This window comes from Bos javanicus, chromosome 13 (genome assembly GCF_032452875.1).
Source record: "Bos javanicus breed banteng chromosome 13, ARS-OSU_banteng_1.0, whole genome shotgun sequence".
NCBI classification, from domain to species: domain Eukaryota; kingdom Metazoa; phylum Chordata; class Mammalia; order Artiodactyla; family Bovidae; genus Bos; species Bos javanicus.
Genome location: NC_083880.1, coordinates 24,156,490 through 24,228,578, shown reverse-complemented (window position 1 = coordinate 24,228,578; position 72,089 = coordinate 24,156,490). Strand labels below are relative to the sequence as shown.

Genomic DNA, 72,089 nt, shown 5'->3' with positions numbered 1-72,089 from the left:
AAAAAAAAAAAGGCAACAAGAATAAACCCTAAGCAAGCACAGGGAATCATACCCAGTGTCTTGTAATAACCTATAGCAGAACATAATCTGCAAAAATACCGAATCACTATGCTTATCTGAAACTGACACAATATTGTAAATCAAATGCACATCAATAAAACGTAAAAGGCTTCCTGGTGGTTTTGAGCAAAGCAGTCTGCAGAGTCACTGGTTTCCTGGGATGTGCCCAGAGTTCCACGGTAGCCAGAGAGTGGGGAGGATCCCTTCCTGATGCTGACCCTGGGGACGGACCCACCCCTGCTCCAGCACCGCATGGCCAGGCGTCCTGGGACGTGTGCTGCTGGTGCCCCATGCTGCCGTGGGCCAGCAGCTGTGTTCTGTCAGGGCCCCTCTGCATGTTTTTATGAGCTGACTGGTTTTGATGTCCCCAACTCCTGCTTGCTGCTTCCTGTGTTAGGGTTTTATCTTTCTGTATGCGGAGGAGCCCACAGTGATGGGACCCAGCTGGGATCATCATGAGACAGGGGCAAATCTGGCGCTGATGAAAAGAGTCTTCTTGCCTCTGCCAGGCTGGCTCTGCCCTTTCCTCTGGGGCAGTAGTTTCACTGCCACAATCTTCCTGGGAATCAACCTGGGACGTTCAATGTGGGATTCATGACTGACCAGGGACGCTGGGAGCTTACCTTCTATCTCTGGAGCGCTCCTTATTTCTAGGGCTGTTTGTGGACAGTTAGGGAATTAATTTTGCTTAAGATAAAATGAGTTTTTTTTTTTAATAAACTTTTTTGACTGCCCTGGGTCTCAGTTGTAGCATGTGGGATTTAGTTCCGACCAAGGATCGAACCCAGGCCCCTGCATTGGGAATGTGGAGTCTTAGCCACTGGACCACCAGGGAAGTCCCAAGTCTCCTTAACTTTAAAGATCTTTTTACAATATTTATTTATTTATAAATAAATTGGGTTTATTGGGTTGGGTCTCAGCTGCAGCACACCTTTCATTGAATCTTTTGTTACAGTGCACAGACTATTTTACACATAGACTTGGTTTCACCATAGCATGTGGGATCTTAGTTCTTCCACCAAGGATGGAACCCACGTCCCCCACATTGTGTGGCAGATTCTTAACCACTGGACCCAGTGAAGTCCCTCTCTTAACTTTTAATGCCCAAGTTACAATAATTCGAGGTTCTCTGGTGCCTTTCCTGGTGGCGCAGACAGTAAAGAATCTGCCTGCGATGCAGGAGACCTAGGTACAATCCCTGGGTTGGGAAGATACCCTGGAGAAGCAAATGGCAACCCACTTCAGCATTCTTGCCTGGGGAAAAATCCCATGGACAGAGGAGCCTGGTAGGCTACAATCCATGGGGTTGCAAAGAGTCAGACACCACTGAGCGACTAACACTTAAATACACCTTAAAAGGGACATAGCAATCTTTATGTCTCCCAGTTGTTCTGGGGAGTCTCTGAAAGGGATCGTGGAGGCAGCGCCCAGCCAGTCTCTGGTGCAGTCACCAAGCCGGCTGCTGCCCCACCCTCCCCTCTGCTGTGCAGCTCCTGGTGCAGGGTCTTGGAGTGCAGGGTGTATCAGTGGTGGCTGCTATGGGGACACCAACACTGACCACTCCCTCACCCCGCCACTGATCTGGGAGGGAACGAGACACCGCTAGGACACCTGAAGAGGCTGGTGTAAAGACTGCACCCCAACACTGTGCTGGACTATCTCCTCCCCTCTCTCCTAGTCTGTACTGTTCTCCTTAACTATCTCCAGAAGACCTGCTTCTGATCCTTGTCCAAAATCTTTCAGAGATTTTCATGAAAAGAGTTCTTTCCCTGGATGGTTCAAACCCCATCCAGGAGGCCTTCCTCTGTAACTCAAATGCTCTCCTGCATATGGATGAATGCAAGCAGATACGGGAACATGAGTTCCCTATACTGACAGCATCACCTATACTAACAGCATCTGTTTTTGCCCCACCCCAAATGTCCAATTCCAGGGGCACCTCTGTGCATCTCATGAGTGCACAGCAGAATACACAATTAGCTGGCTCTGATTTATAATAGGCAGGAATTAGTGATTGGAAACCAATTACATCAGTTTATTTATTGATTAAAGGTAAACTGAATCACCCATAACTTTTTTCCCATATTTATGTAGTTGGCCGAGTCGGGTCTTCACTTCGTCACGCGTTGTGGCGTGTGGACTCTCTAGTTCTGCTGGGCAGGCTTTGGTAGCTGCAGCACGCAGGCTTAGTTGCCCCGGGGCATGTGGGATCTTAATTCCCAGACCAGGGATGGACGGAACCCGAGTCCCCTGCATTGCAAGGCGGATTCTGAAAACTGGACCACCAGGGAAGTCCCACATCAGTTAAAAAGGCAAATAATTGACAAAAGTGGACAAAATTACTGGAAAATACATTTAAATGTAGATTATTCTGGAGTGCACAAACATTAATAATAAAAAAAAATACTAGTGATTTGAAAGATTCATTTTGATCAACAGTCTTTCAGAGGTTTACTTAGAACCAAGGAGGAAATTTTAAATTCATTCATGGGGAAAAAAAAAAATTTCATTCATGGAAAACAGTGTTAAGCAAGCAGAGTAAGCACAATGATTCAAAAGCATTAGGAAAAATATCCCCCAATTTGGAAACAATTTTCTTAAAAAATACAGAAAATTCATAGGACTTGTAAATGTTATCATCCTCATCCAAACTCTTACATTAAAAAAAAAAATCATGGAAAGTAAAAAAATGCTTAAAGGCTCATAAAAGGTTGCCAGAATTTTGTTTGCGTTGACAGTTTTTTAATTTATTTACTGGTTGCACTGGGTCTGGATTGTCCCACATGGGCGTCCTCTAGTTGTGGCAAGCGGGGGCCGTTAGTTGCAGTTTGAGGGCTTCTCATTGTGGAGCACAGGTTCTAGGGGTGCTCGGGCCTCAGTAGTTGCTTCCCACAGGCTCTACAGTTGTGGCTCAAGGGTTTATGTGCTTTGCCACACTGGGACTCTCCCCAGACCAGGGATCGCACCCATGTCCCCTGCATTGGCAGGCAGAGTCTTACCACCGTGCCACCAGGGAAGTCCCTGTATTTGTTTTTATTTATTTACTTTACTATTTTTTTACTTCTCTAACTTTTACAATTGGTTATTTGGTGTCATAAAGCTATCACGTATTTGGTTTGGAGGTGGAGCCACTTTTGTTAGGTGGAAACCACCATGAGGGTTCCCAGGGCTCCGGGCCGCTTCCTGTCTACGGCAAAACATGTGACACGTTGCTCAGCCATTCTAGAAGCATTGCTGAACTTAGACTGAGCCATGGTCTAGGTTTCACTGAAGCCATGCTGGAGGGGGTGTGATCACCATGGGTGTCATGGGGGCCGGGACCCCTCAGGGTGCTCTTGCCCATCCTCCCTGCCTGTGGATTTCCTGAGGGTCTCTGGCCTGGGGAGGAGACCTCAGGGAGCAGCTCTGCCCCTGCAGTCATTGTTCCCGTCCTGGGACCACATGTTAGCCTAGGATCTGGGGAGGCAGCATGTCTCATGCTCAGTGGAAATGGCCACCCCAAGGAGCTTTCAAAGGGGCTCCTCCTCCCAGTCCTGGCTCAGACCCCAGACCCAGGTGAGGGAGGCTCCACTCCTGCTGGAGACGATTCTTCTCCATTGCCCCTTCTCTTAGCAGCCCTCCTCAGTGCCCACCCCCAGTGCAGGTCACCCTGCCCCTTGTCCTTTTCACCCCCCTGTTCCTACACCCTCTGGGGTACCTGCAGGAACAAGCATGAGGCCAGAAAGGCACCTGGAGGCAGAATTTCAGCATGGGCTGCCTCTCGTGCTCTCCTCCCCAGAGCAGGGCCTCTCCCATCTCCCATCTCATACTGTCCAGGCGCTGAGGCAGATCTTGGCCTCAGTCCTCAGTGTTCCAGGTCCAGGAAGGCGGGTCTAAGGGGGTGCAGGATGGCCACCCATTTACGTGGTGGAACACTGCTGAAAATGAAGCACAGAGCTTGAAGCTCTCAGAGACTCCTGGTGACCCCTGACGGTGGCCTTGCAAAGTCCTAAAGTCCATTCTTCTGCCAGAAATCAGGATTGTACCTGAGTCGTTATGCAAATTTAACATCCTAGAGAAGCTACATAATACAGTTTCCACCCATGAAGATCAACTTGGGAGAGGACATGAGGTGTGAGGACTCAGGAACCTTGGGTATCCCAATCATCATGAGCTAGTTCAGTCTCTCTGGGATTCAGTTTGCTTAATGGAAAGATGCTTGCTCCTTGGAAGAAAAGTTATGACCAACCTAAACAGAATATTAAAAAGCAGAGACATTACTTTACCAACAAAGGTCCGTCTAGTCAAAGCTATGGTTTTTCCAGTAGTCATGTATGGATGTGAAAGTTGGACTATAAAGAAAGCTGAGCACCAAAGAATTGATGCTTTTGAACTGTGGTATTGGAGAAGACTCTTGAGAGTTCCTTGGACTGCAAGGAGATCCAACCAGTCCATCCTAAAGGAGATCAATCCTGAATATTCACTGGAAGGACTGATGCTAAAGCTGAAACTCCAATACTCTGGCCACCTGATGCGAAGAACTGAGTCATTGGAAAAGACCCTGATGCTGGGCAAGATTGAAGGTGGGGAAGAGAAAGGGACGACAGAGGACGAGATGGTTTGATGGCATCACTGACTCGATGGATGTTGAGTTTGAGTAAGCTCCAGGAGTTGGTGAAGGACAGGGAAGCCTGGCATGCTGCAGTCCATGGGGTCACAAAGAGTCAGACACGACTGAGCGACTGAACTGAACTGAACTGAACATGTACAGGGATTGGACCTAGTGCCTTCTCATTCTCTTCTCTCAGTGGCATTTTACGGTGTTTGGAGTCTGTTGGTGTTGGGGGGAACAGTCCTGATGACGGGATACTCTGTGTAGGCAAAGCAAGGGCTTTGCAGGCGATGGTCAGAGACCAGGGAGAACATGGAATCCCTGGCCTTCTGCCAGCACTCACCCTGGCAGGTGGTTTCTTACCAAGACATCAGTCCCCAGCATTGGAGATCGGAGGGGAGTCCGGTGACCCCTAGAAGCACGTCAGGAAAAGGCATCAAGTCCGGTTCTCAAACTAATGATGCGCTAAGAGATTCACAGACAAGAGCATCCTCATCATTTGAGATGCCTTCAGTGATTCTGAGAACTGGGCCATCGATGAAGATGCTGATCCCGAGCAAAGCCTGAGACCGAAATCAATCAAGCAGCCGTGTTTATAGAGTAACATGTAGAAAATAGATGCTTTTAATTGCTAATTGTTCTTGAGACCCCTACTAAGATTTTTTTTTTTTTTAATGTGGCCTAAATGTTCTCCTTGCAGGCATGGGTGAAGGAATTACAGTTTATTCAGAGGCTGACATGCTGCTGATTGAAGTACAAAGCAGGGTAATCAAGGTTGGTTTTGTTTTTTGCATATGGCTTTTAACATTTACAAAGAAAATGATTTCAAGGGGTACATGCTAGAAAGAAATAAGCTGTAAACAGTTACCAATCAGTCAAATACTCCGATTACTACGAATATCTCCCCCTCCCATCCTCATTTCTTACCACCCCTCCATAATCAGCATATAAATGCAACAGGAATTATTCTTTTGTTCACAACTCTCTGTGGGGAGGGGATAAAGGGTCAGACTTAAGGGTGTCCCGAGCTCTGAGACTCCAGTTCCCTGGCTTGGATACCTTCACACACACAAACCTCCTCCCTGACCAGGGCAGGGAGGCAGCCTTATGGGATTACCTCCAATTCAGGTGAAAAGAACAGAAGCCTCTTTGTCTGCCATCCCTGCTCCCCAGAACTAGACTCTGGGGGCTCCTCAATGATGCATTTTAATATAGGAGAAAGGTCAGAGAGCATGAGGAAACTGAGCTGACATAGACAGCAAGTCTGCAGAATGCCTATTCTTCGAAGAATTCCTCTCTTGCTGGAGTATTGAGAAAATAGCCTTTTCCTGGAGTCCTGCAGCCCCAGGAGTATCTTGCAGGACACCTTACAATGTCAGTGGGTTGACAGGCCTGGGAACCTCAAGGTCACTGGTAATATAATGTGTTCAGATCGCCCTTGCATTATGGGGGATGGATAATGCTGTTCACCCACCTATGCCAGGGCAGAATGAAGCCATGGTGACCCTTGAGAAACATCCCTGGGCTATTTCTCAGGATAGGTGGTCTTAAAACCTCTCAGAGCAATGGGGTTTTCCAACATACAGAAAGAACCCCTCCGGTCATCAACCAGCCTTCAGACTGAGGTCTACACCTTTTTAAGGCATAAGTGCCTTGTTGTTGTCCAGTTGCTAAGTTGTGTCCGACTCTTTGTGACCTCATGGACTGCAGTGCACCAGGGTCCTCTGTCCTCCATTGTCTCCTGGAGTTTGCTCAAATTCATGACCATTGAGTCAGTGATGCTATCCAACCATCTCATCCTCTGCTACCCGCTTCTCCTCTTACCCTCAATCTTTCTCAGCATCAGGGTCTTTTCCAGTGAGTCAGCTCTTTGCATCAGGTGGCCAAAGTGTTGGAGCTTCAGCATCGGTCCTTCCAATGAATATGCAGGTTTGGTTTCCTTTAGGATTGACTGGTTTGATCTCCTTGCAGTCCAAGGGACTCTCAAACTGGGTCACTTTTTAAGCTCAGTTTTTTAGCCAAGCCTAACTTCAGGACAAGATGTGTACACAGGTAGCAATGTGACCTGCGTCTGCTCCCTCCTTTCCTAAGTCCAATATTAGCCCACAAAACTATTCAGGTCTTCCATTGCTTCAAAGGAAACCACAGTTCAGAGGAATGTACACAAAGCAAGAATGTCAGAGACAGGCAAAATGGAGCTTTCTCTACAAAAAGCAGTCCTTCTTCCTCGGCTTCACTGCTGTTTTATTTTTTAATTATTTGTTTCCAAGTGTAATGGATCTTTGCCATTTTCCCTGGGAGGTAGTATTCTTCTGGTTTACTGTCTTGGTTGGGATGAGATGGGGGCACAGTTTGAACCTTCCTATCACGGTTGCCCTTGCTCCACAGATGGGGTCCTGCCAGCTGGGAGGTATACGCATCCTGAGTAAGTAAGGACCGGCAATGACCGCAGGGTGGGCCTGTGGCCTCAGTGATCCCCTGTTGAATGAATCTGGACCAGGCCCACGTGCTTTGTATATCCTGTGACCACGGTGCTTCTGGGGCCCCTGGAATCAGTGACGGCTCAGATCCCATATCCAACAGACCTCAAAAATTCGAGGTTTTCTCCTCCCCAGTATTCAGTGACCACAGCACATGACTCTATTTCTCTCTGGGGAAAAATTAGGGGAATTAGTACTGCCCTCAGAGACTTGTCTCAGATAATAAAGAATCTGCTTGCAATGCAGGAGCCCCAGGTTTGATCCGTGGGTCTGGAAGATCCCCTGGAGAAGGGAATGGTCACCTACTCCAGTATTCTTGCCTGGAGAATTCCAGGGGCAGAGGAGCCTGGTGGGCTGCAGTCCATGGGGTTGCAAAGAGTCAGACATGACTGAGCGATGAATGTTTTCACTTTTCTCAGAGACTTAAAGGATGTGGGGTGGTGTTCCCAGTTCATCTCTATTTAATGCAGCCTATTGAAAAGGGCTTCTCTGATGGCTCAGCTGTAAAGAATCCACCTGCAATGTGAGAGGCCTGGGTTCGATCCCTGGGTTGGGAAGATCCCCTGGAGAAGGGAAAGGCTACCCACTCCAGTGTTCTGGCCTGGAGAATTCCAGGGACTGTAGAGTCCATGGGGTCGCAAAGAGTTGGACATGACTGAGCTACTTTCACTTTTTTCATTGAAAAGAGCAGACACCACTGTGTATTCAGACTCGAAGCCATTCTTCTCCTGGCTCCTCTTCAGTCACACAAGTCTCCTCTGTTTCTGAAGAACATAGCTCTGTGCAACCTTTACAGGGTGTGGCTCCCTCTGCCTGCAATGGCTCCCCTCAGCTCCAGGTCTTTTCATGGTAGTTCTTAGTGATGCATCCCCTGACTATGCTATCTAAAACTATAACCTAGGACTTCCCCACTGGTCCAGTGGGTAAGAACCAGCCTTGGAATGCAGGGGATGTGGGTTTGATCCCTAATCAAGGAACTAAGATCCCATATGCCTGGAGCTACTGAGCCCATGCACTTTGGAACCCTCCATGCATCACAAGGAAAGAGCATGACACAATTAAGGCCCGAGGGAGCCAAATAAATAACTATTCATTAAAAACACAAACCTGTAATCCACCCAACCCATCCTATCCTCTTTCTAGGCTTTTCTCCATAGCACTTAGAACCACCTAAAATTTTATTGTATTTATTAACTGATTGTGTTGCCTGTCTCCTTTATTAGAATTGATGGTCCAAATGAGGGCAGGGATTAGTTACTGTGTTGGTGATGGCGGGGTCTCCAGTGCCTAGACAAGAGCCCAGCACAGGGAAGGTACCCTTTGGTGGTGGTGGTAGGTTAGTTGCCAAGTCATGTCCGACTCTTTGCAACCCCATGGACTGTAGCCTGACAGATTCCTCTGTCCATGGGGTTCTCCAGGCAAGAATACTGGAGTGGGTTGCCATTTCCTTCTCCAGGGGATCTTCCTGACCCAGAGATTGAACCCAGGTCTCCTGCACTGCAGTTTCTTTACCAACTAAGTTACCAGGGAAGCCCAGGTACCCTTTAAATATTAAATAAATGATTGAATGATGAATGATGTGGGCTTAATTACTCTCCACCCCCAGGAGACCCAGCCTTTTCTGAATGCTCACTGTCTCACTTCCTGTTACAGCCCCACCCTCACCAGTCCCAGTGTGCCTTCTGGTAGGTCCTGGAGGCCAAGCAATGTAATTTGAGACATGACTGTTTCATGCAAGCTCTATTTTTGTTTTGTTTAGTCTTGAACTGGGAGGGACATCCAAAGAATCTAATTTTTCATAATGATCAGAGTAAAAGCTGAATGATTCTTTTAATACCCTTTGAAATCATTTTGTTAGAAATTTGCTTCATGTTTTCACACCCATTTCTGGGGTGAAATGGGTTTGTAGATCTCCTTCCTTTGTGCTATACTCTACCTGTGACATGATTTAATGCTTATTGTTATGTTATTTTCCCAAACATTAAATTGACTTTCTCTCCCTCTGCCCCACTTCCAGGATCTATGTTATGACACAGGAATTACTGGATGTTTGAAAGAACTTACTCAGGAAACTCTCCAGGTCCAGTCATTTTTGTAGGCAACTGTGAGTAATTTCTAGTCTCCTTCATGCACAGTAGTCTGTTCTGGTATTATAGAGTTTATTGCAGTAATTTTGATAATGTAATATTTTCCGCTAAAATTATCTATTTCACCTATATTTTTCATTTGAGCTCTACAGAGCATATGTTAACAATTTTAAAATTTGCTGTATCTGTTTTAATACATTTCATATCTAATTTTAGTTCAGATATTCTTTTCTTCTAGATTAACTACTAGAAGTTTATTTTATACTGTTGTGTTTCATTGATATTTTACTCTACATTTCTTTAGTTTACTCTGCTGTGTTTCTCTCCTAATTCATTAATGTCTCCTTTTCATTTGTTATTTCTTTATCCTATTTTCCTTAAGGTTACCTTACTCTTTTCTTCTAACTTCTTTATATGCACTTTTAACTTCATTTATTTTCTCTTATAAATAAAAAAAGCATTTAAGTCTATGAATATAGTATTTAAAAACCTATATTTTTTTATATGTAGTGTTACTGCCTAAAAGTCCTATAATAAAGAACTTGTCTGATCTTTGTCCTGGGTTCCTGGGCTGGAGCTCCTAAACTGTTGGAAATTCCCAAGTGATGTCTGAATCTTTGTTATTCATGATGAGCACTGGATTCTACCTTAGTTTGTGCCAAAGAGGTGACTCAGGTAGGGGCTGGTCTTGCTGGAAAGACCAACCATGTGGTTAGCAGGTTTCTGTTCTAAGCCTTGAGATACAAGCCAGCCCAGCCTCCTGCCCTCCAGGTAGGGAAGGTGGAAGAGAGATTGAGTTCAATCACATGAGCAATGCAATCAGTCATGCCAGGGAGTGAAACCCCAATAAAAACTCTGAAGACTGAAGCTTGCGTGAGATATGCCAGGATGACAGTGCAACCTGACTGCACAGGGAGAGGGCGCTGAAGCTCTGTGCTGGGATCTCCCCTATTGTCTCTTCACTGACTGGTCTTGGTTTGTGTCGTTTAGAATAAAGCTGTAACAATAAACATAGCACATTCCTGAATTCAGTGAATGTGGCTAGTGAATTATTGAAGCTGAGTGTGACATCACAAGAGCACCCCTGGATTGTAGCCAGTTGGTCAGAAGTGCAGCTGGCCTAGGGATCCCCAAAATTTGCTACTGGAATCTGACAGGAGGGCCACCTCATTGGGGATCAGGCCCTGAACCTGTGGAGAGGGTGGTAACTCTAGATGGTTTGTGTCAGAGCTGCACTGCAGAGTTGCAGTCGATGCATTATTTAATATTTTATTTTTAACACGAGTATATATTTTAATCTCTTTGCTCTAGGAGTTGTTTGATATTCCTTTCAGATTCTTGATGTAATTGGGAATAGCCATGGGGTGTTTTGTTTTTCATTTGTTGCTGTTTTGTGAACAAAGAGGAGCAGAGGTGTAACCAGCCCACCCGTCCAATGGCCGTTTCATCAGTCATAAGTCTCTGTAGCTATTCAAACAAGTCATAGTTTCAACTTCTTTATGACTCTTTCTTCTATTTTTCCACACTGTGTGTATGTGTGCTGATTGGATGGTGACGGGTAGGCATGTTCCTGGATATGAGGTTAATCTATAAAGTTGCTAATCCAATAAAAAAAAATCATTGAGGTTCTCTTCAGTGACCAAAGAAAAACATGCCTGGAGAGGAAATGAAAATGACTTTCTATTAAATTGCTATTATTCCTCTGCATGCATGACTCAGTGCTTCAGTGGGAGAACGCTCACACAAGTTAGTACTTGGTTGGAATGAGTGTCGGAGGCCTCGGGAAAGCAAAGTAGACTAGGGCAGCAATCACTATTTCTAGTTTTCAAATTTATTTTATTTAAAAAAAATTTTGGCTGTGCTCCATGGCATGTGGGATCTTAGTTCGCCCACGGGGGATCAAACCCACACAACCCCTGCATTGGATGAATGAAATCTTAACCACTGTTTCTATTTTTTTAGTAAAGGTCTTAAATGAAAATATGGTCAGAGTGGAAATATTAACAGATATGTGGCAAACACACCTGAAATCAGGGAAATCACCTGGAGAAAAAAGTGCTGCAGTGGTGGGCTTTGAATGAGGCAAAGGATCTTTTCTGATGAGTCATTATTTTCTAATGGGTCTTTCCCACCCTCCTGCTCCAGGAGATTCTATCTGAAATGCTATGAGAGCCCAAGAGCTTGAATCATAGTCTCTGACAATTAGAGCAACTTCAATTTCTTTAAGTTGAGAGATGCAAAGAAAAAGTGAAGGAGCAGAGATAAGCAGAATGGGCCCCCTGGAAGTAAAAAGAAAATGGAAATAAACATTTAATATCAAAGAAAAATGGCCACCAGATAAACATACAACTCATCTTCCTGGACTTCCTTCTTTTATAAAGTAAGTACATTTCCCCAAACTCTTACACAGAGATTAAAAAAAAAAAAAATACTAGAACCCAACTGACAGAGGCACAATAAAATTGGCACCAGGGATTCTTTTTTTAACCGACAACATAATATCTAGCAAATGTAATCTGTGATCCTTAACAATGATTTATATTTTTTATAATATGATAATAGCCAGCTGTTAATGGTGATTTATATTTTTGTAACGTGATCTCAACTGGCTGTAATATAATGAACATATTTTAAAACCCACAAAAAGTTTAGGAGCCAGAATACAGCACATAAATTGTATTCATAGCCAGCATCTAGCACAAAATATCTTGATTCATGAGACACCACAGGAGGAGTTGAAAGGCCTTTGGCTGGAACCTCCACCTGCCAGTAATTCGCCAAAATGATGAGCTCAAGCAAAAGACAGGAGGAACCTGCTGTATGTTCTTTAGACCTTTAGAAAGCATGGAGTTGTTTCCTTGGCCATGTACACGTAAATCTGCCAGAAAGGTGATACTGCAGAGGTCAGGGGAATTGGGACTGTTAAAAATGCATGCCTGGGACTTCCCTGGTGGTCCAGAGATTAGGACTCCGAGATTTCATGGTAGTAGGCTCAGGTTCGATCCCTGGTTGGGAAAATAAGATTCTGCATGCCATGTTGTTGCTGCTGCTAAGTCGCTTCAGTCGTGTCCTACTCTGTGTGACCCCATAGATGGCAGCCCACCAGGCTCCCCCATCCCTGGGATTCCCCAGGCAAGAACACTGGAGTGGGTTGCCATTTCCTTCTCCAATGCATGAAAGTGAAAAGTGAAAGTGAAGTCGCTCAGGCGTGTCCGACCCTCAGCGACCCCATGGACTGCAGCCCACCAGGGTCCACTGTCCATGGGATTTTCCAGGCATGCACTCCCAGACCTGAGAGAGCTTCCTGAAACACATGAAGGAAAATGATCAGAAAAAGAAGAAAGCTAAAAACAGGCACCTGGTTCACCTGAAGCCCATGCTACTCCACCCAGGAAGCCTACTTCATGAGAACCAGTGGGAAGGAGGCTGAGCTGCTAGAACCCATTTCCTAAGAATTTAGGAGAAAAATGATCCCAGGTTAAGAAGTGAAGCCACAAAGCATAGCCATGAGAGTTTATAAGTTGGAAAATATTTAAATTAACAACCTTTGGCTTTAGAAAAATTTCTCAGTGATGAGCCTCTAAAACATCAATTTTGAATCTGTGTAGCTTTCTGGCAAATTCCCCAGGACATATCAGCTGAAGAATGGATAACATCATCGAACAAAAATCCAATTAAAGTTCTGGAGACTATGCCATAAAGGAGGATACACCACTAAGAAAAGTACTGGCAACTGAGAGTCTTACGTCTCCACTTCCACAAATAATGACTAAAATTTCTTCAGACGATTGTGCTTCTGCAGAAAACTATGAAACTGGACATCATACAAAGAGCACCTACCTGGAGGCACCAGAGAGTAAGAGGAAGCAAATGACATCCAGTGCAGAGTGCCAGCTTTGAAGAAGGCACAGTGGAGCCACACCAGAAGTCTCATCTGCCCAGATTTTAGCCTGAGGCTAAGAAAAGCCTGTGGTGCACCCTAGTGGGGGCAGGGAATAGGGGGTGTCCAAGAGGAGTCATGGGAATGTTAGAAAATATGTTGATAGTATATCATATAAATATGATAATTAAAATACACATATCAAAATTTGTGAGATGGCAAAAATAAGGTAAACAGGGAAATTTATTAATTTTTATTTTAAAAATATTTATTTGACTGTGTTGGGTCTTAGTTGTGGCACTCGGGCTCAGTAGTTGCAGTGAGTGGACTTAGTTGCTCTGAGGTATGTGGGATCTTGGACTTCCCAGGTAGCTCAGTGGTAAAGAATCTGCCTGCCAATGCAGGAGACACAGGTTCAATCCCTGGGTCAGGCAAATCCACTGTAGGAGGAAATGGCAACCCACTCCAGTATTCTTGCCTGGAAACTTCCATAGACAGAGGAGCCTGGCGGGCTACAGTCCATGGGGTTGCAAAGAGTTGGACACGACTGAGAACACACACATGTGGGATCTTAGTTCCCCAATCAGGGATTGAACCCGAGTCCCCTGCATTGCAAGGTAGACTCTTAACCACTGAACTATAGGGTGAGTCCCACAGGGAAATTTGGAATTTTAAATACCTATGTGGGAAAAGAAAAGTCTAAAACTCAATGATGTAAGCTTCTACTTTAAGAAACTACAAGAAGAAGAATACATTATACCCAAAGCAAAGTTAAAAGGCTTTGGAGACTAAAATTATGAGCTGTTATCCAACGGCAATGAGTGGCTAGCAGCATACCAGCACTCCCATCCAGGACAGCAAGAGCAGCCAGGCAGAACAGGGCTCATTTATTAATTTACAAATATGTATTAAATCTATTAGATTATAAATTATTAATGATAATTATCTCCATAGGGAGCAGAAAATTTCTGAGGTGACTAGAACTAAAGGGGATAAGATTCTTGTATTAGTTTTCTGCTGCTGCTGTACCAACCAACCACAAGCTGGGTGGTTTAAGACAACACATTCAGTATCTTGCAGTTACACAGAAGTCTGAAGAGCATCTCACCGGGTTATAAAATAGGTGTTGGTGGGGCTGCATTCCTTTTGGAACGCTCTAGGGGAGGAGCTGTTTTCTGGCCTTTTCCATCTCCTCGACGCTGTTCCCATTCTGGAGCTCATGGTTCTCTTCCTTCAACTTTCAAGCCAGCAAAGCAGCATCTCTCTGACCCATATTCCATCACCACCTCTCTGACCCCAGCCAGGAAAGGTTCTCTACTTCTAAGGACTCGTGATTAGAATGGACCCATCAGAGAATTCAGGATAATCTATTTCCCTGCATCAAGGTCTTTAATTCATTCACACCTGCACAGTAATACAGAGAAAAATGGAACACTTAAGCTTCTTTTCTGTCCATAAAGTTTCAAAGAAAATGATGTAAACGTTTTCAGTAACAAATCATTAAAAACTCAGTTCATAAAAAACACGTGAGTTGCTATTACCATTGATGTAACCAATAACTACGACCAGGTGATTTAATTATTTTTTGGCATTTGATTTAGTCACTTTTGTAAGAGAGAAAATTCAGAGATTTAGACAAAAAGCAAACAAATTTTAGTAAATATTTTATTTGGACACTTTAAAGTTTAACTTTGTAGCCACGCGTATTCATTATCACTGAAATCTAGCGTATTCCCATTGAAATTTAGTTGCAGGTAGAGAGGTTGGAACCAGAATGTTCAAGACAGTTTATTAACGTTTTGGGGAAAAAAAAAAAATCATGCATCCCATGGATCTCCAGGCGTGCTCCCGAAACCCACCTTGTCCACAACTCTCCTCCTCCTTCTCCTCAATGCCTCCTTCTGTGCTGGAACTGTGGGGTACTCTAATGCCATATTTTCCCTCCTCTTTTCACTTGATCTCTCACCTGTATATGTCTGGGGAGAACTTAACTGTGATGGAAAGTTCAGGGTCGTTTTGTAGGAATATTTTTTTGGTTTATCCATCTGCCTCCAAGCGTCCCTAGAGTCATGTCCTCTGGTTCAGGCAAAGCCCACAGAAGTCGATTTAGTGGAAACAGTTTTCCCTCTGTCATTTTGTGAAATTCTAGTCAAAGCCAGAGCCAGGGCTGAGTTGACTCCAGGTAGTAAATCAGAGAAGGTGTGGTTTGCGTGGTGCCAGCAGTGAACTTAGCTTTGGTTTGGTAGTTAATAAAACTACCATTCACAATGGGTAGTCATTCACATCGGGCTTCCCTGGTGGCTCAGACAGTAAAGGATCTGCCTGCAATGCGGGAGATCTGGGTTTGATCCCTGGGTTGGGAAGATCTGGAGAAGGGAATGGCTACCCACTCCAGTATTCTTGCCTGGAGAATCCCATGGACAAGGAGGCTGGCGGGCTACACCTCATGGGGTCACAAAAAGTCATTCACATAAGTTCTGCAAATTGAATCTGGAAGTGAGGGAGTGGCGAGGGAGGGAAGGGAACTCGGAGGTGGTCAGTGTTTTCTTGGCTTGAACCGGAGCGCCACACTGTTGATGCAGAACCTCTGCCCAGCAGGCCCAGGTCCGTCGGGGAACACATGGCCGAGGTGAGCTTCACACTGCAAGGAGAGCAGCCTCTGTCATCTCTCACCAGGGACAAGGCTCTTTAAGTAAAACCCAGACAGATGAACCCCACCTGGCGGGCCCACTCACGTCTTTGACCTCGGTGTTGGGGGAAAGTCTATTGTATCAGAATTTGATTCAGAAATGAAAGGATGTAGAGCACATGGGGTGGTAAATAGCTCTCTACTTGATCAGTGAGAATGTAAGCAAGTGATTTAACTTAGGCCTTGATTTACTCATCTATGAAATGGGGATGATAATTATACCTACGTAACAGAACTGTTATTATGATTCATTGATACAATGCATTGGGACTTCCCTGGTCCCATTGCAGGGGGCCTGGATTCGATCCCTGGTCAGGGAACTAGATCCCACATGCCAAAACTAAGACCAGGGGCAGCCAAATAGATTAAAAAAAAAAAAAAAAGTAGTATCACAGTTCCTGAGTGAGTGAATCTTGTAGCCAGTATATTATTATTGTTTTTTTCACTGAAGACAAGACTAAGCTACATTTATCTGCTTACAAAACCAGAACATTTGAGTACCCAAAGATATCAAGTTGAATCTGCTGTCTGGATTTAAGCCACTGTCTCCTGCCAGGCTCCCAGGAGAAATAAGCCCTGATGTCACCTTTGGTACTGCTCTGCTTATAGGTGACATGCTGCAGAGCTGGAAGGGGGCAGAGAGATGCCATCACCCTGGACCTTCCTGCCGCTCTCCCTGCACAACAGAATGTGAAGGGCCAGCTCTTTCTTTCAGACCCTCGCTCACTCCCATCTCTGCAAGGCTAGAACCAGGCAAGGCTCCTTCTTTGGTCTGCAGTGCTGGGAGTGATGGGAGAGAGGAACTGGTAGCAGCCCAGGAGAAACCCAAAGTGCTTCCATGACAAAAGCGCTCCCGTCCATAACACCAGATGTGCAAGGACAAGTGAGCTCTCCACTGCACTCAGGAGGCACAGGGGAAAACAAAACACACAAAACAAAGACACCCACCTGCTTACAGACGACCTCTGTGCGAGCTAGTCCCAACAAGGTGTCCGCACGTCTCAGGATCCCCGTGTTACTCTCATCAGAGCCAGATGTCCCATGAGCCTCAGAGAACGAAGGCCATCCCGTGCCGGAGCAGAACTTCTTCTCAGAGCTGTGTTAGAAATCACGACACCTACAGCTGTGAAAACCGCTATGAACAAACAAAGAGCACAGTGTGCCCCAACCCACGTCTCTACAGAGCACAAATTGATTCCCTTCTTCTCTGCCACATCTCAAGGCCAGTTCTCTGAACCACAGGGGTCTGCCCACCACACCTCCACTATTCAAGATGCTGTCTCGTCACGTCAAAGATTTCTTGTTCCTTTGATGTTGAAGGCATCCCTCTCAAGCTTCGACAAGGACCACAAACACGAGGAGCTTTGTGAACTGCTCCACGTTAGGAAACAGATTAAATGCCCATGTTTGAAATGTAGGGAAGGGGAAATTGAAATGAAACGAGTGGCCAAAGTGTTTAGCGTATCGCAGGTTCAGCGAGTCAGAGAAACGTGAGAACTGATCAAACAGCCATGTCAGCCACACGAACTTTTGATTATCTGAACACAGAGCCTGACTGCCTTTGGGGATTCAAGAGCTGCCTGTGCCACTTCTTAGCTGTGTGAAACTGGACGGGCTGCTTCCCTGTCCAAGTCACAGTGTTCTTACCTATAACATGGGGACAGTAACATCTACGTTATAGAGATGCTCTGAGGGCTTAGGGAGCTATGCAGTGGAGCACGTAGTGATTAATAAGCCTGGGCACCCAGACTCATCACTGCAGTGCAGTGGCCTTCCTGGGAAAGCCCCACAGGAATGAATGATGCTGGGGGTAGGGGGTGGGGAGAACAGAGGTGCCAACAAAAGGGGGAGGAGGGCAACAAGCAGATCTACTCATCAGAGACCCACTCTAAATACTTTGTTACATGAACTCCTTTTCTTTCTTTTTAAAAAAAATTTTGGCCACACTTTGCAGCATGTGGGATCCTAGTTTCCCTAAGTAGGGATTGAACCTGCGTCCCCTGCATTGGAAGCAGAGTCTCAACCGCCGGACCACCAGGGAAGTCCCCAAAGATGAACTCCTTTACATCATGCTAGAAAAACAAGTTTCAGAAATTTAAATGGCAGGGGAATGGCTCTGTCTATCTGGGGGAGAGACAAGAAATGAATTGTAAAGTCTGCAAAACAAAAACTGAGTGAAAAGAGGGGCAAAGTGGCAAATAATCAAACCCCTAGACCACGAGCACAGACGGAAGCTCAGTTTAGAGCGCAAACCCAGCAGAACGAGTCTCGGGTAGGTCAGTGACTCAAACACTCCGGTCCCGGGACCCGATACTAAAAAATTATCAAGGATCTCTGAGAGCTTGGTTTACATGAGTTGTGCCTATGAACAGTTAATAAATTAGAAATTATGAGTGAGAGTTTTAAAGACATATATGTGTTGAATTATTTTTTAAAATAATAAATTCATTATAGGCTAACACAACCTATTGTTACAACAGATAATTCTGTTTTCCAAACTGAAACAAACATTTAGTGGGATGAGTTGCACTGTTTTATGACTCTGCAAATCTCTTTTTAAAAAATTAATTTGTATTGGAGTGTCGTTGCTTTGCAGTGTTGTGTTAGTCTCTACTGTACAGCAAAATGAATCGGCCACACACATACAAACGTTCTTTCTGTTTTTGGATTTCCATCCCATTTAGGTCACCACAGAGCACTGGATAAAGTCCCCTGTGCCGTACAGTAGGTTCTCACTGGTTATCTGTTTTACACTTAGTATCAATAGTGTATATATATCAACCCCAGTCTCCCAATTCGTCCCAACCCCCCTTTCCACTTTGGTATCCATATGTTTGATCTCTATGTCTGTCTCTATTTCTACTTTTTGCAAATCTCTTTAAGGTCTAGCCTTAAAAAAATGACAATTGAATCTCCAGATGTGCTCATGCATTCAATCTGCTGCAGCATTGTTTTGACTGAAGTATAGGAAGAGGGTATAGTCTCTTGGACGTGTGGGTGTGTGCTAAGTTGCTTCAGTCATGTCCGACTCTGTGCGACCCTATGGACTATAGCCTGCCAGGTTCCTCTGTCCACGGGACTCTCCAGGCATGAGTACTAGAGTGGGTTGCCATGCCCTTCTCCAGGGGATCTTCCCAACACAGAGATCGAACCCAGGTCTCCTGCGTTGCCAGCAGATTCTTTACCGTCTGAGCTACTAGGGAAGCCCCAGTCTCCTGGATACACAGAAAAGAAAGCACCTTGAAGAGCCCTGGAAAGATCCCAGAAACTCAGGTACAGCTCTGAGGTTGACTTCTGAGAGCCTGGGGTGTGAATCTGGGCTCTGGTATGTCTGTACGACCTTGGAAAGTTATTTAACCTCGTAAAGTCTCTGTTCCTTCGTCCACAGAATAGTAACAGCATTGTTACCTCACAGGGTTGCAGAGGATTGACCAAGATGCTTTCTTCATTTAGCGTTTTTACCATCGTGTTGGGCACATGGTACCTAAGTTAGTGGTTATGATTTTTTAAATATCATTATTATTAGTAGTAACAGGTATCCATGAAATTTTTGCAGCTGTGGGTCCAATTAGAAGTGTCTGCACATTCAGACTGGGGCTTCCTAGGTGGCTCAGTGGTAAAGAATCTGCCTACCAATGCAGGAGATGTGGGTTCGAGCCCTGGGTCAGGAAGATCCCCTGGAGAAGGAAACAGCAACCACTCCAGTATTCTTGCCCGGAGAATCCTATGGACAGAGAAGCCTGGCAGGCTACAGTCCACAGGGTTGCAAAGAGTTGGATACAACTGAGCACATGTGCACACACCTATTCAGACTGGGTTCTCTGCAACCCCTTTTCTTTTCCAAGGGTTCAAAAATATTCATCTGAGCCACTTTGGTCCGGGGAAAAACATTTTAAATATCCTTTAATCATAGCTTTTCCATCCTCAACATTATATATAAACTAGTGATCATTAAAGCAAATCTGATAGAGAATTATGAATATAATAATTTTTTTAATGAATGACTCTAAGACTAATAAAAAGTCATTTAAAACGTTTTATGGGAAACAATAAACTTTTATTGATGCAATTAACAGAATCTGGAGATTTTACCAGGTAATATGAGAGGCCCATAATATATCATTTAAGAGGGAAAACTTAAATATTAAGGGCAATTAGAAATTGCAATATATATATTTAAATGATTAGCAGATTGTAAGGCCCGCCCTTGAGAAACTAAAACCATTCTGGACCATCTTTACTCTTAAAGGGAGTAAAGATGTATATTATGTATACTCTTTAAGGGATTCCTTTTATTTAGTTTTGTTATATGTTTATTTGCTTTGTTTTTGTCATTGTTTCTAGAAACTCCATGGCCCCCAAACCAGCAGCAAGAGGCACTTGGTGATAACTGACAATCCTCATGGTAGAAGAATTCCCATTCATTTCAAGGAATCAGGAGCACAGAAAAGGTTAACAATATTACCTAGTTCCTACAACACGTGGGGTGCCAGGATATTCTGTAAAAAGGGAACTAACATCAGGCTCTCAGTTTCCTTCTATTCTAAAAAGATTTATGACCGTCAAAAATGTGATCTCACAGTAGATTTTAATAAACACATCCAGAATTGTAGAGGAGGAAGGAAAGGGAATAGAGGAAGGGGTCGAAGTCACATAATTCCAAGGTTAATGAAGTGACAGTCTGGAGTCCAGTGCTCTTGACCTGGAAACCCTGAATCAAATGACTCTGAGTTGGAGAGTCAGCAGCTCCCCTGAACCATACTGGTTCAGCTCGAAGGGAAGTCTGCAGGCAGCAAGGAGCCCAGTGGCCAAGTGGCTGTGATCCCTCATCCACTTGATTTCTTAACTGTTTAGTTTTGGTTGATTTTTCACCTCCTTTTGACTGTGTGCGAGTATTTGAAGGGATGTTCATTTCTTCTATACCCCTGTTCTCTATTACTGAGGATGGAGACTGGGGACGGGAAGAGAGGGAAAATGAGAGGTCCAACAAGAATCCTGACAGTTATCTACCCTCTTGAATGGGAAGCACTGTCAGGAATATAGTCTTCATTTATAGATTCTCATTAATTAGAAGAGATTTCTTAGGAGTTCCTCATTATCAAAAACACTTTCATGTATAAGGCCCTAAGAAGGCTCTGTCTGTAAGGATCTCATTGCTAACATCTATCTGGTGCTTGGCATGTGTCAGGCATTGCTCTGCTGCTTTCATGTGTATTAACGCATAACTCTGTTCCGTGAACTTCCTGATGTTCAAGCTGGTTTTAGAAAAGGCAGAGGAACCAGAGATCAAATTGCCAACATCCTCTGGATCATGAAAAAAGCAAGAGAGTTCCAGAAAAACATCTATTTCTGCTTTATTGACTATGCCAAAGCCTTTGACTGTGTGGATCACAATAAACTGTGGAAAATTCTGAAAGAGATGGAAATACCAGACCACCTGATCTGCCTCTTGAGAAATTTGTATGCAGGTCAGGAAGCAACAGTTAGAACTGGACATGGAACAACAGACTGGTTCCAAATAGGGAAAGGAGTACGTCAAGGCTGTATATTATCACCCTGTTTATTTAACTTATATGCAGAGTACATCATGAGAAATGCTGGACTGGAAGAAACACAAGCTGGAATCAAGATTGCCGGGAGAAATATCAATAACCTCAGATATGCAGATGACACCACCTTTATGGCAGAAAGTGAAGAGGAACTAAAAAGCCTCTTGATGAAAGTGAAAGTGGAGAGTGAAAAAGCTGGCTTAAAACTCAACATTCAGAAAATGAAGATCATGGCATCCAGTCCCACCACTTCATGGGAACTAGATGGGGAAACAGTGAAAACACTGTCAGACTTTATTTTTCTGGGCTCCAAAATCACTACAGATGGTGACTGCAGCCATGAAATTAAAAGACGCTTACTCCTTGGAAGCAAAGTTATGACCAACCTAGATAGCATATTCAAAAGAGACATTACTTTGCCAACAAAGGTCCGTCTAGTCAAGGCTATGGTTTTTCCTGTGGTCATGTATGGATGTGAGAGTTGGACTGTGAAAGAAGGCTGAGCGCTGAAGAATTGATGCTTTTGAACTGTGGTGTTGGAGAAGACTCTTGAGAGTCCCTTGGACTGCAAGGAGATCCAACCAGTCCATTCTGAAGGAGATCAGTCCTGGGATTTCTTGGGAAGGAATGATGCTAAAGCTGAAACTCCAGTACTTTGGCCACCTCATGCGAAGAGTTGACTCATTGGAAAAGACTCTGATGCTGGGAGGGATTGGGGGCAGGAGGAGAAGGGGACGACAGAGGATAAGATGGCTGGATGGCATCACTGACTTGATGGACGTGAGTCTGAGTGAACTCCGGGAGTTGGTGATGGACAGGAAGGCCTGGTGTGCTGCGATTCATGGGGTCGCAAAGAGTCGGATACGACTGAGCGACTGATCTGATCTGATCAGTTATTCCTCCCAATAGCTTTATGAGTTCAGGACTACTAACATGCTCATTTTACCGGTGGGGAAAGCAAGGCACAGAGGGGTTAAGAAAGTTGCCCAAGGTCACACAGCAATTAAGCCAGGATGCATATCTACAGACTTCACCACTCTACTACATTGTCTCTCTTATAAACAAATGCATCTTTAATAGCACAGAAGATTCTAGAACATAAAAGATTCTTATGAATATATTCTTATTTTTCTCAGACTAAGCTGCAGGAGGAAAAAAATAGAACAAACTCAAAAATCCTTAAGAAATGAAAATGGAAACTGCAGCTAAAACTAAATGATTAAAAAGAAACAAATAGGTTGGCAGATTGGCAGGTCAGTAAACTAGCCACTTGCTGAAAGGGCTTTTGGAGACCTTTTGGATGGTTTTATTAGTCTTGGCTGCCGTGAAGATGGTCACTCAACTTCCTTAATTTGGACTAGCATTGGTCTTTCAAGTTTAAATTACCTTAAATGAAATAAGATAAAAAATTCAATGTTTTAGTCACATCAGCCACATTTCAGGTGTTCAATAGCCACACGTGATTAGTGGCCACCAAAGTGGATGGAGCAGATATAGAATATTTCCAGCACTGCAGAAAGTTCTACTGGACAGAGGTTTTTGCTCTGGTCTCTCCAGTCCCTCCCCTGCCCCAACACTCTGATTCCCCAACAGAGCCTGCGAGGTGCCCATGCTGGGCACTGGGTAGGAAGAAAGTGTCATCTTCACAGGTGCAGAAACTGGAACACCAATGAAGTCAAAACAACAAAAACTAAAATGGAGGAACATGTTCTCGCAAGGATGATGGTCAAAAGCTAGAAACAGAACCTCTGGCTGCTTACTGCAGTCACAAAGCCATCTTTTATATGTTTACAACATGGTTGTTTGGCTAAAAGCAGGTTGGCCATCTCAAGTCCCACCCCTCCCCCTTTAAACAGAACCAAAGATCAAACAGTAACTAGTGGTTCAGAAATCTGCATGCATTTTACCACTGCCAGCTCCCCCAGGCCATCTTCTCAGCCTGACTGCCATCTTTGCTGTTTCTTCACCAGCCACTGACAGAGTGAATGAATCCCGGCGAAGGCCTGCCCTTCTGTGAGCACGAGGGAAAATCAATCCTGATCGTTGCTCATCTTTGCAGGCGGGGTTTGGCTTTCCAAATTCAGCCCCCATTAGCAGCCAGCAGCCCAGGAAAGCCCAGTCTGCTGAAAACCCAGAGCACATAATGAAGCACGGCCTAATGGCAGATTCACAGACCTGGCTTGATTTATATTTTATTCTAAACCAATTTAGGGTTGATGCAAAAGAAATAAAAAACATCTTTGAACTTCTGAAAAATGGGACTTCAAAGATGTTTTCCTTTCTTCTTCATCGAATCTACTTTTTTTAGACTGTTTCCTGCATGTCTAAACAAAAAAGCCTTTGTTGAGAGATTTCAGATCCTGATTGACTTAAAAGAGGCTTTGAAATCAAGGGACAATTAAATTTACTTTTAGCTATATAGAAGAGGCATGGTATTCACTACTGTCAAGCACTGTGGGGAATCCATCCTCATAAAATTCTACATTTCCTAAATTAAATTATAAACCCATTTTTTCCCTGGGAGAGATATAGTTTTAATCACATGGGTCAAGCAAATACCATTATGGTTTAGATGTCTTTAAATACTTTCCCAGGGAAAAACTAATAGCTTTATCTTAAGGTGCCCACTAAGTTTTTTTTTTTTTTGGTTTGCTTTTTGCTATTCTTACAGATACAGAAAGAAAGACTATAGGCTAACATGTTAATGCTATAAATAATAATAAGACAGGCAAGAATCTTAATGAACAGCCCTCCTTATAGTAACCAAGTTAATCAGGAATGAAAACCATGGGATGTATTAGGTTGGTCAAAAAGTTTGTAAGATCCTATGGAAAAACCCAAGTGAATTTTCTAGCCAATCCAATATTTATCCAAGGCCCCAAAAGACAGAGTGGTATGAATTTTGAGGCTCACTCTCCTTTGGTACCTCTTGGTCTTTATCTCACCTGAAGAGCGGGCTGTCGCAACACACACAGTGATACATCCCTGGTTCCTTGTTATTCAGGTAGATCCCACTGAAAGGCTGAAAGTAAATGAGATATATCACTGTTCAGGTTTCTCATAACACCAGCAGGACATGATACAGCAGATCTAAATCCAAGATTAAGTTCTCCAATAAAGGAATTTTTGTACTAATTTCACAAAGTGCAAGTATCACTGGAGAGAAAATTACAACATGCCCAGTGGAGCAGTCTGCAGGCTTGTTTACGACCGGCCTTTATTGTGCCAAATATTCAAATTATGACCTTAATAATGCTTTGTATTTATATAGCACCTTTCATCCAAGAGCATCAAAGCCTGTGAAAAAGCAAGAGAATGGGCCTCTGGATTGTGTTAGATCTCGGCCTCCATTTCAAAAGTTAATACAACAGTAATCTAGTCCACTGACTAAAGCACTCTGAAATCTCCAATTAAAGATGGCGATAGATACATTAAAAAGCAAAGCTCAGTGAGATTGGGGTTATGCCTTTAATATGCTTCACGTGGTGTTTAGGGTACTTCATACTGAATAAATGCTAAATAACGAGCGAGATTCTCCCAGTGCCTAAATTACTACTTAGATGAAATTACCACATTAAATTGTGGCTTAAGGAGTTTGCAGGTTCCGAGAACAGCAGACTTCAATCAATGAGTGAGCCAAGACTACTATATATATTTTTAAATGTTATTTGGTAAACTGATCTCATTGTTTGGAACAAACAAAGACCATTTTTGCCCAATTCCATCTTCTCTATCAAAGAAATTTCAAGAAAGAGAAACTGTTGCATGAGCCTCCTGTGAAAATCCACAAGCAGTGGCTGCTGGCAGGCACTGTCCTACTCTTTGGAAGAGAAGCTGAACACGGGATGGGTCACTGAGTCCCAGAGCTGATTCAGGAAACAAGCGGCCCCTTCAGCCCTCTCTAGACAAATCCCCAGTCAAACGTTCACATTCCCATGGTCGGAGTAACAGCACATTTTCAGGGAGCAGCATAACAGTCAATTTCAAATTAACCTACTGAGCCCACCATCTGGGCACACTTGGATGTCTTCCCTCTCTAAAATCCCTAAACTTGGCTGCAGACATCTAACAGTGGTGAGCTGGTCTTTTTCTGGCCTGTCCCCTTGAAGGCTTGCACCTCACGCTGGCACAAAGGGTATCTGGGATGAAAAGGAAGTTTCGCCTCTCTCCCACCTGGGCTGAAGAGACAAACATGCCAAAGGGCTACCCAGATGTGAAGCTGATCTGGAAATGCCTACTTATGGGATCCGGACAGCATGCTAATATTCACAATATAATGTTTGTTATTGCAGGGACAGTTGGAGAGAGGAAGTGACAGGGAACTGGTAACCACAGTAAGTTAAAAAATCAGACATAAAAGGATCCTTTGCTGACATATTTTATGAAATGACATCTCTCCTCTGCCTCCTTGCCTGATTTCCTACTGTCTACCCTCTCACCCTTTCTCCTTAATTTTATACAAGTCCTGTCATATTATTTAGGGCCGCACCCAGCTTCTATTTCATTCTCTCATTCCAGTAATACTTGAAAACCAAGTGTGTAGCCAATGCTGCACTGGGTACTAAGGTTGCAGAGATGGAAAAACAAAACAGAACTACACTAACCATGGTTCCTGCACCAGGAATTTGCTACCAAGTTGGGAAGAGATGTGAGCTGGCAGTGGTCATAGCATGTGACCGCAGTTCTGATGGGGAGGTTAGCAGCGAGTGGCGGGTACCACGAGTCCCTTTACTACTAGGGAAGTCTTCATGAAACCTTTCTGGACCAGGTCATATATGAGATGTCTGAGATCAGGGTTTTCTTTTTCTTTAACCTTTTATCATCATTATTTTTCATTGCATGGCTGACTAGTGTTTATTACAGGAAAATGCCAAGACACTAAAGTGAGTTTTGAAGGATGAGAAGGAGTTAATCAGATAAAGGAGTTAATCAGATAAAGAAATTTCAGACAGAGCAGCCTGGGCTGGGCTCACGTCACAGAACAGAGCAATGTGGAGGAGGAAGAAGAGGTTGCTGGATAGGCAGGGAGGGCCAGATCATAGCAGCTTTAATCAGACCATGCTTGTTGTTGTTCAGGCGCTCAGTCATGTCTGACTCTTTGCCATCCCATGGACTGCAGCACACCAGGCTGCTCTGTCCTTCACTGTCTCCTGGAGTTTGCCCAAACTCATGTCCATTGAGTTGATGATGCTAAAGAGTTAAAGTGCCAGCTTACTGAAAATGGAAAGCCACTGGAAACTTTTAAACTGGGTGCACACACAATCAGAGCTGGTTTTTAGAAGGAGCACTCAAAGGACAGTCAAACGGCCACCAGTTCAGGCCTGGATTTAACTATGGCAAGAATAGTGGAAATAACAAAATGAGGACGGATTTAAGAATTGTTTTGAAGAGAGAACTGAAATGAGTGACTGTACGGGGAGGTGGTCAGAGACAGAGATAAAAAGATACCCCTTCCCCGGTTTTCAAAATCTATCCTATGGACTAAATGTTCTGCACTGCCATGGACTGTAGCCCACCAGGCTCCTCTGTCCATGGAATTTTCCAGGCAAGAATACTGGAGTGGGTTGCCATCTCCTTCTCCAGGGAATCTTCCTGATCCAGGGATTGAACCTGTGTCTCCTGCACTGCAGATGGATTCCTTACTGCTTTACCACAGAGAAGCCCCTAAATGTTTGTGTATCCCCTCCAAATTCATGTTTAAGCCCTAACCCCCAAGGTGATGGTATTGGAAGTGAGGCCTTTGGGAGGTGATTAGTTCATAAGGGTGGAGCCCTCAAGAGTGGGATTAGTGCCCTGGGAAGAAGAGACATGAGAGGGATGACCTCTTTCTCCCCAACGTCAGGACATGGCAAGAAGGTGACCATCTGCAAACCAAGAAGAGAGTCCTTATCAGAACCAAATTGTTTGGCACCTTGATCTCGGATTTCTCAGCCCCCAGAACTGTGAGCAACAAATGTTTGTTGTTTAAGCACCCTCGTCTGTGACATCCTGCTAGAGAAGCCCAAACTAAGACTATGTGCGCACCAACGCAGCCTTTCCCTTCTTTGATCTTGTTAATACTACACACCTGTTGGAAATGGATGATACACTTAAATGATTTGCAGGTTATTTCACAGAGAAATATTTACAAAGATGGGGACAGGGCCGATGGATACCAGCCAGGGAAGGTGAAGCATCTCTGGGCCAGTGACTGAGAACACACTGCCCTACTGGCCTGTGAGGCACAGAGTGGGCAGAACCCATGAGGCCAAAGCTGGAAGGGTGGGTTGCCTGCGGGGGTGGGGGATGGGGAGGCTGCAAGCTGCGTGGGAGGAACACAGCCCCAATGGACCCTTGATGCCTGTTTTTCTACTGTGTCCTCTGATCTTGCTGGCATCTCCCAGGGGCCAAACTCAATCAGGAGTCAAGAGGGCAAGGGAGCTGCTTAGCCTTCCCAGAGTTCAGAGCAGAGTGAAGCACGTGGATGGCAGATCTGGAAGGCAAACAGTAACCTGCACAAAACCTAGCTTCTACTGACATTCGAGATGGGCTCCATAAAGGATAGAAATGGTATGGACCTAACAGAAGCAGAAGATATTAAGAAGAGGTGGCAAGAATACACAGAAGAACTGTACAAAAAAAGATCTTCATCACCCAGGTAATCACGATGATGTGATCACTCACCTAGAGCCAGACATCCTGGAATGTGAAGTCAAGTGGGCCTTAGAAAGCATCACTACGAACAAAGCTAGTGGAGGTGATGGAATTCCAGTTGAGCTATTTCAAATCCTGAAAGATGATGCTGTGAAAGTGCTGCACTCAATATGCCAGCAACTTTGGAAAACTCAGCAGTGGCCACAGTACTGGAAAAGGTCAGTTTTCATTCCAATCCCAAAGAAAGGCAATGCCAAGGAATGCTCAAACTACCGCACAATTGTACTCATCTCACACGCTAGTAAAGTAATGCTCAAAATTCTCCAAGCCAGGCTTCAGCAATACGTGAACCGTGAACTTCTAGATGTTCAAGCTGGTTTTAGAAAAGGCAGAGGAACCAGAGATCAAATTGCCAACATCTGCTGGATCATCAAAAAATCAAGAGAGTTCCAGAAAAACATCTATTTCTGCTTTATTGATTATGCCAAAGCCTTTGACTGTGTGGATCACGATAAACTGTGGAAAATTCTGAAAGAGATGGGAATACCAGACCACCTGACCTGCCTCTTGAGAAACCTATATGCAGGTCAGGAAGCAACAGTTAGAACTGGACATGGAACAACAGACTGGTTCCAAATAGGGAAAGGAGTACGTCAAGGCTGTATATTGTTACCCTGCTTATTTAACTTAAATGCAGAGCACATCATGAGAAATTCTGGGCTGGAAGAAGCACAAGCTGGAATCAAGATTGCCTGGAGAAATATCAATAACCTCAGATATGAAATGACACCACCTTTATGGCAGAAAGTGAAGAGGAACTAAAAAGCCTCTTGATGAAAGTAAAAGAGGAGAGTGAAAAAGTTGGCTTAAAGCTCAACATTCAGAAAACTAAAATCATGGCATCTGGTCCCATCACTTCATGGGAAATAGATGGGGAAACAGTGGAAACACTGTCAGACTTTATTTTGGGGGGCTCCAAAATCACTGCAGATGGTGATTGCAGCCATGAAATTAAAAAAAGCTTACTCTTTGGAAAGTTATGACCAACCTAGATAGCATATTCAAAAGCAGAGACATTACTTTGCCAACAAAGGTCCGTCTAGTCAAGGCTATAGTTTTTCCAGTGGTCATGTATGGATGTGAGAGTTGAACTGTGAAGAAAGCTGAGCGCCAAAGAACTGATGGTTTTGAACTGGGGTGTTGGAGAAGACTCTTGAGAGTCCCTTGGACTGCAAGGAGATACAACCAGTCCATTCTAAACGAGATCAGTCCTGGGTGTTCATTGGAAGGAATGATGCTAAAGCTGAAACTCCAGTACTTTGGCCACCTCATGTGAAGAGCTGACTCATTGGAAAAGACCCTGATGCTGGGAGGGATTGGGGGTTGCGGGAGAAGGGGACGACAGAGGATGAGATGTCTGGATGGCATCACCGACTCAATGGACATGAGTTTGGGTGAACTCCGGGAGTTGGTGATGGACAGGGAGGCCTGGCATGCTGCGATTCATGGGGTTGCAGAGTCGGACACGACTGAGTGACTGAACTGAACTGAACAGACATTTGACTTTTTAAAAAAATACTTATTTGACTGCACTGGATCTTAGTTATGGCACGTGAGATCTTTAGTTGTGACATGTGAACTCAGTTGCAGCATATGGGATTTAGTTCCCTGACCAGGGATTGAACCTGGGTCCCCTACCAACCAGGGATTGAACCTGGGCCCACAACCAACCTTGGTTGTGTGGAGCCTTAACCACTGGACCACTGGAGAAGTCCCTGATATCTGATTTTTAGTTACTGCTCAACTAGTCTGTGAACCCCCTTGTCGCACTTGGCAGAGGGCTAGCAGGTTACTGCTGCCCAACAAAAAGCACATGCAACTGAATTTTAATTTTGAGTCACCAAATAGAAGGCTGAGGTGTTTCCCTTCTCTTTTCTTAGCCTCATGGAGCTTATGGAAGCTTATCGTTCTGCAGCATTCTAAAAAGTTACACGTGGAAATGAATCAACTGAAAGGGATTTATAACATTACTTAAAATAATGGATGATGCTCATTTTGTAAAATGGCCAAATGCAGAGTATAACACACCATCTGTCTGAGAATCCCACGTATTTATTCTCCTAAACATCTGGCAGCTTATCTTCAGGCTACCACTTCCAACTCCAAACCCTGTGTGGCTCTGCCCTTCAGAATAGGGCTGACTTACAGTGCTCTGGGAAGACACACAACTGCTCAGGGAATCACAGGTAGCTCTCTTGTGCTATCTGCATAATGGCTAGTATAAGTATCTTTCCTGGGCTTACCTGGTGGCTCAGTGGTAAAGAATCCATCTGCCAATGCAGGAGATTCAGGTTCAAATCCTGGGTTAGGAAGATCCCATGAAGGAGGAAGTGGCAACCTGCTCCAGTACTCTTACCTGGAGAATCCCATGGACAGAGGAGCCTGGTGGGCTACAGTCCATGGGGTTGCAAAGAGTTGGACATGACTGAGCACACACACACATAAGGATTACCTGCTCTATGCTGGGCTCTTTTCCAGGCACTGGAGACCCAGCCGTCAACAACACAACTGACCAGCTAAACAACAACAACAGTCTCTTTCCGAGGAAGCCTTTATTAAAACCCTACCCACAGGAAGTTTTCAAAAATAGCAGTATTTCACCAGAATCTATGGGATCTTCTGGTCTGTCTAATGACTTTGGATTGGCAGTGAAGTTGAAGGTGAGACCATGATTATATGGCTCCAGCACATGGATAGCTTACCTGAATTTTGCAGGGACCGCTAACTTCAAAGATATAAATATCCTACAACATTCAAAACTGCTGTGCTGTGGTCCACTCTAGGGGGTCTGCTTCACAAATGAAAATATCTACTAACCTGGCTCCATAGCTATTTTCCAGTGGTCATAATTGGGCCTAAGACAAATGACTTGCTGTGAAACTCAGTGTGGTAAAAATGGTACTATACTGAGTAACCACTGAGGGCTGCTTTCTCAGGAAAGGGAAGAAAGCTGAGGTTATTGAAGACAGTTTCAGTAATATGTCCCCCTCTTGGCCTGCAGTGGTTCAACAGTCCCAACGCTTGATTTTTTGAGTACCCACTACCTGCAGGATATGTCATGTATTGGACGGCAGGTACTGAGCAGGGAAAACCCAGCTTGGGGCTGGGGAAAGGCTTCCCTTTGCAGGTGAGACTAGGGCCAAGAGCTGAAAGGTGGGTTTGAATGGGTTGGAGTTCGGGGAGGACAGAGGGTGAAAGGGCCTGAAGTGGGGAAAGCCCCGGGTCTTGGAGCTAAACGAGGAAAAGTGGCCAGATCTGAGGATGGATGTGGGAGGTAGGGACCAGAGCTTCAGGGCCTTATTAGCCACTTTAAACTTTTTTCTTTTACTTTGAAAACAAGAATTTAGAGTAGGGGGTGATGTGGTCATATCCATTTTCAAATGATCTCTTTGGCGGCCGGGAGGAGAATGGCAAGGTGAGGAGCAAGGACAAATGTGAGGAGCACAGCTCAGGCAGCTGCTTTTGAACCCAGGATGGTGGGGCCTGGACCAGCCTACAGGGGCGAGCAGTGGAGAGAAGCAGGGTGATGAGACAGTCATTCAGGAGGCTGAGTGGGTGGACTGGCCGCCGGAGGGCAATGTGTCTAGAGAGAGGTTTCTGGCTTGCGTAACTGGATGGATATTCATGGCCAGAGGAGAGCAGTGGAGGGTGCCAGATTAGTAAAGAAAATGATGTTTTTGTTTTTTGTTTTTTTTAATTTTAATTGGAGGGTAATTACCTTATAATATCGTGATGGCTTTTACCATACATCAACATGCATCGGCCATAGGCATACATGTGTTCCCTCTCGCCTGAGCCCCCCTCACACTCCCCTCACCCCTCCAGGCTGTCCCAGAGCACTGGCTTTGCGTGCCCTGCTTCATACATCAAACTCCCACTGGCTTTCCTTGTACATATGGGAAGGAGAAGGTGGGGTGATCTGAGAGAACAGCACCAGGTTAGGTTTTGTAGTGAGATCGACTCCAGTTTGTCCTGCACCACACCCAACACATCTACTCAGAAACCGTAAACAAGTGTAGCTTACCGGCTCCGTCCCTTTTTCTCTCGTGACATGGAACTGCTCTGGTGTCAGCTTCTTCTGCCACTCACTCTTGGAGAGAGCCGGCTGACGTTTTATAAGAGACCCTGTATTGTTAAACAGGAATTTCAAAAAAGTGAAAAAAGCAAGGAACACTGAGTTTGACTTCCTTGGATTTGTCTAAGAAAATTTAGGTATTTCCCCAAAGAATTAGAGTCATGCCTTCACTACAGATATTTGTATTTTAATTGTTTCTTTGTATTTCATTGCATTGTTTAGACTCTCAAAATAACTACTGTATAAGAATGTATTTAATAGCAGTGGCTGACAAATTGCAAATTATTAGATGGGTGCTATTGGCTTCAAATGATGTCTTTGATCAAGTTTTGGATTTTTATATATTTTTATATTATTAAAATATATTTTGCTTCAAGAAAATACCCAGGAAGGCACAATGACCTTTTCTTGCTAAGCCTCTCTCCTGAAGTGCACCAGTTCCCAACAGAACACACCATAACGTCCCCTCCGCTCCCAACCTTTCCTTCTTCACAGAGACCAGAAAGTTCAGGTACAAAATGCTTTAATTGACTCATTAGCTTAGTAAGAGATGAGTAATAAGCAGAGAGCCAGTTTTCCAATTGTACTGGGGCATGGAAGTTAAAGAGGCGGCTGAAATATGAAATAAAGCAGAATAAATTCTCCTTGGTTTGCTGAGGGTAGAAATCAATCCCTCTTCCATTACTACATTCAAAGGAGTATTTCCTGTCAGGATACAGCTGGGAGTAGCTGTGAGACTGGAGAGAAAAGATCGTTGAGCCAGTGGGTTATTAAAACCCTCTTCCTTGCTGGTTTATAAAGATATCTCTGATTTTGTTCATCAAAGGAGGTCTCTATTAAAAATTCTTGTGTGAAAAAAAGAAGACTCCTACAGCACACATTCCTGAAAGGGAAGCTGAGACCTACCATAGTCTATGTTTGGGCTTCATGGTTTTTATCCACTTGTGTCTTCCTTTCTTCCCTTCCTATAGCTTCTATGTTACTTTTCTTCCCATGAGTATAAACAAAGTAACTAGGATAATACTCTCTTTGGCCAAAGGGTTGGGGGCGGGGGTGGGAAGTCTAACGTCTATTATAACGTTCTAATCATCCAATGTTAAGAATATGAAAGGATCGTATCATCTGCACACCTCAACTTACACAAGAGAAATCAAGAGTAGTGATCGAAGGCTTTATTAGGAAGGTGGCCTTTCGGCACAGAGTTGAAGGAAATGTAAACAAACACATCAGATGAATACCTGGAGGACCACTGCAGGCAAGAGGAGCAACAGGCTGGGTGTGCCTGGCATGTCCTATGAACAGCAAAGAGGCCCGAGCGACCCGGGTGGAGCCAGCAGGGAAGGTTAATAGAAATGAGAACAGACAAGCAATGGGGCCCAGATCACTTAGAGCCTTGAAGACTATTATTTTAATCAATTAGTTAAGGCTCTGTTGGGTCTTCTCTAATCGTGGTGAGTGGAGACTATGTTTCATTATTGTGTGAGGGTTTCTCATGGCAGGTGCAGAGCACAGGCTCTAGATTCGTGGGCTCAGTAGTTGTGGTGTACAGGCTTAGCTGCTTCAAGGCATGTGGGATCTTCCCAGACCAGGAATCAAACCCATGTCCCCTGCACTGGCAGGTGGATTCTTAATCACTGGCCCACCAGGGATGTTCAGGCCTTGAAGGCTTTTGTAAGAACACTGGCTTTTGTTCTCAATGAGTTTGGAAGGCAGTGGAAGGTCAGCAGAGGCATGGAATGAATCTAACATATTTTAAAAGAATTAGTGGCAGACATTCCAAAAAAAAAAAAAAAAAGAATCAGGGTAAAGGCTGAAGCAGGAGAACCATTACAGAGGCCGGCCAGCTCTGAGAACTGTGGCAGCATCCGTCACAGCTGCAGTCTGATCATGTTTACTTCTTCCACCTGGTGGGGGTTTCAGTGTCTATAAGACAGCTCACAGGCTATGGCTCAGAATATTATCTGTATCCCTTGCTGAAAGGCAGAGACCTGGATTGGGGTTGCAGCAGTGTAGTGGCTTAGAAGTGATCAGTCGGTGGACACAGTCTGATGGCGGAGCGGGGGCATCTGCCGATGGGCCAGTTGTGGAGGTGAGAGAAAGCAAAGGTCAAGAGTCATAAACCACAGCTTCTAGGCTCTGGAAGTTGGGGAAGACTTCAGGAGGAGTAGGTTTGGAAACACGGTTTTGAATTTGTTAACTTTTAAAATGCCATTCAGGTATTCAGGTGCAGGTGTCAAGTATGGCTATATGGATACAGAGAGGGAGAGGTCTAAGGTGGAAATGTGAACTTTAGGATTCCTCAGCCTGAAGCTGTCTTTTATCTTGAGGGGCTGAAAGATCCTCAAGTCAGTGAGTGTAGACAAAACAGAAAGGCCTGAGGATTGTACTCTGAGGCTCTCTTCGATATACAGGCTGAAGATACATGGAGGCAAGCAGGGAGGTGGGAAGGAAACTGAGAGATGCAGTGTCCTAGTGAAATGGAGCAGGATCCTATGGTCCTTCCCCAACATGTCCTCAGTCTGCCTTTTGTCTGAAATAACTTTAGCCAAAGAATAAGTTTAATCAGGGACTTCCCTGGTGGTCCAGAGGCTAAGACTCTGAGCTCCCAGTGCAGGGAGCCTGGGTTCAATCCCTGGTCAGGGAACTAGAGCCTACCTGTCACAACTAAGATCCCAGAATAGCGAAATAAGTATATTAAAAAAACACAATATTTAATCAGAGAAGTGAGAAAATACAGAAACAAAAGAAAACAGTCAAATGAGACAAAATAATAATAATTTAGTCATTTAAGCAAAGTCAATGACTTTCAGTTCCTTCTCGAGGGATACAGATAATATTCTGAGCCATATAGCCTGTGAGCTGTCTTATACTGAAACCCCCACCAGGTGGAAAAAATAAACATGATGATCAGACTGCAGCCATGACATAAACTACCGCAGTTCTCAGAGCTGGCCTGGAAATAGGAACAGACCTACCCTGGAACTGAAGATGAACTGTACTTGAAACAATCAATGACACTGATTAGATCACCGCATAAGCAATTTCAAGATGACTGTCAGAGCTGACTGTGCTGTTTCTGCATGTAGCCCCCTCCCATCACCTACAAAAGCTCTTGCCCACTGAAGGGGGACGCGGGAGTCAACCTTGGGACAGGAGTCCTCCTTGCACATGCCCCGCCAAGCCCAGGTTGCGGGCCTCCGCAGTTAAGCAAACTTTCCACCATTCTCGCCTCTATTAGCTTTTGAGCAGCGAGCAGCGGGACTCTACTTTCAGTTAGGCTTTTCGGCTCTCACCATGGGACCGCTGCGCTCTCCCAACACCTGGCTCGCGGGATTTTCCTGAGCAGTGCTGCGGCCATGACGACGCGCCAGAGTGTCTGTGAGGAACTGCTGCTCCTGGCTTGCTGGCCCCAAGAGGCGGATATGAGAGGACGTTCCTAGCAGCTGCCGAATCCGTTTTGTTTTGGGGATCCTCCCTGTTTCTCCGCTGCTCGGCACTGGCTGTCAACGTACATACACTTTTCCTCGGTGGAATGGAAACGTGTCTGGATGAGCTGATGAGACCTAAGACCCAGTAAGTCAGTCCACCGGTGTGCAGCCGGGCTAACTTCTCTTTGAGCACAAAATACTATTTGGGCATTTCGCCAGTTGGTTCTGACATGGGTATGATGTCGAGGAGCGTTTGTGTTGGGGACTCTGTATTGGTTATTGTCTTGAAGATTTGTGACAGTTCTGTCTTCCGGTGTGTGAATGTATATTCCATTTGTGTGATTGGTATCTTTCTTGTCTTTTATAAAATGGGAGATTTGGTTCAATTTATTTGAAAAATTTTAGCTATGAGATTATGATTAAAGAAAAAGATAATTTTTTCAACAACATATGGCAACAGTATTCTTTAGACTCCAAGGAAAAAAAATGGATTAAGATGAAACTTCTGAAATTCCCAAACTGGTTCTTTTTGCATATGCAGTTATGTACATATGTACATAAGCCTGCCTTACATATGTAATTAAAGTTACTAAAAATGATGAGGAAGCACTTCAGTGTGTAAAGCAAGTGGGATACGTGTTGGTGAGAGGAGGTATAAAGAATGGAGGTTATTTTTTGTTGAGGAAAAATGATGATAATAATGTTGTCCTGGAGCTGGTTGTGATCTCTGAGGGGAGAGCAGTGAATGGTTCTGAAGAGAAAGCTGCTTCCTGACCAGGAATCGAACCTGGGTAACCTGGATGAAAGCCAGGAATCCTAGCCAGCAGACCACTAGGGGCAAGAGGTTAGAAGCAAAGTGGTCCTGGCTCTTTCCCTCATTTGAAAGCAAGAATGTTTCAAGGAGGCAGAACTGTAAAAACAGGTACAAAGTTTATCATGAGTACACAGCACAATAAGTGGGAGGGCATACAGATAAATCATTTATTTAAGACAGAAGAAGAAATACACAGCTGGAGAGAAGGGGCATGGGCACTCTCTCTAACGAGGAGGGCATAAGAAGTAAGGCAGAAATACCCACCCAGAGAGGAGTGTGGGTGTCCTAAATGATAAGCCAGTAAAAAGGTGATTTAAATCCCTTAATTGGATAGTCCTTCCCCATCTTTGTTTACATTTGGCCAATTATTTTTTTTCCACAACTGACTGGTCCTTGGACCCTCCCCACGATGAGTGCGCAACTTTTTGCTAAGATGGATCCCATCGCAGAAGCCTGAGGGTGCCTGTCCATGCTTATTATAGGGTGGGGCCCCCTCCCTTTTCGACCCCCAAGAAGCCTTCCGCGCATGTGTAGACAGGGAAGTTTTCTTTGACCTCAGGAGTCGACACCTTATCTCTTTAGCCAACACCTTATCTCTTTAGCCGAGCTCAGTTTTTGCCACTAGCTTGTCACTGGAGGGTTTGGGTGAGAAAAAACCTTGAATTTTATTCCACTTGACAAACACCAACTGTGCACCCCAGGGGCCTATGCATCTCCTACCTCAGTTGTTTCTGGATGGGGACAACTCATATGGATACAAAGAGTGACAAAAGGTTTGTGAAAAAAGGGAACTTTGAGAAGAGTTTTATTTGTTGTCAGGAGTGATTAAGATTAGACTGGATTTAATTAGGTAAATATACTTTGTTATTAATAGTAAGCTGGTATAAAAGTAGAATTTGGTTTTCTTTCTCCTTGTTAAGAGATAAAAACTTAACTGGAATATTGAGGTGCTTTTGACAACAGATTGTAAGTTTCTTTCTCTAGCTAACTTTGAGTATCCCAAAGGGCCTATAGGCATCTCAGAAGAAGTGTTAAAATAACTAGGATTATTTGGTATGTTAAATTATATGGAAAACATTTGATTAACTTTCAGGTCATAATGCTGAACTGGGTGAGAAATTTAAAGAATTCTAATGGAAAGCTACTGTTTTGCTTCAAAGCATATTTTTGACCCCAACGTTTGGGATGGAAGTTATCACAGAGTATAATTACTTACGATGTGTACCACTGCTGGTTTTGAGTTTACTGCTAAAAGTACACATACAATGCTTGAGTGACGACTTTATATAAGTGGTAAAATGTATAGACTATAAAATGTCTTCCTGTCAGCATCTCTCTGTACTTGTTATGTCTGATTAGTTTTCCCTCAATGTGGATAATTGAGTACACAGCACAGGGTTAAATATAGCTACACTTTTATCCTTTCCATTCATTTATGTAATTATAACTAATGCTTATTGTATACCTACTAAGCACCAATATTGTGATAAAACATGTTTAGTTTTTTCATTTATTCTGTATAATAACCCTACTATCATCATTACCCTTATTTTACAAAGAAAAAAAAACAGGCTTATGCTTACCAAGTTCAAGACATGCTCAAAGACACACAGCCAGTGGGTGTGGCACCGTCAGCACTGAAACCCCTTAACCACGAAACTATCAGCTGCCTATCATTCTCAATGGTTGCCTACTAGTTTGTTGAATTGAACTTTCACGGTTTACTTAAGCATTCCTTAACTGACAGACATTTGGGTTATGGCCAGTTTCTCCTTCTTAAGAGTAGTGCTGTTAAAAGCATCTCTGCACATATAACTTTGTTCTTCTTTTGAATTATTTCCTTAGAATAAATTCCCAAGAGTGGGTGTCTGATAAGTGAGCAGTTCCTGTTAAGTATTGGTGTCGGGCCAAATTTTAATGTTGCTGAAGAACCGCAGATTCCAGGGCAATTTATTAGGCTGTTTCCGGCAGCACTAAGTACAAACATAAAGGGCAAATTTCCGCTGAAACCACCACCCTCTAAAGGGGAATGAGGAGGGCTCCAGCCCAGAACTGTGATGCCTGAACCACCACCTGTGGTTCTCAGGAAGTCAACACTTAGCACTGAGTGGGCAAAGAACACATAGGAGATTGGCTGACTAGAGACACCAGGAGTGGTCTGAGGTCCGTGACCCCAAGTCATATTTGATCAGCTCTCATTGCACCCTGCCAGGGCTTTTATTTATTTAACACTACATTTTGAAATTTTCAGGGGATAAAAAGAATTCCGAGTGACTGGGTACATTTATAGCACAGATATTTATCTTTAAATATCTTCAATGGACACATAACAAATGGATTCCAAGATGGGCTAGCTGGGGCAGCTGCCCAGAAAGGCAATCAACACATGGCACTGTGTCCCCCAAACTGGACATGAAATACAGCCAGCTGACCCAAGATCCCACTAGAGTCGCCTTTAGTGACTCTGTACTAAAGGATGAGGTGTCAGCGTGCCCCAATCCCACAGAGCAGCCAAAGCCATGTGGTAGAAGAAACGCACACTTTCCCCCGGTCTATGTCACAGCCACTGACTAACGATGGTTATCATCGGGTTAGAGGGGGGAAGGGATTACGAGTCCCCACGTTCCCCCTGGGTCCTGGAAACACAGATATAGAGATCAGGGAGCAGATCCACAGGCATGCAAAGTTAGAACTGCCTGCTTCTGAAACGCGGAAAGCAGCAGGCATAACTGGACGAGGGGGGACAGTGTAGTTAACAGAGCAGTGGGTGGCTGCAGCAGAGAGCGCTCTGGGCGGGCTGCTCAACCAACACCGCCGTCCTTCACCTGGAAGCCCGGCTCCAGAGTACATTTTATACAAAAAAACAAAACAAGTATGTGTGCACGTGGGAGGGGAGGACTTGTACTTTTCCACAAACCCTCATACGGGTCAGGGACTCCCCCGCCCACGCCCCTTCAAGTTTACAGCCCGCAGTACTTAGATGGCAGGGGGTGGGCGGGCAGGAGCCCCGACGGAGCTTCCGGAGAATGGACGAGTCAGATCCAGGACCAGCCGGCTGGGGCCCCCCGAGACCCGGCAAGCGAACAAAAATTGAAAGCCGGGAGGTGAGGGCGGGGCCTGCAAGGCCTACCTGCTTGCGGGGATCCAGCACCTGCGCGGAAGCCGCCGCAGTCCGCTCGGCCCCGCGCAGCCCACCCGGGCGCCTCGCGGAGGGGTAGGCCCCGCAGAGCCCGCAGGAGGCGCGCCATGACGCTGAGCGCGGCCGGGCGGAGCCCACGCCACGGCCCCGCCCACTCGCGTAGAACCCGCCCCCGTATTCGAGACTCGGCTCCGCCTCCTCCTTTCCACTCCTTTCGGCACTACAGCCACCGCGAAGCTCCGCCTATTTTTAACCTTCCTGAACTCCTGTCCCCGCACTCCTCCCCTTCCTCCATCCCTCCTCCTAATCCCTCTCTGCTCCTGTCCCTACCTGCCTCCCCTTGGCCTTCTCTGGTACCCTCTACTCAGGTACCACCCCCCACCTCCCTGCGTGCCTCCCCCACACCCTTCCCTGCGCCCCTGCTGCTCCTCCTCTGGTCCCACCTAGCTGCGTGCATTCCCACTCTGCTCCCCACCCCCAGCCCACTAATCTGTTTTAGTTGGTTTGCGTTTTCTAGAATTGCTTATAAATGGAACCTTTTTTTTTTTTTTTTGCGAGGGGGGGGGGTCTGGTTTCTTTCATGCAGAATAAATGTCTTGACACTCCTTCCAGTTTTTGCATGTAGCAACCGTTCATTCCTTGTTAGTGCTGAGTACTATTCCATTTGTAGCTGTATCACATGTATTTATCTAGTCACTTGTTGATAGATATGTATATACTTAACAATTTTTCCTTATTAGAGATGAAACTGCTGGGAACATTTCTGTACAAATCTTTGTGTTACCGACCACAGTTCTTGGACTAGAAATTGATAAAGAGGCCAGATAAGAAATTCAGACAAGGCTTAACTGGGACTTGTGCTGCAACAGGAGAGAGTGAAAACAAGTAACAGGTACCCTTGATCCCTCCCTGAGCAGGGGTGAGCTGCTTCCTTATATGGAGTGAGGGTAGGGGCGGGTCCAGGGGTCATGCTGGAGGGGTTCTTTGGGTGGTTTGCCCACCCTCTTGATGGTGCTGTGTGCAGGGTGTATGCGCAGTACCCTGGTTTGCTCCTGGCTCCTCAGCAATGGCAGTTGTGTTTTTGGTCTTTTTGTACCTTGTTGTTCATAATTTGTGCCAATTGCATGCACTTATTTTTTAGTCCCTTATAGTTTCTTTGTATTTTGTTGCTGGAGGAGACATTTGTCCAGATGCAAGCACTATAGCAAAGCGATCGGAGTCCCAGGTCCCAGCCTGCCTCATTTGTATAAACATGTGATTTCCTTTCTCTTGGGTAAATAACTGGGAATGGAATGACTAGGTCATAAGATAAGTGTAACTTTTAAAAACTACTAAAATGTTTTCCAAAGTGGTTGTTTCACCTTCCATTCTAGGGAGGCCCACCAGTCTTACAGACTCCACCAAGGCTCCTGTCTTCCAGAAACACCCTCACAGATACACCTAAATTATATTTAACCCGTTGCCTGAAAATCTGCTGGTCAGTCAAATTGACCCATTTAATTAACCATCACAGTCCCAAATTGGAAAAATAAATAGGAAAACAATAAGGGGAGTGATATAATAATCTACAAAGATTTACTGTTATGAATGTAAGGAAAATTAATATTATCTATGTGGACAATACTCAGCTCTGATTGGACAGATGGCTAAGGGATATGAACAGATGGTTTGCACAGGAGAAAATACAAATAGTGAACAAACACTTGGGAAAATGTTTAGCTTCCCTAATAGTTAAAAGAGTTACAAATTGGAAGAGCTCAATACACTACTTCCTATATATTAAATAATAGATTAAAAAAAATTAACAGTGTTTTGGAAACTCAGGTATACCCATGTGTTGCCTCTATTTAGAGGCATAATTTTTCTGGAAAGAAATCTACATTATAGAATTCATCATATCCTTCCATGTGGCAAATCTGCTTTGGGGAGTAAATCCCAAGGAAAGAATTCTGTAAGGGGAAGCACCTGATTTTTGCATAGATGTTTATATTTATGCTTTTCATAAAGTGAAGTCACTCAGTCGTGTCCGACTCTTTGCAACCCCATGGACTGTAGCCTGCCAGGTTCCTCCATCCATGGGATTTTCCAGGCAAGAATACTGAAGTAGGTTGCCATTTCCTTCTCTAAGGGATCTTCCTGACCCAGGGATTGAACCCAGGTTTCCCACATTGCAGGCAGATTCTTTACTGTCTGAGCCACCAGGGAAGCCCTACAAGAACTTAAAAAAAAAAAAAGTTTAAAAGCATCAATTCTTTGGCGCTCAGCCTTCTTTATGGTCCAACTGTCACATCCATACATGACTACTGGAAAAATCATAGCTGTGACTATACAGACCTTTGCAGGTGAAGTAATGTCTTTGCTTTTTAATATGCTGTCTAAGTTTGTCATAGCCTTCCTTCCAAGGAATGTGTTCTAAAATCTGTCAGTATGTATTTACAACTTGATTTTATCATTCAATATTTTGGTTTTTCAAGATTTATTGTGGAAGACACAGACAGATACAGATCTACTTCATTCATTTAAATGCTGTATAGAATGCATTGTACTGACAAAGCAGAGGATATCCATTATCCTACTTAGAGACAGTAGATGTTTTCATTCTTTGCTATTGCAAACCAAACTACCATGTTACAAATGAATGACTCTGTACAAACCTCTTTGTTCACCCAAGATTACTTTAGAAAAGACATCTAGAACTACTGGATCAGAGATTAACGCATCTTCTGCTTTCCTGCTGCTGCTGCTAAGTCGCTTCAGTCGTGTCTGACTCTGTGCGACCCCATAGACAGCAGCCCACCAGGCTCCCCCATCCCTGGGATTCTCCAGGCAAGAACACTGGAGTGGGTTGCCATTTCCTTCTCCGATGCATGAAAGTGGAAAGTGAAAGTGAAGTCGCTCAGTCGTGTCCAATTCTTCGCAACCCCATGGACTGCAGCCTACTAGGCTCCTCCATCCATGGGACTTTCCAGGCAAGGGTACTGGAGTGGGGTGCCATCGCCTTCTCCTCCGCTTTCCTAGGACTTCAATAATTGCTCTCCAAAGTGGTGGTACCTATAATTTGTATGAATCCATTTCCCTACATCTTCACCAATATTTGATGTTATGACATTTACTAATTTTTGCCAATATGATAGGTGCAAAATCATTTTCAATTTCAAAATCAGGTTTCAACTTTCATTTCCCTGATTGTTAACGGAGTTGAGAATCTTTTTAGATGCTTGAAAGTGAAGTCGCTTAGTTGTGTCCGACTCTTTGCGACCCCATGGACTATAGCCTACCAGGCTCCTCCCTCCATGGGATTCTCCAGGCAAGAGTACTGGAGTAGGTTGCCATTTCCTTCTCCAGGGGATCTTCCCAACCCAGGGATTGAACCCGGATCTCCCGCATTGCGGGCAGATGCTTTAATAGTTACCAATTCACAATTTTTGTGAATTGTTTACATTCTTGTCTCTTTTTCTTTTAGATTGTTAGTTACAGCCATGTTGGAATTCTTTGTTATTAAGTATATCAATTATTTGATGATTATATGGGTTTTAATTATTTTCTCCCATTATATGAATTTAATTTTTACTTTATCTTTTACTATATCTTTTATATAGAAGTTTTAAGTTTTAAGTAGTCAGAGTTATCTACCTTTGCTGCTGCTGCTGCTGCTAAGTTGCTCCAGTCGTGTCCGACTCTGTGCGACCCCATGGACTGCAGCCCACCAGGCCTCCCCGTCCATGGGATTCTCCAGGCAAGAACACTGGAGTGGGTTGCCATTTCCTTCTCCAATGCATGAAAGTGAAAAGTGAAAGTGAAGTTGCTCAGTCGTGTCCGACTCTTAGCGACCATGGACTGCAGCCTACCAGGCTCCTCCATCCATGGGATTTTCCAGGCAACAGTACTGGAGTATCTACCTTTAGAATTTGCTTATGTTCTTCTATTGCATTTGTTCCCATACATGTGCATACATAATTTTACACAAACAGTACATACTACTATTATCAAAATGTATTCATTCTTTTCCAACTTACTTTTCTTACTCAACATTTTGTTTTAACATTTTACCTGTATCAGTCAGTCAGTTCAGTCGCTCAGTCGTGTCCAACTCTTTGCAACCCCATGGACTGCAGCATGCCAGGCTTCCCTGTCCATCACCAACTCCCAGAACTTGCTCAAACTCATGTCATTTGAGTCAGTGATGCCATCCAACCATCTCATCCTCTGCCGTCCTCTTCTCATCCTCATCCTCTTCTCCTGCTTTCTCTTCTTCACAGCATCAGGGTATTTCCCAGTGAGTCCATTCTTCACATCAGGTGGCCAAAGTGTTGGAGCTTCAGCTTCAGCATCAGTCTTTCCAATGAATAGTCACTGATTTCCTTTAGGACTGACTGGTTTGATCTCCTTGCAGTCCAAAGGACTCTCAAGAGTCTTCTCCAACACCACAGTTCAAAAACATCAATTCTTTGGTGCTCAGCCTTCTTTATGGTCCAACTGTCACATCCATACACGACTACTGGAAAAACCATACCTGTGACTATACAGACCTTTGCAGGCAAAGTAATGTCTTTGCTTTTTAATATGCTGTCTAGGTTTGTCATAGCTTTTCTTCCAAGGAGCAAGTGTCTTTTAATTACTTGTATGGATTTTTAAAATCTATTTTATTTCTTTTAACAGCTCTTACATAATAATGATATTCTCTTATCTTCTAAAGCTTACAGTTTTGTTTTCATATTTAAGTCCACCTGAAATTAATTTTTGTGTCTAGTGTGAGGTAAGGATCTAATTTTGTCTTTTTCTGTATGGAGAGATAATTGTCAGAACCATTTTATTAAACATCCACTTATTAAACAGTCTATTCTGTTCCATTATCCTATTTGTCTTTTTCTATGCCAATACCTACTGTTTTAACCCTATAATTTTATGTTAAACCTTACTATCTAGTGAATATATGTCTCCCTTCTTCAAAAGCTCTTCTTGGCTCTTCATTCATCCAAATGAAATATATGATTACCTTTCACATGAAATTTAGTTGTATAAAAACAATGTTATTGAAGTGTTCATTGAAATTGCATTGAATTTACAAGTTAAAGGGCAGACAACTGCTATTTTTGATAGTATATATTAAAGTAATATGGCTCATTTATTTAGGTTTTACTTTATTTTTTTTATAGGTTTATTTTATTGATGAGGGAGTTGATAAAGTTTATTGATAAAGGACTTTCCCATCTTTTGTTAGATTTATTCATAGAACATTGGTAACTTCTGTTGCTATTTTGTGTTTCATTTCATATTCTGATTTCTAATTATTTGTTGTTTGTGATTTTGAATGCAATTCTAATACGTTGTTATTTTATCTAGTTATCTTGACAAATTCTCTTCTTATATTCCACAGTTTTTCTTGAAGAGTTTCTTGAATTGTCTATGAAAACAATCTTATTGTTAGATCATCTTTCTTTCTTTCCATCTTTCTTTCTTTCTTGTATCTTTTATTTCTTATTGAACTGGCTTGGACTTCCAATAAACATGGAATAGATGTAGTGAAAGCAGGCACCTTTGTTTTGTTCCTGACTCTAAAGAAAATGCTTCTAACGTTTCTCCAATGCACATGATATTTTTTGTAGATTTTTGGTAAACTTTACTAAGATTTAGATATTCCCTTCTGTTCTTAGTTTACTAAGAGATTTTGCTTCAGTGAGTGTTGAATTTTATTTACTGGTTTTCCAGTATCTAGTGATATGGCCTTTCTTTTTTACTATGTTAATGTAGATCATTACATCAATAAACTTCCTCCTAATGTTAAGCCATCACTGAAATCTTGAGATCAACCCAGTTTAGTCATATATTGAACTGGCCAAAAAGTTCATTTGGGTTTTTCCATAACATCTTGCAGAAGAACCCAAATGAACTTTTTGGCCAACTAATATTTTTTTTACACATTTTTAGACAGTTTGCCAATATTTAGTTAAGGATTTTCACATCTATATTCAAAACTGACTTTATAAGTTTCTTTTCTCATTGTGCCACAGCATAGTCTAAATATCAAATTTATGCCACCAAATGAGTTTAGAGGCTTATGGATATTGTTCACAATCAATCAATGTATCTTCATTTTAATGGCTTCAGTATTGTTTATATCATAGTTGACTTACAAATTGAAGACAATACCATGTGTCTAGTTTGTCTATAATTTTAACAGTGAAGATGTTAAATATTTAATAAAACCTATTTTTAAATAATCTGTTATTTTCCTGATTGATCTGACTCTGCCTCCATATTACAGCAGTTTGCAGGTCAAATTGGTATGGCTGGCATTTACTTTTTTTTTATTGAGGTTCAGTTCTTCTTCCAGAAGACTGACATATTTCTGCTCTGAAGACTAGCATCATTTCAGATGACCTGGGTTGGCCCAGGGAACTTGAGGTTGGTCTTTGACCTCCTGGGCCATCTTCTCTCTATCCCCAGATTATGCTAATTCATTTTCTTCCATTAAAATGTGAAGGCTTTCTCTGCCTCATACTCCTTTGGGTCCTCTGCTTTCTAAGACTAGTCTAAATTTATTTCTGTGTTCTTTTTTAAAAAAAATTAATTTATTTTTAATTGAAGGATAATTGTTTTCTGTCACACCTCAACATGAATCAGCCATAGGTATACATATATCCTCTCCCTCTTGAGCCTCCTTCCCATCTCCCTCCCATCCCAGCCCTCTAGGTTGATACAGAGCCCCTGTTTGAGTTTCCTGAGCCATATAGCAAATTCCCATTGGCTATCTATTTTACATATGGTAATGTAAGTTTCCATGTTACTCTTTCCATACATCTCACCCTCTCCTCCCCTCTCCTCATGTCCCTAAATCTATTCTCTATGTCTGTTTTTCCATTGCTATCCTGTGAATAAATTCTTCAGTACCATTTTTCTAGATTCCATATATATGCATTAGAATATGATATTTATCTTTCTCTTTCTGACTTACTTCACTCTGTAGAATAGATCCTAGGTTCATCCACCTCCTTGGAACTGGCTCAAATGAGTTCCTTTTTATGGCTGAGTTATGGAATACCATTGTGTATATGTACCACAACTTCTTTATCCATGCATCTGCCAGTGGACATCTAGGTTGCTTCTGTGTTCTAGCTATTGTAAATAGTGCTGCAATGAACAATGGGATACATGTGTCCTTTTCAATTTTGGTTTCCTCAGGGTATATGCCTAGGAGTGGGATTGCTGGGTCATATGGTGGTTTTATTCCTAGTTTTTTAAGGAATCTCCATACCATCTTCCATAGTGGCTGTGTCAATTTACATTCCCACCAACAGTGCAAGCATGTTCCCTTTTCTCCACACCCTCTCCAGCATTTATTGTTTGTAGACTTTTTGTTGAGGGCCATTCTGACTGGTGTGAGGTGATATCTCATTGTAGTTTTGATTTGCATTTCTCTAATAATGAGCAATGTTGAGCATCTTTTCATGTGTTTATTCACCATCTGTATATCTTCTTTGGAGAAATGTCTGTTTAGGTCTTTTTCCCACTTTTTGCTTGGATTGTTTGTTTTTCTGGTATTGAGTTGAATGAGGTGCTTGTATATTTTGGAAATTAATCCTTTATCAGTTGTTTCATTTGCTATTATTTTCTCCCATTCTGAGGTCTGTCTTTTCACCTTGCTTATGGTTTCCTTTGCTGTGCAAAAGCTTTTAAGTTTAATCAGGTCCCACTTGTTTACTTTTGCTTTTATTTCCATTACTCTAGGAGGTAGGTCATAGAGGATCTTGCTTTGATTTATGTTATCAAGCATTCTGCCTATGTTTTCCTCTAAGAGTTTTATAGTTTCTGGCCTTACATTTATGTTTTTAATCCATTTTGAGTTTATCTTTGTGTATGGTGTTAGGAAGTGTTCTAATTTCATTCTTTTACATGTAGCTGTCCAATTTTTCCAACACCATTTATTGAAGAGGCTGTCTTTGCCCCATTGAATATTCTTGCCTCCTTTGTCAAAAATAAGGTACCCATAGTTGCATGGGTTTATTTCTGAGCTCTCTATCTTGTTCCATTGATCTATATTTCTGTTTTTGTGCCAGTATCATACTGTCTTGATGACTGTAGCTTTATGATATAATCTGAAGTCAGAAAGGTTGATTCATCCAGCTCCATTCTTCTTTCTCAAGACTGCTTTGGCTACTTGGGGTCTTTTGTGTTTCCATATGAATTGTGAAATTTTTTGTTCTAGTTCTGTGAAAAATGCCATTGGTAATTTGATAGGGATCACATTGACTCTGTAGATTGAGTTTGGTAGTATAGTCATTTTCACAATATTGATTCTTCCCACCCAGGAACATGGAATATCTCTCCATCTATTTATGTTGTCTTTGGTTTCTTTCATTAGTGTCTTATAATTTTCTGTGTATAGTTCTTTTGTCTCCTTAGGTAAGTTTATTCCTAGATATTTTATTCTTTTTGTTGCAGTAGTGAATGGGATTGATTCCTTAATTTCTCTTTCTGATTTTTCATTGTTAGTATATAGAAATGCAAGTGATTTCTGTGTATTGATTGCTAAATTCACTGATTAGCTCTAGTAATTTTCTAATACTATCTTTAGGGTTTCCTATGTACAGTATCATGTCATCTGCAAACAGTGAGAGCTTTACTTCTTTTCTAATTTGGATTCCTTTTATTTCTTTTTCTTCTCTGAGTCCTGTAGCTAGGACTTCCAGAACTATGTTGAATAATAGTGGTGAAAGTGGACACCCTTGTCTTGTTCCTGATCTTAGGGACAATGCTTTCAGTTTTTCACCATTGAGAATGTTTGCTGTAGGCTTATTGTATACGGCCTTTACTATGTTGAGGTAGGTTCCTTCTATGCCCATTTTTTGAAGACTTTTAATCATAAATGGGTGCTGAATTTTTTCAAAGGTTTTTTCTGCATCTATTGAGATTATCATATGACTTTTATCTTTCAATTTGTTAATACGGTGTATCACATTGATTGATTTCCGTATATTGAAGAATTCTTGCATCCCTGGAATAAACCCAAGTTGATTATGGTGTATGAGCTTTTTGATGTGCTGCTGAATTCTGTTTGCTAAAATTTTGTTGAGGATTTTTGCATCTATGTTCATCAGTGATATTGGCCTGTAGTTTTCTTTTTTTGTGTTGTCTTTGTCTGGTTTTGGTGTCAGGGTGATGGTGGCCTCATAGAATGAGTTTGGAAGTATTCCTTCCTCTGCGATTTTTTGAAAGAGTTTTAGAAGGATAGGCATTAGCTCTTCTCTAAATGTTTGATAGAATTCTTATCTCCCTGTATACAAGAAACCCACCTCAAACCTAAAGACACATATAGACTGAAAGTTAGAAGATGGAAAAATATATTGCATGCAAATGGGAAGCAAAAGAAAGCTGGAGTAGCAATCCTCTTATCAGACAAAATAGACCTTAAAATAAAGAATATTACAAGAGATAAGGAAGGACACTACATAATGATCAAGGGACCAATCCAAAAGGAAGACATACAGTTGTTTCTGTCTTCTTCAAGGGAGTCAGCCCTTATCTGACACACTAGCGTGATCCTGAGAGCTGAATTCTGACTCATAGTAATTTCTCTGTTAGTCTCTCCCTCTACTCACTGTTCCATTTCATGAGCCTTTCTCTTTATCTATGCAATATAGTTTCAGGAATTTCCACTGGCTTTTTATCACATCTTTGCAAGAACTCAGGTCGATCCATGAAACCCTGACACCACTCTCCTGTAGCAGAGGAATATTAAAACACAAAGGAAGGACTAGATTTTCCTTCAGTTGCATTTTAATTTCACTGGGTCAACTGAACAAGGTTTTCAGAGAAAATATCATTTGTACCTTGTACCTTTGAGCAACTTCAGCAACTTCTTCAGAACCATGGTGGCAAATTTCTGAGCATATTTATAGGGGAAGGTGAATCCTCTCTCTCCAGATGGCTCTCTACAAGTTAATCCCGCTTTGTGTTACTGGTGATTGAATTCTCCCCTGAGAAGGAAATTGTATGAGATCCATGAACATTTGATGTATGGATATTTCTAAACAGCCTGACTTGGAAAAGATTAAAACAGCCTTGTATTCCCAATCCCTCAAACCTCCTCACCGACAGGACCCAGATTTTAATCTGCTCCAGGTGGCTAAACTCAGGAAGGCTTATAGCTCTCAGCATCTTCAATTAATGCCAAGTGTAATCACTGTTGGCAGAGTGCGGGGTGTTCTGGCACATCTCGGGTATGGGCATAGAACTTCTCTGCCAAGTCCTCAGACTACTATCTTTTGGATTGCACTTTTCATAATCAAAAGCTACCATGATTAATGAGCTGCAGGCAATGGGTAATCCCCTACACTTAAAAATCAGAACCATGGGGAAAAAAAATAAGAGCAAATTATTCTACATAGCCCTGGGTTTCTCAACCTCAAAAGCTCTGTGCAGAGCCCTTTTTAGGGCCTTTGCCATGCAGACAGCTGAGTCTGATTGAGTTTTGTTATATCTGAGTGTGAGAGAGGTTGCCCTCTGTTCTGCATCAGTGTGTGTATTTATTTTGATTTTGCTCACAAGTCCAGAGGCATTTGGAATTGGAATGTTTTAAAGTAAAACAAAGCATCAAAACATTGTATATGGAAAGTGATCACGTAACTGGATTCGCCTTTGCCTGCTTGATTGGCTTCTGGTCCCAGGCAATCTGAGGCAAGATGTTTCCAGAGCTCATTATAGGGACAACTCTGCAGTGTAAACTGGAGACAACCTTCAGCAAGTCATAGAAGTACAATTTATACTCAAGTACAAAAAAGGAAGTTCTACCTCAGAAAAAAATTAGGGGGCTTCCCTGGTGGTCCAGTGGTTAAGAATCCATCTTGCAATGCAAGGGACACCGGTTTAACCCCTGGTCCTGGAAGATCCTATATGCCATGGAGCAACTAAATCCGTGTGCCACAACTACTGAGTCTGTGCCTGACAGCCTGAGAGCTGCACCTACTAAAGCCTGGGTGCCTAAAGCCTGTGCTCTGCAACAAGAGGCACCACTGCAATGAGAAGCCTGAGAACCAAAACGAAGAGTAACTAGAGAAAGCCCACATGTGGCAACAAAGACCCACCACAGCCAAAAAATGAAATAAATTAATCTTTAAAAAAATTAGGTGTTGAATGTTTTTCTTTCATTTGGTGGCTGCTGCAAGGTTAAAAAAGTGAAGCATCCTAAATTCCACTGGAAAAACAAAGATCTCAGAGTTACAAAGCAGATGAAGGAGAGAATAGTCCTTGTATAAATGCCTCCTTAGACACACTACCAAGATGATGGAGTTTAAAAATCAACTCTGGACACTATAAAAATTGTATGTTTTTTATGTAGGTCATAACTTGGCTTGGCTTTTAATGACTATCAACAATTATGAGAGAACAAGAAAGCACTGTTAGTGTATTTGAACTGAAGTAGAAAAAAAGTAGGTCCTTGGCATCTCTCTCAATTTTATAAATTACTAAAGTTTGTATTTAAATTAGATTTTATTAGTCATTGTAAAATGGTGCATTGACTTTATTACATGTTGTTTTTAAATGCTGGAGAAATGGAATTCTAATTCTGTTTTATCACACATGACATAAAAGTGTTTGTAATGACTTTGTTTCACCAGACTCCCTACCAGTTGGGAATGTTGTCAGTCTCCTATTCCACGGTTTATAGATGGAGATAGCAAAGCATGTGAATGTTAAGTTGCTCTTGTTCACATTACGGTAACAGTGATGGGATTAAATCGCAGACATTATCTGTAAAGGAAAATTTTGCCTTGATATGTGAAACCTGGAGCCCTCCAGTGTTTGGACAGAGAAGAGCTCTAGAAAGAATATCTTCCAGCCTACAGAGAGTCCACACATGGGTCTCTGTTTTATCCCATTGGATACATCCTACCCCTTTGTCTTGCTCTGCTGTAAATAACAACAATAAAAGACTGTGTTGGGTTCCCCTGAGCACAGCGCAGGTGGGAGGGCAGTTTCTAAAAAGTGTGAGAAAATGCAAAAGGAAAATCAGAAGGAAACAGAGATTAATTTCCATTCACCCATGTCTCCCACAGTCCAGTTTCACGGTACCCAGGTTCTCCCTTCTTCCTCTGGATTCCCTTCTACATAGGCTCTTCTGATGTCCCCTCTGGAACTCTTTCTACCACAAACAAACCCCTGCTTTGAGGCTCTCAGGTTGCCCATGCCTACAGTGCCTGGAACCTGGTCCTCTGTCCTGCCATCTGTCAACCTTCAGGTCACTCTCCCACATTCACTGAGGACATCCGCACCTGGCCCTTGTTCCATCTCTCCAGCCTCACTGGGGGGCACCCTGAGTTCACACAGGGGGAGTGTTCAACACCCTAACTGTGGGTCTGTTTGGCTACAAAGTTTAACATCTTGCTCATCACAATCACTAAGCCTGGCAGCTTAAATAAAAGATAATACCCAAAACTTTTTGTCTCGAGCAGCCACTGGAACATCCAAACATAGAATCAGAAATACCTCAATGATGTGGGAAATTGTTCTTAGCCCTAAAATGTATTATCTGAGGTAAATCCCTTACGATTATACAGTAGAAGTGACAAACAGACTCAAGGGGTTGTATGTGACAGACAGAGTGCCTGAAGAACTGTGGACGGAAGTCCGTGACATTGTACAGGAGGCGGTGTTCAAGACCATCCCCAAGAAAAGAAATGCAAAAAGGAAAAATGGTTGTCTGAGGAGGCCTTAAAAATAGCTGAGAAAAGAAGAGAAGCTAAAGGCAAAGGAGAAAAGGAGAGATATACCCATCTGAATGCAGAGTTCCAAAGAATAGCAAGGAGAGCCATGAAAATCTTCCTAAGTGATCAATGATCAATGCAAAGAAATAGAGGGAAACAATAGAATGGGAAAGACTAGAGATCTCTTCAAGAAAATTAGGGATACTGAGGGAACGTTTCATGCAAAAATGGGCACAATAAAGGACAGAAATGGAATGGACCTAACAGAAGCAGAGGATATTAAGAACAGGTGGCAAGAATACACAGAAGAACTATACAAAAAGATCTTCATGACCCAGATAATCATGATGGTGTGATCACTCACCTAAAGCCAGGCATCCTAGAGTCCAAAGTCAAGTGGGCCTTAGGAAGTATTACTATGAACAAAGCTAGTGGAGGTGATGGAATTCCAGTTGAGCTGTTTCAAGTCCTAAAAGATGATGCTGTGAAAGTGCTGCACTTAATATGCCAACAAATTTGGAAAACTCAGTAGTGGCCACAGGACTGGAAAAATCAGTTTTCATTCCAGTCCCAAAGAAAGGCAATGCCAAAGAATGCTCAAACTACTGCTCAACTGCACTCATCTCACACGCTAGCAAAGTAATGCTCAAAATTCTCCAAGCGAGGCTTCAACAGTACATGAACCAAGAACTTCCAGATGTTCAAGCTGCATTTAGAAAAGGCAGAGGAACCAGTCAAAATGTGGTCCACTGGAGAAGGGAATGGCAAACCACTTCAGTTCAGCATGAACAGTATGAAAAGGCAATAAGATAGGACATTGAAAGATGAACTCCCCAGGTTGGTAGGTACCCAATATACTACTGGAGATTAGTGGAGAAATAAGTCCAGAAAGAATGAAGAGATGGAGCCAAAGCAAAAACAACACCCCGTTGTGGATGTGACAGGTGATGGAAGTAAAGTCTGTTGCTGTAAAGAGCAATATTGCATAGGAACCTGGAATGTTAGGTCCATGAATCAACACAAATTGGAAGTGGTCAGACAGGAGAGGGCAAGAGTAAATGTCAACGTTTTAGGAATCAACGAACTAAAATGAACTGGAATGGGTGAATTTAACTCAGATGACCATTATATCTACTACTGTGGGCAGGAATCCCTTAGAAGAAATGGAGTAGCCATCATAGTCAACAAAAGAGTCTGAATTGCAGTTCTGGGATGCAATCTCAAAAATGACAGAATGATCTCTATTCGTTTCCAAGGCAAACCATTCAATATCACAGTAATTCAAGTCTATGCCTCTATCAGTAATGCTGAAGAAGCTGAAGATGAACGGTTCTATGAAGACCTACAAGACCTTCTAGAACTAACACCCAAAAAAGATGTCCTTTTCATTATAGGGGACTGGAATGCAAAAATAGGAAGCCAAGAAACACCTGGAGTAACAGGCAAATTTGGCCTTGCTGTATAGAATGAAGCAGGGCAAAGCATAATAGAGTTTTGCCAAGAGAACACAGTGGTCATAGCAAACACTGTCTTCCAACAACACAAGAGAAGACTCTACACATGGACATCACCAGATGGTCAATATAGAAATCAGATTGATTATATTCTTTGAGCCAAAGAAGGAGAAGCTCTATACCGTCAGCAAAAACAAGACTGGGAGCTGACTGTGGCTCAGATTATGAATTCCTTATTGCCAAATTCAGATTTAAATTGAAGAAAGTGGGGGAAACCACTAGACCATTCAGGTATGACCTAAGTCAAATCCCTTACGATTATACAGTGGAAGTGACAAGTAGATTCCAGGGATTAGATCTGATAGACAGAATGCCTGATGAACTATGGACAGAGGTTTGTGACATTATATAGGAGACAGGGATAAAGACCATCCTCAAGAAAAAGAAATGCAAAAAGGCAAAATGGCTGTCTGAGGAGGTCTTACAAATATCTGTGAAGAGAAGAGAAAAGCAAAGGAGAAAAGGAAAGATATACCCATTTGAATGCAGAGTTCCAAAGAATAGCAAGGAGAGATCAGAAAGCCTTCCTCAGTGATCAATGCAAAGAAATAGAGGAAAACGATAGAATGGGAAAGACTAGTGATCTCTTCAAGAAAATTAGAGATACCAAGCGAACATTTCATGCAAAGATGGGCACAATGAAGGACAGAAATGGTATGGACCTAACAGAAGCAGAAGAGATTAAGAAGAGGTAGCAAGAATACAGAGAACCATACAAAAAAAGATCTTCACGACCCAGATAATCACGAGGGTATGATCACTCACCTAGAGCCAGACATCCTGGAATACAAAGTCAAATGTGCATTAGGAAGCATCACTATGAACAAAACTAGTGGAGGTGATGGAATTCCAGTTGAGCCTTTTCAAATCCTAAAAGATGATGCTGTGGAAGTGCTACACTTAATATGCCAGCAAATTTGGAAAACTTAGCAGTGGCCACAGGACTGGAAAAGTTGTTTTCATTCCAGTCCCCAAGAAAGGCAATACCAAAGAATGCTCAAACTACCGCACAATTGCACTCATCTCACACTCTAGCAAAGTAATGCTCAAAATTCTCCAAGCGAGGCTTCAACAGTACATGAACCATGAACTTCCAGATGTTCAAGCTGATTTTAGAAAAAGCAGAGGAACCAGAGATCAAATTGCCAACATCTTTTGGGTTGGCTTTTTTGCCAACATCGAAAAAGCAAGAGAGTTCCAGAAAAACATCTATTTCTGCTTTATTGACTATGCCAAAGCCTTTGACTGTGTGGACCACAACAAACTGTGGAAAATTCTGAAAGAGATGGGAATACCAGACCACCTGACCTGCCTCTTGATAAACCTGTATTCAGGTCAGGAAGCAACAGTTAGAACTGGACATGGAACAACAGACTGGTTCCAAATAGGGAAAGGAGTACGTCAAGGCTGTATATTGTCACCCTGCTTATTTAACTTATATGCAGAGCACATCATGAGAAAAGCTGGACTGGAAGAAGCACAAGCTGGAATCAAGATTGCCGGGAGAAATATCAATAACCTCAGATATGCAGATGGCACCACGCTCGTGGCAGAAAGCGAAGAAGAACTAAAGAGCCTCTTGATGAAAGTGAAAGAGGAGAGTGAAAAAGTTGGCTGGATGCTTGGGGCTGGTGCACTGGGACAACCCAGAGGAATGGTATGGGGAGGGAGGAGGGAGGAGGGTTCAGGATGGGGAACACATGTATACCTGTGGCGGATTCATTTCGATATTTGGCAAAACTAATACAATTTTGTAAAGTTTAAAAATAAAATAAAATTTAAAAAAACACACAAAAAACAAACAAACAAAAACTCGACATTCAGAAAACAAAGATCATGGCATCTGGGCCCATCACTTCATGGCAAATAGATAAGGAAACAATAGAAAGTGTCAGACTTTATTTTTCTGGGCTCCAAAATCGCTGTAGATGGTGACTGCAGCCATGAAGTTAAAAGACGCTTACTCCTTGTAAGGAAAGTTATGACCAACCTAGACAGCATATTCAAAAGCAGAGACATTACTTTGCCAACAAGTTCCATCTAGTCAAGGGTATGGTTTTTCCAGTAATCATGTATGGATATGAGAGTTGGACTATAAAGAAAGCTGAGCACCGAAGAATTGATGCTTTTGAACTGTGGTGTTGGAGAAGACTCTTGAGAGTCCCTTGGACTGCAAGGAGATCCAACCAGTCCATCCTAAAGGAAATCAGTCCTGAATATTCATTGGAAGGACTGATGCTGAAGCTGAAACTCCAATACATTGGCCACCTGATGTGAAAAACTGATTTATTTGAAAAGACCCTGATGCCCAGGAAAGATTGAAGATGGGAGAAGAAGGGGACAACAGAGGATGAGATGGTTGGATGGCATCATTGACTCAATGGACATGAGCTTGAGTAAGCTCCGGAGGTTGATGATGGACAGGGAGGCCTGGCATGGTGCAGTCCATGGGGTCGCAAAGAGTCGGACACGACTGAGTGACTGAACTGAACTGAGGCAAGGCAGATTTTCAAGCTTTTTGTTTAAAGTGCTAGGAAAGAAGGTCCTAAAAATTTATCTTGAGTGAAACATAGTCAATGGGAATTACTAAGAACCTATTCATACTAATTTAATATATTAACTTATTAAAGTTAATAAGTTAGCACAGTTAGCATGGGCTTCCACCGTGGCTTGGCAGTGAAGAAATAACTGCAATGGAGGAGATGTCGGTTAGAGCCCTAGATCAGGGACATCCCCAGATCAGGAAGATCCCTTGGAAAAGGAAATGGCAAACCACTCCAATATTCTTGCCTGGTTACCCCATGAATAGAGAAGTCTGTTGGGCTACAATCCATGAGGTCACAAAGAATCGGGTGAGACTTTGTGACTAAAACTGAAGTTTGCGTAGACATCACTGTTGATTTTGTGTGCCACTACAGGGAGGCCTGGCGTGCTGCGATTCATGGGGTCGCAAAGAGTCGGACACGACTGAGCGACTGATCTGATCTGATGCTAATGTGATTTAGTGAATATAACGATATTTGTAAGATCTTTTTCCACAGTAAGTGAGCTACCCCCAGGCACTATTACACTTGGCCTGGGCATTATTTACTTTTGTTTTCTAATTGCTCCATCTGTTTTTTGTTTCTTTTTAAATCTCATTTCTTGAATTTTTTTGGATTGAGATTTTTTTTTTTTTTGGATTGAGATTCCATTTCCCCCCTTCTGTTGGCTTTTTAAGTTTTCTTTTTCTTTTTTTTTTTTTTTTGCTAAAAGCTGTGCTAATTTCATTATGTTAGCTCATGCTTTAAACAATATTTAGATTTAGATATTTGACCTTTTAAGTGTTACCTCTTTATTTTTTTAATGGTCGCCCTAGGGATTACCGTATATACCCTAAAGCACAGCTCGTTATACCATGTCCCAGATAAACTCTTAAACCATATGCATCCACTTACTACCATCTCACTTTGTGCTGTTGTTATGCATCTTCAGCATACACTATAAACTCCACAGCACACTGTTTTATTTTTGCTTTATACAGTCAATTAACCTGTAAAGAAAATTTTTAAAAACAACCAAAAAAAATTTTTTAAGTTGATCATTTCTGGTTTTCTTCATTCTTTTGTGCAGATTTGAGTTTCCAACTGATATTAGTTCCCCTTTTAGCTTGAAGAACATTCTTTAGTATTTATTGTGAAACAGACATGCTAGCAACAAAGTCTCTCTCTTTTTAATTTCTTTTTTTTCACCTTCATTTTTTTGAAGAATTAGATTTTTTATAACAATTTAAAAAATTACTCTACAGTTAATTTACAATGTTTTTTTAAGTTTCTGGTGAACAGCAGAGTGATTCAGTTATATATATATATAGTATAGCTTTTTCATATTCTTTTCCATTATAGTTTATTGTAAGATATTGAATATAGCTGCCTGTGCTATACAGTAGGGCCTTATTGTTTATCTCTTTTATACATAGTAATTTGTATCTGCTAGTCCAAAACTTCTAATTTGTCCCTGCCCCGTTCACCTTCACTTTTAATATACATGTATGTATTTATAAATACATAAATATAAATAGATATATTTACTTTTGGCTTTGCTGGGTCTTCATTGTTGGGTGCGGACATTCTCTAGGTGGGTGTGCAGGCTTCTCATTGGGGCGGCTTCTCTTGTTGCAGTGCACAGGCTCAAGAGTAGTTGTGTCGCACCAGATGAGTTGACCCTGGGCAAGTAGAATCTTCCTGGACCAGGGATCCAACCCATGTCCCCTGCATTGGCGGGCGGATTCTTAGCCTGGACCACCAGGGAGGTCCTCACCTTCAGTTTTGAAAAATATTTCTGCTAGTTAGAGAATTCTAGATTGATAGACCCTCCCCGTCCCCCAACTAAACACCAGCACATTAAAAATGTCACTCCATGGACTTCTGGCTCCACTGTGTCTTAGAAGTCGATGGTGATTTTTAGTCTCCTTCCTCTAATGTGATTTGCCTGTGCCGCAATTTGGAAAGTGTCCTGAGGGAGATTGCAGGGTGGATGTGCCATTTCCTTTCTTTCAGAGATCACAGCCTGGAGCTGCCTGTTTGTCTACTGCCTGAGAACAGTTTTGTAGTTTTTGCTCAGTTTTGTAGTTTTTATGTTGGGAGGGTGAATCTGATTCTTGTTACTTCTTCATGACCAGATCCAAAAGTCAGCTCAAGGGTTTTTAGAAATATAAACCTTCATGTGTTGGGGGAAGGAACACTATATTTTCATTTGTCCATTCATTTTCCTAAGGTAGTCCTGAAAATATATCTGCTGATCTTTAATTTTTCTCTCCTTTCCCTTTCTCTATATCCAGTTCTTTCTTTTTCTCTGATTCTCCATAATAGGAGTGCCACAAGGTTTGCTTATATGCAAACTCGAATTTTGGCAGCTACAGAAAAATTTTATACAACAGTAAGTCTGTATATATTAGAGTTTTACCTAAAAAGGAATTGGGGAGGAATTTAGGTATATGCAGCATATAAACAGCTAGTTTTAGAAAGACCAGGAACACACAGCTGTCAGAAAACTAGTTTGCCTTATCATCCTCCCATTCTCCTGTCCAAATGAACACATTCTTATTTCTCACTGTTAAGAGTGGTCTCAAAACCCTGTCTTTTCTTCAGACAAAGCCATGGGAACCCAATTCAAGCTTCCTAACTTCCCTGAGCCTTTTGATTCATTTTCTGGTCTAGGAAAGTGCCTTGATCCTAAGAGAATAGTAGGACTTTAATGGTCTATACTCTGAATTTGGTCATGGTTAAAGTGAAGCTCCACCCCAGAAAATCTATCCACACCACCACCAAGCTAGAGAGCAGTCAACCCATTACAGTTCATGAAATAATGTTTTAAATGGTGCAGAAATCTTAGCATTTATAATTAGGAACTTGAGTGTAATACATAGCATCATAGGAGTTTATCTGCCCAAGATAATGCAAGAATTGTGCATTATATCAGAGTTATGCAAGAATTGTGTTGAATATCAGAGTAGAAGGGTGCTTAGGAGTCATCAGATTCAACCTTTTCATTTGCATTTTAGTCAAATGGGGTCCAGAGAGGATGACATTTTCCCCAATCTCACACACTTAAAGGATCAGAGGCAGATTGACAGCATGTGTTATCTGACCTACAGTGTGCTGCTGCTGCTGCATCGCTTCAGTCGTGTCCGACTCTGTGCGACCCCATAGATGGCAGCCCATCAGGCTCCCCCGTCCCTGGGATTCTCCAGGCAAGAACACTGGAGTGGGTTGCCATTTCCTTCTCCAATGCATGAAAGTCCGACTCTGTGCAACCCCATGGACTGCAGCCTACCAGGCTCCTCCGTCCATGGGAGTTTCCAGGCAAGAGTACTGGAGTGGGGTGCCATTGCCTTCTCCAGACCTATAGTGTAGATTATGTTTTATTGTGTAAATGGAAGATTCATCTCTTCGGGTTCCCTTATCAGAGATAGATCTGATTTTCAGTAAGTTCTGTTTACTGGTGAACTCTGTAGGCAGCCATGGTGAAACAGAAATGACTAATGATATGTCTATTTTGCCTTGAGTCTTGATGCATTCTAACCTCCTTATTCTTGGTTTACTGCTCTAAAGGCCTATGTTTTAATGAACATATTCATTTTTGTTGTAATGAATGCATATATTTTATTTAAAATATCCACTTTACAGCTGAATAAGCAGGCCATTTCAGGTTATTTTCACTATATTTTACCTTGCTTTACTTACCCAGATCTGTCTGGGCTTTTGAATGCCTGAATAGCAAACTAAAAAGCAAAACTTCACACACCATTTCTCTGAAAGCTAAGTTCACACAAATTTCATAATTATCTACACAGGGTGTCATCTATTTTTATGACTTTGTAAATAAATAATCTTCACTTGAATAAAAATCATTTACTTCTTGATTCTGTAGTATTTATAATTTTCTAGAACTTTACATGTTCACATTGGAGAAGGAAATGGCACCCCACTCCAGTACTCTTGCCCGGAAAATCGCATGGATGGAGGAGCCTGGTAGGCTGCAGTTCATGGAGTCGCGAGGAGTCGGACAGGACTGAATCGACTTAGCAGCAGCAGCATATGTTCACATTATGATATAATAGACATCATCTGTAGACACTCAGCACTGTAACTGCTACCTCACCGAACGACTAAGTCAACAAGTCTTTAGTAAACACTCATGAAAATTCAGAAAATAAAGGACATGATAGTATCTCTGTCTTCATAATGTCTCTAACCAAACTGGGCGGTCAAGATGCACAGCTGCATGAGCAGAAACATCCCTGTGGAGAAGCTGGGAGAGTCAGGGATGGTTTTACAGTAGTGAGATTGAAGTAAGTATGGAGAGAGACCTTGACGTTGGAAGGAAAGCATTCAAAGCAAGAGTAGCACAGCAAACAGACGCGGAGCAGAGGAGGCAGACTGTCTGTGAGAACTACATTGGTTGAGAACATCAAGAAGAACCAATACTAGCCTTCCTTGAAATCCAGGTACTCTACCCATTCCAGTGCGTGCTAATTTTGTTTAACTTCCCCAAGAATGTGGCTTCTATCAGAAATAGATATTATCCCTGCCACTCTATCATAGATGAAGAAATTGAAGTTCACAAACGGAAGTGATGTGCCCCAGGCTCCACAGCCAGTGGTGTGGGAGGAGGAGAGGGGTGTGGGAATTTGATGGTCCAGCTGCCTGGCTCTGCTTTCTGTTCTCTTAACCACTGTGCTCTCATGCGGCTTCCATCAAGGGGGATTGGATATAACAGGAGTGAAATATCTATTCTTATTAACTGTGGGAGACTATGGGACTGATCCAGATTTAGGATTTTGCAAACAGCACCAACACTATCCCTATATGCTTTCGCCTGCCTTGCAAACCAGAAGGCTGAGAAGATTTATACCCATTTAATATTATATTTTGGGAAGTGACTTAAATTCAGCTTCATTCCACTTTTCAGCCTCAGGTCTGCCCTCTGTCCGATACTATTTTAAGATCACCATTTAGTTGTGGATGAAATTTTATCATAACTGTGATTATTATAGCTTCCAATTTTGAATTTCTAACTTCCATTTCATAGAAGAGGTGAGACTTGGAAAAGGTCTTGAAGAAGTCAAGTTGAAGGAGTGATTGATGAGCGTTACAGGCATGAAGGAAAATTCTCACCAAATCCCACTGGTTGTAAAAATATTGAATTACTATGTTGTACACCTGAAACTAATATAATACTGTAAATCAACTGTACTTCAATTTAAAAAACTTTGGTTGGACCTGCTGCATGAAAAATCTTTTTGCTGGCGTTAAATTTTTGTTTTGCTGTACAAATTTACATCCAGGTTAACATATGCTGGAAATCATTCCTTCTGATTAGGTGGTCAGAACTACTTGCAGCCAGTTTAATGTGGCTTTAGTAGGATTCTACTGTCCTGCTTTACTCTGTTATGATAAAGAATAAAACCTGAGATGTGACCACATCTGAATTTCTATCTATATTTTGCAGACGTGTCACATTATATACAAAGAACACTGAACTCTCAGATGGATATCTGAGGATAATAAGATTGCCAACAAATAATATCATCATAGCCAGTATTTAATTAGTCTCCAAAAGACAATACCTTATTTAATACTTTACCAAAACTGTGGATATTTATTCATGGATGTACAATTATCCTAGCACTTAGGAAACAAGTACAATCAAGAGTAAGAAGACTTTTTCTGTAAGAAAGTATAGGGTATGAGTATCCATGCGGACTAATAATGAATCAGCAGCATTTCTGAGGGTACCACAGTATGCTGGGAGGTATCTATATATTTAATAGTTGATATGAAATTCTTGTGTAAACTCTGGTTTGTTAGGCCATCTCTTCAATCGAAAGTTCTGTTACTTAGTTTTCTATTTTGACTTGAGTCATTGACCAAACTGTATAAGTCAAAGTATTTAACCCACCACCATACACACACACACACACACACACACACACACATACAACTAATGAAAAGTTTTAGTCATGTATGCATATTAATTAATTTCCCCCTGAGGAACACTCCATCAATCCTGACATACTAATGCCAGACAAGTCAAGGTAGTTGAAGGTTGTCTTTTGGCCATGAGGCAATATTTCCCTGTGTCATATGACATGATGCATAAGGAACTTTCTTCTCTAGGGTTAAGAGACAATGAAAGAGAAAACCATAGCACGTACCTCGTTGATCACTAGTGGAAATCTGAAGATCACATGTCTCTTTTTCTTCTGCATAGTGAACTTTTTAGGAGTTACTCTTTCCAAGAGAAGTGAAACAGTATTGTAGTTCTTTCCCTGAGGACTTTGATTTTATTCCCTTTTTCGATCAAGTCAAATATATTCCAGAAGAGGACTTAAGCAAACTCTGCCTTCTTTATCTGTTTTTTAACTTAACTCTCTCTTTTTCCTCAAGATAATTATTTATAGAACTTGCCGTGCTTGCAATAGACTTGATTCTGATCCCCTCGCTGGAGGCTTAACAAGTTAAAGCAAAGGATGCCGAGAGAATTCATAAGAATACTCAGCGTTCATTCTCTGGAGTTTGGGGTGTACAAGCACAAGAGGCTTGTCAGTTTTAGGCCATGGGTGCCCAGTAGAGTACTCTGTACTGGCAAGTCTTGAACCATGGTGGTGGCCTGGAAGAAGTAGGGTGCAGACCCACCCCAACCAACTTCTCTGTGCTTCTTGAGAGAAGAGGGAAAGTATTCTAGTTATTCCCATGGCTCCACATGAAGGAATATGGAACCTGGAGGAAGGGTAAGGGCTGTGAGGCTTCCCAGGAGGTCCTCAAGCCAAATGATGGGGTGGTCCAATCTGAGAAGGGGCTGGACATGTGGACTGCTAGAGAGGCAGCTTAGCTATTGCTCTGAGGGATCTTCTGTAACAGAGGGGCTGAGATGGAGCTGAACACCATCCATCTAAAGGGGAGAAGCCCCCTGTGAGGAGTGTACCCCATCAACCCAAGTCACTAACTATCAGACTAAACCAAAGGCAAGTCAGAGAGCTGAATTTCTGAGTTCTATAAAACGATATGTCAAACCCATCTGTTCATTTGCAACTGGGTGAATATCCAGCTATATATGGGCTTCCCTGGTGGCTCATGTGGTTAAGAATCTGACTGCAATGTGGGAGACCTCAGTTCCATCCCTGGGTTTGGAAGATCCCCTGGAGGAGAGCATGGCAACCCACTCCAGTATTCTTGCCTGGAGAACTCCATGGACAGAGGAGCACCTGGCAGGCTATAGTCCATGGGGTCGAAAAGAGTCGGACACAACTGAGCGACTAAGCACACAGCACTGCTGCTGCTGCTGCTAAGTCGCTTCAGTCGTGTCCAACTCTGTGTGACCCCATAGACGGCAGCCCACCAGGCTCCCCCATCCCTGGGATTCTCCAGGCAAGAACACTGGAGCACACAGCACAGCCCCAGCTATATATAGGGTTATTGCAAGGCATTGAAACATCAGTTCCTAAAAAACATTTTATTATCACAACAACTGCTGCCTATTAAGTGCTGTGAGCACAGAGCTGCAGTGGTACTTTCCTTACCTCTCCTCCCCTTCCTGCCGGGAAGCAGCTGGACCCAGGAGTGGGGCCACTACTCAAATCCACCTTGCTAGGGTGGGAGAAAGAAAGAATAAGCAAACCATGGTTCAGACCCCACTCCTAGCTCTTGGCCCTCAAACATCTAGCCTGTGTTAGGTACAGGGAGGAGCTTTGAATTTAGCTATGTTCTAATGACTGAAAGTAACCAGCAATGACAGATTCTGCCGAAAGACATCATTAGAGGGGAAAAGCTCAGCTGACGTAGCACCACTGAAACTGGTGGTTAAGGGGAAAATACTGTCCTTATATTCTCAAAGAATTGAAATTCTTTGGTAAATCGTTTACACATATACTTCATTTTAGAAAGACTGCCATCCAAGTTGGCAGAATTTTTTTTTCTAAGTTTGGGATTTTAAAGCAGCAAGATTACTCTATCTAGAAGTTAATTTATAAGTTATCAATCTTTTTTTCAGAGAAAGTACTAATACAGTTCCTACTTCATCACTTGTCTTAAAAAATAAAATACAGAGAAATTACTGGGATCTGGGATGGATAGTGTCCTATTAATAAGTGAAGTAGATTCTTCAAATAGAAGACATCTTATCTCTTTAAATATGAAGAAAGTACCACTTACATTCATTCACTTATAGTCAGTGTCTTGAAACAGCAGATTTCCGTATGGTGATCTCATGGATGAAATGCTCATGTATCTTATCAACTTGAGCCATTGAGCCCCCTCTCACCTGGAAGACCTGTCCCATGTGTCATGAAAAATACGAAGTAGAGCTGATGAAAAATTACAGAACAAGAAATGGATAACCCCTTCTTTTATTTCGTGTGAATTCCTTTGCTTTGAGTAAAGAGATTTTATCATCTTAAATGGTCCAGTCACCACCACCAATATCAAAGTAAATATAGACAAATTCCCATAATGTTAGCGTATTACAAGTTGGAGCCTCTGTTTTCGATGGTCTTTTGGTAAAATTTTCACCTTGGCTTTTTAGCACTTATAGTTTGTATTTTATCTCTGGTATTTGAAAATTTGGGATTAAAAACAATCTTTCATTATATTGAACATTTCACATTAAGCAACTGATGTCATTTCTACATAGCTTTAGGAACAACGTGTAATGGCTTTTAAAGAATTGAATATACAAAATAAAATTGAATTCATTGCCTGTGTTCTGCCCTCAATTGTGGATACTTGCAGGGGTTTTCTGGGATGTGTCAGGCTCCACTGTGAAGAAAAGATGGTGAGAAAGGACGATGGAGTGAGCTGGGCAAAAAGTAGAAATTGTGACAAATGAACACAGACTGGGTTTCTCAGATTAATCTCTGACTTGCTGGTGAAGAGATTGAATTTGAGAAGGGCTGTAATAAATCAGGGGCTGTTCACAGTTACTGATTACTGAGAGCAAGCCCCCAAAGTAAATCAGCTCTCCAGGATGTAGGCTAGTTTTGAAACCAGAGATGCACCTGTAGATCTCAGGGACCCAGGAGGATGCATGGGAGCGCATGCTTGAGCTCATGGCAAGGAAAGCTAGAAGAGTAATAAAACATGATTTTAAAATGCTTTCCCCTTGAACAGCACTTAGTGATTTTTGTTGATCTCATCCTAATTCTCATGCCAGCTGTGGAGTATATGTTTCTGCTTTATAAGAGGCAAGTGACTAACCCTAGATCAATTGGAACCACCACTCAGATGCACATCTTCTGACATCAATTCCATTTGTTATTTTCCCTGACAGGCTTGACTGGAAGGGTGAGGTTAACCCACCATGGCCAGGCCATCTCCCATAGATATGTACTTTCATCCCCCAAATTGGGAAAAAGCCTTCCTTCTGGTGAATTGGTATGCTTTTGTTTGATAGACAGTATGAATTTTCCATTAATATTATGGCTGCTGAAAAGCTCAGGGCCCAATTTCTGGTCTAGTCTCCAGTTTTGGAGATTGCATAAGGCCTTTTGATCATGTCTTTCCATTCTGTCCACGTTGTTCTTCATTCTTTTCATTCACATTTTCTTATTTTAAGGTGGCATGGATATTATGAACCTCTTCAAATTATTTTCAGGACAAAGTAGGATATAAAATACCAATTAAAAAAGGCAAATTTGTGGCATTTGGCAGCTTTAGGTTCCTGGAGGCAGAGCTATTGTTCTGAGTCCTAGAAAACAAAATCTACATCTATCATTTCACCTGTGCTTAGATGAATATCCAGCTATGTTTAGTGATGTTGCAAAGCATTGGAGTGTCAGTTCCTGGAAAAATATCATTATAACAACTGCTTTATTGAGTGCTGTGAACACAGTGCTGCTGGAGGTGCTGAGAGATGGGCTTATAGTCTTTGGGTTCAGATGGAAAAGATCTTTCCCTTTAGTGTTGAGGGGATTCCTGCTGGGAAGAGGTGTAAGTCTGGACTTCGCATGTAATCACCTTATGTGTGGCAGGAACACCAGTGTTGTTTCCTCTGTGGATTTCCATGCTCTTCCATCTTCTGCCCGGTCTGCACCCATGAGAACCCCCAGCTTGGAGCTCCACGCTTTTCCTGGAATCTGACGATTTCTTCATTCCTCTTCCTCCTGTCAGTTCTGAAGAGCAGGACCCCAGACTTCATGACCTTACTAGACCATGACATACACAGTCTTGAGACTCAAGGAAAACATGGCCATTCCTTTCTAAAAACCCAATCTCACCATATGAATCGATATAATTGAATATGTAGAACAGTATAAGGTGTTTTACTGTGAAGTAGTTTGACAGAATTTTTAACAGACACTGGAACTTATACCTCCACCTGAATTTGGATGTGTTCATTCTGTCATTTTTTTAAAAAAATGATCCAATCACGAAGCCCCACATAGATGTTTATAGGGGTGGCCTTTGGTGTCTTGCCACCATCATTAACTGTGACAATGGAAATTATCAATGAATGAACACAGATGTGGGCCAAGCTCTTTGCTGAGGTTGTCAAACCTGCAGAACCCTGAATGCAGAATTCATGGTTGAGGGCATCTTCCTGATGCAAAGGACTCAGCTAAAGCTGCACCCCGAGCATACAGTTACTCATTATTTACACATATAATTAAACAGTCTTTCCAGGGCACGAAGAAGGCTAAAATGTAGGTCCCTATGACTAATTGGAAAAGACTCTGATGCTGGGAGGGATTGGGGGCAGGAGGAGAAGGGGACGACAGAGGATGAGATGGCTGGATGGCCTCACCAACTCGATGGACATGAGTTTGGGTGAACTCCAGGAGTTGGTGATGGACAGGGAGGCCTGGCATGCTGTGATTCATGGGGTCACAAAGAGTCGGACACGACTGAGCGACTGAACTGAACTCAACTGATGGGTTATTAGCAAAGAGACTTTAGAAATTCTCAAAACTGCCTGTATCCTTCAGTTATGAGTCAAAATGGTAGTTAACATTTCAGAATTGAGTAGTATCTGCTATTACCATATGCTGGGAAAGAAAGAGCTTAGCCTAAGTGGGAGATAGCTTCCAGTTCTAGGTCACTGATTTCCCAAGGGTGGCTCCAGACCAGCAGAATCAGTACAACCTGGAGCTTGTTGCAACCACAGATCTTCTGGTTTTACCCCAAACCTACTAAATGAGGAACTCTGAGAGTGAGGCCCAGTAATCACAAGAGGGTACGTGATTCTGATGCTGCTAACGTTTGATACCACTGCTCTGAGTCTAGTATGAGAACAAGTGCCCAGAATTGAATCCTGGTATGAGAGCAGTGAACTCACTTCCCCTTCTGGTACTGGAGTATGTCCAAGTGTAGTGAATGCAAAGTAGTAGTTAATGAATGGAACATAAAGGATTACTTTTCCTTTAAAGTGCCTTGTGGTTTGGGGGCCACAACTCCTTGGCCTAAGTTAATGGCATCCGTAATTACTTAACTGTTAACATTTAGACAATGATGTCAACAAATTGAGTGGTTAGTGGCCAATATTCTGGAGACACGCCTGAACCTGGGCATAGCCCACAGCTGATTCCTCAGTCATAACCAAGGGCACCTCAGAGAAAAATGACCAGATCTTTTTTTAAAAATTGAAGTATAATTGCTGTATAATATTTTATAAGTTATGGGTATACTATATAGCTTATAGTCCACTTATAGTTATTATAAAATATTGGCTATATTCCTTTTGTTGTACAACATATATTTATACCTAATAGTTTGTACCTCTTAATCCCCTACCCCTATATTGCCCTTTTCCCCTCCCCTCACCTCTCTCCCCACTGGTAATCACTAATTTTTCCTCTGTATCTGTGAGTAAGCTTCTTTTTTGTTATATTCTCTAGCTTGTTATTTTTTAGATGCCACATATGTGATAACATATAGTATTTGCCTTTCTCTGTCTGACTTATTTCATTAGCATAATGCCCTCCAAGTCCATCCATGTTACTGCAAATGGTAACATTTCATTCTTTTTTACTAGTGAGTAGTATTCCATTGTGTGAGTGTGTGTGTGTGTTTATCTATTCATTTGTTCTGTTGATGGACATTTAGGTTGCTTCCATACCTTGTCTGTTGTAAATAGTGCTGTTAAAAACACCGGGGTGCAGATTTTTTTGAAACGGTGGTTTGTATCTTTCAGATATGTATCTCGGAGAAGGCAATGGCACCCCACTCCAGTACTCTTGCCTGGAAAATCCCATGGACGGAGGAGCCTGGTGGGCTGCAGTCCATGGGGTCGCTAAGAGTGGGACACGACTGAGCGACTTCACTTTCACTTTTCACTTTCATGCATTAGAGAAGGAAATGGCAACCCACTCCAGTGTTCTTGCCTGGAGAATCCCAGGGACGGGGGGAGCCTGGTGGGCTGCTGTCTATGGGGTTGCACAGAGTCGGACACGACTGACGTGACTTAGCAGCAGCAGCAGCAGCAGCAGCAGATATGTATCTGGAAATGGAATTGCTGAGTCTTATGGTGGTTCTGGTTTTAATTTTTTGAAAAACTTTCATACTGTTTTCCACGATAGTTGTACCAATTTACATTCCCATCAACAGTGTTGGAGCATTCTCTTTTCTCCACATCCTTTCCAACACTTCTTTTTGATGAGAGCCACTCTGACAGGTGACAAAGAACCAGATCTTATAGGGTAAATTTTTTCTTTTTTAAAAAAGAATATTTTTTTTCCTTGCAAAATTCCTTGAACTGCAGTAAATTTGATACTGCAGACAGAAGTAGTTTAACACTTGAATCACCCAGTCTCTCTGACTCCTATCTGTTCTTTCTAACAGACTCCCTGGCCCTCATTTTAAACATATGTCCATTCCTGCATTTTACAATGGTTCCTATAACATTTTGACAAGAACTTTACATCAAATGTGCAATTGAAAGATAAGTGCTGGCATCAGCATACTTAATAGATCTTCCTGAGCCTTCACCTTTAGGAATAGTCAGAAGAGTGTCTAGGGACTTTCCTGGTGGTCCAGTGGTCAAGACTTCGCTTTCTGATTTGGAGGGTGCCAATTCAATCCCTGGTCAGGGAACTGGACCCCACATGCCTTGTGGCAAAAACAACAACAACAACAAAACCCCAGAACATAAACAGCAGAAGCAACATGGCAGCAAATTCAATAAAGACTTTAAAATGGTCCACATCAAAAAAACCTTTTTAAAAAAAAGTCTATACCCAGTAGAGGGTCTTTCCCACTCCGTGAGCTTTCTCCTATTAATGAAATGGGCAATGCAAGGAGAAGTTTGGGGCCAGGATATTCCAGCCCCTGACTACCTGCCCTAGGTTTCTCCCTGTGTCTGCAACAGAGCAGCCACCACCTGGCCCCAGCAGCAGCCTCTTCATGTGGGAATTGTTATTCTTTCTCAGGAAATGCCACCTTTCCTCTTAGTTGCCCTGTTGTCACTAAGAGACCCAGGGACCTCAAATCAAATCAGTTTGGAAAAGGTGGGAATTAGCACACATCAAGTAAGACCGAGGAGAAATGACTGCCTGCACGAATGGGTTAAAAACAATCATACTGGGTCACATATTTATGTCCTGCCATTTGTCAGACACTTTCAAGCCTCTACTAATGTTACTTTAAAAATGTCTAAGTGGAAATACTATTCCCAGCCTGCCTGGAACTTGAGCCTGTAGCTGAGAAGAGGTCTTCCCATTCTCCCAGAACAAGCAGACAGTTATTAATGGGCATGCTCACCCAGCTCATGTACATACTAACAGCTGTTAAAATTGCATTTGTACGGGATTGCATGAATGATTGATACGAGAACATACCCCACTTTGGCTAAACACAGGCTCTTATGATTTCATGACGATGCTTCCCAGAGTTCTAGGTTATAACAACCTGACTTTGAAAGCAGTCTACTCTCATCCTGAGCTGACTGTACAGAAGAGGTTTTCCATCGAAACAATGTGACATTTAAAGAGAGTGGGGGGTCTCTGGCAGTGGAAAGAGCCAGAATTTGTGGCTGGGATTTCTTCGGCACCTCCTGAGGCAGCTGTAGCCTGAAAGACAGGGTGCTATACTCAGAAACATTTTCTCTTCTAGTCTGGAGGTGGTTAGTTTTACTGCCTGCGGAGGGCAACTACAGAAAAGCAGGGTATACAGGAAATCCTGATTGTCCTGCTTGTGTATCTCCCCAAAGAGCATTCTTAATGCTCTTGAACTTCCATTCACCGATCTTGAACTCATGTTCAAATATACAGCAGCAGCTCAGAGTGCCAGAGCTGGGTCAAGCCTCCGCTATTGTTGAATCCACATCTCTCCTGCCTTTGCTTTTTCCGGTACCATCTCTGCATCCCTATTTACTCCATAGTCTGTTTCACTCTGTTTTTGTGTTAGGGAATCTTACTAGGAACTCTAGACAAATTGGGGGACTTCCTGGGTGGTGCCTGTGGTAAAGAACCTGCAGGAGACACAAGAGATGCAGGTTCGACCCATGGGTTGGGAAGATCCCCTGGAGAAGGAAATGGCAACCCACTCCAGTATCCTTGCCTGGAAAATTCCATGGACAGAGGAGCCTGGTGGGCTACAGCTCATGGGGTGGCAAAGAGTTGGACAAGACTGAGTGACTGAGCACACTGGACAAATTGAACACTGTTGTAGAGTGAGGTGACTCTTAACAACTTTCTATTCTTACCTACTTAGAAAAATATTTTGGAGAGGGAGCAGAGATTTCGAGGGCTTTGTTGTATTATTGAGACAGAATTATTATTTTGTAACCTTCTTGCTCCTAAGTGAAGGCATCTTCGCTGGTGAGTAAAGAATTGTGTCTGTGGGATTTGGTACAAGGAAGGGCCCACTAGGGGGCGCTGAGAGCCTCAGGATAGTTCGTCTCTGTGCAGAGAGGGCTGGTTGCCAGCCCTGGTGCTGGGAGGCCTCTTAACTCCAGAGGCTCTGGAGCTGCTCCTGGAAGGCCTTCATCTGTCTGTTAATGGTTTTGACAGAGAAGAGCGCTGCCAGCCCCGAGATGGGAGGGTGAGGAGGGGGATTCAGAGAAAGGAAGGGAGGATGGGCAGGAAGGATGATTTCTGTAGGACTGGGGTGCTCCAGAGGCCTTGGGGTAGGGTATTTTGGTGGACTGTATTGGGAAGCGGGGAGGAGACAGGGAAGGAACCAGGTATGAGCTGAATTAGGAGATCAGGATGTGTGACCCAGGCGCAGGTTTCAGGCATCCTGTGGGCCTGGCTGTCTGGATCTCTCCAGGGTCCTTCCAGGCCCCTGTGTCAACCTGCAACCTCCCTGATTTTTCTGTCGCTTTAGAGTCACAACTTGCCTTGCTTATGTCCTCCTCCTGGAAAATAACAATGACCATTTTGACTTCCATGCATGCCTGACAGAAGCAGGACGTGAAGATGGAGAAGGGCATTCTTACCACTTGCAGCCCTTGAGAATCACACGTAGTTATTAATATTATGGACAGTTTTGAGCCACAAGATGAAGAACAAGGAAGGAATTTTATTTTCCTATTTTAAAATGTTTGAAGGACTTCCCTTGTGGTCCAGTGGTAAAGACTCCATGGTTCCATTGCAGGGGGCATGGGCTAAAAAAAAAGTTTGAGACTTATAACAGTCGCTCTTTCTCTGCTGCAGGAACAGTTGTTAACATCTATAAAGGATGATGCCAGTTAATCCTGGCAACAACCAGATGAAGGTGTATTGTAGTCATTCATATTTACAAAAGTAAAATGTCTCACTTGGAGTCACACGGCCAGCAGGCAGTGGAGCCAAAGCTGTGACCCAGGTACTCTGGAGCCTGCCCTTATGTAACTTACCAAAAATCAAAGTCAGTTTTGTGATGGAATTGGAATTTGAATTTAGAACTTTGAATTTGAATTGAATTGAATTCAAA

At 42.7% G+C, this 72,089-nt stretch overlaps 1 protein-coding gene across 1 annotated transcript; it reads right to left on the bottom strand.

The window, feature by feature from the left end:
• Window positions 1–14,749: 14,749 nt before the first annotated feature.
• On the bottom strand, window positions 14,750–39,656 carry MSRB2 (methionine sulfoxide reductase B2). The gene is made up of 5 exons (XM_061435992.1): window positions 39,477–39,656; window positions 32,054–32,154; window positions 24,282–24,358; window positions 16,736–16,883; window positions 14,750–15,739 (listed from the first exon to the last, which is right to left on the bottom strand). Exons 1-5 carry the CDS (start codon window positions 39,592–39,594, stop codon window positions 15,635–15,637), a joined length of 549 nt encoding a protein of 182 aa, XP_061291976.1. The 5' UTR covers window positions 39,595–39,656; the 3' UTR covers window positions 14,750–15,634.
• Between the last annotated feature and the right edge of the window lie 32,433 nt (window positions 39,657–72,089).

Bases quoted from the DNA above. Each gene is read 5' to 3' on its own strand.
- MSRB2 (XM_061435992.1), bottom strand. From the start codon at position 39,594: ATGGCGCGCCTCCTGCGGGCTCTGCGGGGCCTACCCCTCCGCGAGGCG. The intron at 16,884-24,281 runs GTGAGATAAAGA...TTTCTAACACAG, and splicing joins TGCGACAGCCCGCTCTTCAG to CTCTGAGAAGAAGTTCTGCT. The intron at 15,740-16,735 runs GTGGGTGTCTTT...CTCTCCTTGCAG, and splicing joins CAGAGGTCGTCTGTAAGCAG to TGTGAAGCTCACCTCGGCCA.